At 39.7% G+C, this 50596-nt stretch overlaps 3 protein-coding genes across 6 annotated transcripts; 2 read left to right on the top strand and 1 right to left on the bottom strand.

The window, feature by feature from the left end:
• Positions 1-2795: 2795 nt before the first annotated feature.
• LOC114557764 (E3 ubiquitin-protein ligase AMFR) lies at positions 2796-14626 on the top strand. Its single transcript, XM_028581422.1, has 14 exons — positions 2796-3050; positions 3438-3756; positions 3850-3942; positions 4075-4239; positions 6433-6585; positions 7245-7285; positions 8033-8165; positions 8307-8440; positions 8577-8687; positions 9149-9345; positions 9423-9526; positions 10643-10777; positions 11116-11306; positions 11718-14626. Exons 2-14 carry the CDS (start codon positions 3505-3507, stop codon positions 11875-11877), a joined length of 1869 nt encoding a protein of 622 aa, XP_028437223.1. The 5' UTR covers positions 2796-3050; positions 3438-3504; the 3' UTR covers positions 11878-14626.
• A 1038-nt stretch (positions 14627-15664) lies between these two features.
• gnpnat1 (glucosamine-phosphate N-acetyltransferase 1) lies at positions 15665-21050 on the top strand. The gene is made up of 6 exons (XM_028579406.1): positions 15665-15855; positions 18065-18228; positions 18584-18646; positions 18894-19021; positions 19290-19351; positions 19487-21050. The coding sequence occupies exons 2-6, from the start codon at positions 18075-18077 to the stop codon at positions 19632-19634; spliced, it is 555 nt and encodes a 184-aa protein (XP_028435207.1). The 5' UTR covers positions 15665-15855; positions 18065-18074; the 3' UTR covers positions 19635-21050.
• Positions 20927-26471, bottom strand: styx (serine/threonine/tyrosine interacting protein). 4 transcript variants are annotated; one of them, XM_028579390.1, is made up of 11 exons: positions 25899-26468; positions 25469-25501; positions 24793-24846; positions 24564-24661; positions 24386-24446; positions 24246-24282; positions 24120-24159; positions 23838-23888; positions 23384-23456; positions 22144-22180; positions 20927-21494 (listed from the first exon to the last, which is right to left on the bottom strand). In XM_028579390.1, exons 1-11 carry the CDS (start codon positions 25956-25958, stop codon positions 21421-21423), a joined length of 618 nt encoding a protein of 205 aa, XP_028435191.1. In that variant the 5' UTR covers positions 25959-26468; the 3' UTR covers positions 20927-21420. The 4 variants fall into 4 exon arrangements, with proteins under 4 accessions (XP_028435191.1, XP_028435189.1, XP_028435193.1 ...); XM_028579388.1 differs by having other exon boundaries at positions 22144-22237; positions 25899-26459; XM_028579392.1 differs by lacking the exon at positions 23838-23888 and having other exon boundaries at positions 25899-26471.
• Between the last annotated feature and the right edge of the window lie 24125 nt (positions 26472-50596).

The raw sequence follows: 50596 nt of genomic DNA, 5'->3' as shown, positions 1-50596 counted from the left end.
TGGCAGATAAAAAGCTATCCTACTTACTATCCTCATTCTCCCCCAACAACCTTTGCAATTGCAGTGTAACAATGCTCCCACACACCTTAACTTTGGACTCTCTGTCAACCCGATCTGCACTTGCCTTTTCACCAATGCAGTCAGAATTATTTCTGAACACAGGACACTATGGATTTTTTAAAATCTAATATACAACCCAATTTCTTCCATTCATTTTAGCTTTCACTAGTATTTTGTGTTCTTACCAATGCTAGTGCTCTATATAGTTTATTCAAGTTATTTATGAATTCCTCTTGCAGCTGTAATTTCAAAGTACATTTTAAAGTAGCCTATACATTGACATTGATTCTGCACTGCATGCTCTCAGATGTGAAACTTTCAATTTCAATACTTCAGTCTCTAGTGGCAATTAAGGTTAAAATATCGATCCAGACTAGACTACCTTGAGAGGTGAAGAGGTAAAGAACACCAAAATCAAGTTTTGGCTGCCAGAGATGCAGCAGCAATAGACTTGGGAGTATATGAAAATGTGTTTTGTATACAATAATCTATAATAGCTTGCCTATAACACAATACCAGGTTACCAGAAACTCTGTTGGCAGACACCGTCACCACAAACTCTCCTCTTCGATAAAGCTTATAGTTAGGGAGTGAGGAGTTGCAGCGTTTGCCTAGACCGGCGGGGGAAGGAAGGTGTGTAGCCACAGACGTGGTGCACCCCATCCCTATCTCTGCTTCTCTTTATAGAAAGCTTACGTATATTTAAGGAGTAAGGAGTTGCAGCGTTCGCCTAAACCGGCGGGGGAAGGGATGTAATGACAGTCACAGCGCACCGCCTCCCTATCTCTCCTTCTCTGCAGCTCTTAGTTATGCTGTTATAGTTTTAGACTGCCAAAGGACTTCCTTTGACACACTGAGCTTCTCTCTCCTCTCTCTTTCCATCTGTGTGTATCTATGTTCCAGAAATGCTTGTTACTAACCTAGCTCTGTGGAGCTTATTCCCTGGAGTCCTTATGCTTTTTTTTGCCCAGCATGTTTCCTTGGATTAGGATGGCACCTAAATCATGGTTGCAGCTGTCACCGTGGTCCTGCTCCACGCCCTGCTGTGCTCTGCTGTGCCCTGCTACGCCCTGTAGCGCACTGCAGTGCCCTGCAATACCATGAACTACTAGTCATTATCTTTATTGTGACTATCATTGCCACTGTTCATCAAATCCCCAACCGGCACCGTCAGACACCGCCTACCAAGAATCTGGGTTTGTCTGAGGTTTCTTCCTAAAAAGGGAGTTTTTCCTCGCCACTGTCGCATTTACGCATTTATGCATGCTCTTGGGGGGCATCACTGGAATTGTTGGGTTTTTGTAAATTATAGAGTGTGGTCTAGACCTAATCTATCTGTAAAGTGTCTTGAGATAACTCCTGTTATGATGTGATACTATAAATAAAATTGAATTGAATTGAATTAAATTTGGAATTAATTCAAATTAAGGAAAGATTTAGTGAGTGAGTTTAGAGGGTTATGTTGTTAATTCTGATGTGGCTGACCGTGTGCAACATCCAGGGTCCAAAATGAACTTTTTTTTCCACCAGCCAAATGGCTAGTGAACGTTAACATTTTACCAGCACCTCAATAGGTTACCATTGGGTTTTTTTTGGCTGGTAAGTGAAGCAAATCTACCAGCCACTTGCATATTTTGCCAGCAATTGGCTGGTAGATGGGGCTAATGTTGGACCTTGGCAACATCCCTCCAATGTCAAAACGTGGGAACAATTAAATTAAATAGAAAATTACATCTCCTACCCACAAATTGGTCAATTGTAGCATTGATATATCAATTCAATTCAATTCAATTTTATTTATAGTATCAAATCATAACAGAGTTATCTCGAGACACTTTACAGATAGAGTAGGTCTAGACCACACTCTATAATTTACAAAGCCCCAACAATTACAGTAATTCCCTCAAGAGCAAGCATTAGCAGTGGCTATTGCGACAGTGGCAAGGAAAAACTCCCTTTTAGGAAGAAACCTCGGCAGACCCAGACTCTTGATAGGCGGTGTCTGACGGGCCGGTAGGGGGTGTGATGGCGATAATAGTCGCATTAAAGATAGTGGAACAGTGACTTTGAAGGTAGTCGTAGTTCATGTCACAGCAGGACGTTGCGGGATGAAACGTGGCGCTGCAGAGCATGGGTGGATGCAGCAGACGCCAAAAGAAGCAGAGAGTTTTCATATTCAGGCTGAGTAACAAGTTGTTGTTAAAAAAATGTATCATTGTTTTTGCTTGATTTGCTAAATTCTGTGATGGCTAAGGAACTCCCTTGATGACTTTTGTAGGGCTTCTTGTCAACAAAAAGTGTACAAAAATGTTGGAAAAAGCAACACATTTTCAAAAAGGTGACAAATGTCTGAGAAAGCCACTAAAACAACAAAAATGAGGAAAAAAACTACCAAAATGTAAAAAAAAAAAAAAAAAGTGACATGCAGTAACATGTACAGTACATTTACTACTTGGTGTGATTTTCTTTTTCCAGTGTGGCCCTTAGTGAAAATGTACGGAGCCCCTAAGGGGATGTGAGCAAAACAAATCTAAAGTTATAGTTTCATGTGCTCACGTGAAACTTTCATGTGCACATGCGAAACCTAAAGTTTAGTTTCATGTGCGCACATGAAAGTTTCACGTGAGCACATTAAACTATAACTTTAGATTTTTTTGCTCATGTCCCCTTAGGGGCTCCGTAAAAATGAGTTTGAAACCCTTGTCTTACAGTGTCCACACTGTAAGAGTTAACTAACTCCAGAAGATGGCAGTAGTGCAGCAGTAAGAATGCTAGTTGCCGACTAACTTCATAGTAGAAGAAGAAGACGACGACGACGAAGAAGACGAAGAAGAAGAAGAAGAAGGTTCTCTCAGACAGCTGTATTCTCGATGAAATAAACATGACGATGTTGACAGTGACGATGTTTTTGGTGCAGCTGCACTAAAAGTAAAGCACTGAACACAACGAGGCACGGTGGATATTGTGTTTAACTAAATCTGGGACAAACTGTAAGTGACGATTTAATACGAGCTGGTTGTCTGGTGCTTAACAGTGGCTAGCTACGTTGCTAATGTTAGCTAACAAGTAAGCTATTCAGTAACGTAAACGTTAGCCAGGTAATGCTAAATAGCCAATGTTAGGGCGTGAACTCCTATTGTTATTATTAGAATTATTTTCATTATTATTTACCGTTACGTCTAGCGACTAGGTTACTAATGTTGGCCAATTCCATCGCGGCGCCCACGGTTTTCATGTTGTTTGGGTGATTTAACCGTTTTACATTTCACCAAATACAGTCCAGTAAGTGCATTGAGCTTTTGCATTTATGCAACAAAGCTACTGTTTACGCATGTTTGGCCCACGTTAGCTACGTTAACTCACTTCTGCCCTCACAGGTTTTGATTACTTGGATCAGGACATACACCGTTTTCACGAGTTGACAAGTGGACCGTAAACACTGCAATGCCTCTGCTGTTTTTGGAGAGGTTTCCTTGGCCCAGCCTGCAGACCTACACAGCACTGAGTGTGGCTTTGCTTGCTGGCAGCATCTTTAGTGCCTACACCACTGTGACTGATCCAGGCTTGGGGGGGTTGGAAACTGATGAAACACCTTCTCCCTCTGAAGGGGAACATCTTGAACATCTAAACAATGATATTGGTGACACAGAATTGTCAGTCCTGGGGTATCTTGCCACTGACAGTCTCTTTGTATGGGTGAGTGTCATCCATTTAAGGACTTTGCATTTGTTTGATAACATGAGGATATTCTCACAACTGATTGTCACTTTCTTCTCTGTACTCCTCTAGGTCTTGGTCAACACATTCTGCTGCTCTTTGATGTTAACTGCTAAAATGATACAGTATGTGGTGTTTGGCCCTCTCAGGGTCAGTGAGAAGCAGGTGAGTCTGTTTCTAGAACAGTGTTGAACAAATGATGAACTACTTTCATGCCTGGGGTATTAAGCAGCTCTACTTGACTCTAGACCTATCAGAAAAAAAATGCATCTAATTTGCTCTGTGTTTATTCCTCAGCATCTGAAAGATAAGTTCTGGAACTTCATCTTCTACAAGTTCATTTTCATCTTTGGCGTATTGAACGTTCAGACAGTGGAGGAGGTGGTCATGTGGTGTTTGTGGTTCTCTGCCCTGGTCTTTCTCCACCTCATGGTACAGCTCTGCAAAGACCGATTTGAATATGTAAGTATTTTAAACTACACCATTGTTTTTTTTACTCACTCCAGTGCCCCTAACTCTGGTTTATGACTATCTATCTAATCAAGGGCAGGAGAATACACCAAATGTATTGAATTATGATATTACATAATGTATCATTCCAAATATACTTTCATCACAATTTTCCAATCCAATTCAATTAAGAATAGCTACACCAACTAATATTATTGTACCATATGTTCAACCAACCAATCATTCTACAATACAAAACAGAAGTATCAATACAAACATATCAGAAATGAGCCAACGCCTGATATTTTGGATAGGCCACTAACTTTACAGATTACTTTTTCATTTTTGGGTAATTTTACAGTGAGCCTAAGGATCTTTTAAATGTGTTTCTTTCTTGCCTTGAAAGCATACACCTCCAAAGTAGATTTGTCATGGTATAGGACACTGTTGTCATTTGCACCTAGAGTTTTATTTATTTTTTTGCTACAGACTCGCATTTGTTCAGGTTCAGACAGGACACAAATATTTGTTTAAGGGTTAGGGTTAAGAACAATTTGCAAATTGCAAATCTACTACCATAGATGCAGGCGTTGGAAATGGCCAGTACAGTATGGCATAAACAGGTATTGGGATCTATACGATAAACACAAATAACTCTAGATCCTATTCACAACAGTGTACAGCAAGTTGTGTCTGTTTCTTTGCTAAGAGATATTATAAGGTATAATAGATAGGCCTACATGTCCCTGAATGAAACGTGTTCCTATTAATGCTCCACAGTGAACCCGATAGGACTAGATCCACAGTCTTTATGGCTGCCTTGTTACTCACAAGGACTGAGAGTAAATGGGAGGTAGCCAGAAGCCTGGCATTTGACGACACCTGCATGTAATCTTAAGCTTTATAAAGTGGTCTTTTTAAAAGGTGTGGGGAGTGTCCCCCAAAAGTCTGAGAGTAACTTTACTCTTCTTAGCTCTGGATCTATTAATAGCTCCTTGTTTTGGCATGTTAGGTTGCTGATTGACATGTCCCTGTATCAGATTGTAGTCTGCATGTTGGGGAAAACAAAATATCAAATTTAATTGACCACCTTACAAGCACTGCTATTTAAAACAGGCATTAAGTTGGTATGTTGCCTGTGATGTAATGCATTGCATTGCTGACTGGCCTACTTAATGTACAGAGGGAAAATTTCTGCCTGCCGGGCTGTAAAAAAACATACAAAAAGTGTTTGTGTGTTAATGAATAGACTGTGCTACATATGGTTGTGTGTATGTCTAGCTGTCTTCAAGTCTTTATTTCTGTCTCCCAGCTTTGACTATAGATCTGCATTTATGCATGTTCTTTTTAGGTTGAAGTTTGTCAGTTGTGTTAGCCCAGCTGTCTTCCTTCCTGTTTCTGTGGGTTCCAGGTTTTGATTGAGTGTGACGCATGTAGGTTAAACTGCTGAAGTTGATAGGTGTATATAGTTGTGTCACTGTGCCGGGGAAACCTTGGTATTAAAGCTTTACAGCGTTGAAGGAATCTATTTGATTTCTTTCAGCTTAGCTGTTTGAATGTTTGTAACGAGGTCCTTTGTTTTCTATTCACTGTAGACTGGGAGTTTACGGTCTTGAGCAATGTTTGGCCAGTACATAGAGGTTTTAGGGGTTGTGTGTGAGGGGTCTATTTATTTCAACTGGTTGTGTACAATTTTGAAGGGAAAAGTTCATGTTTCCTCCCAGTCATTACAGTAGAAAGTGTGTGTGTGGAGAGCTTGTGTGTGGCAGGCAAAACACCTTATGTTCTTTGGTGGCTAAATCAATTCTTTTGATTTTGGAATATTCCCCTTTTTAAATGTATTGTTTTTCCATTTAGCTGTTTGCCATCAACAGCTGCATGTTTTATGAAAAATTTGCAGATTTTGTATTGTTTGATTAGTTATATTCTTGTCAGAATAATCTGTACTATGATATTGTGAACATTACTACAAAACACTTGGTCTGAATGCGTTGCCTACTGAATGCAATGCATTCCTAAATATCTACGACTTTTTAGCTTTATTTGTGTAGCCCAGATAAAATGTATTAGTGCATTTTTATGTGTTATGCAGCACAAGCTCTCCAAGAATTCAAGGACCCTATCAAGAAACCCTAGGACATAAAGAAAGGGAAACACTTTGAGAAAGGCACAGTCTACTTATAATTCACATTTTCTTCCATACAGCTGTCTTTCTCGCCCTCCACTCCCATGAACAGCCACGTACGAGTGCTTTGTCTGCTGGTCTCCCTGCTGCTGGACTGCTGTGGTCTGGCTGTGGGCTGTGGTCTGCTGGGAGCTTCTTATGGCATGCATACCCTCTCCTTTATGGCAGCAGAGGTGAGAACCTGGAGCCACAATTGTATAATAATGGTGGGCAGTGTGTGGACAATGGCATATTGATTGTGGAATTTTTAAGCTTTTGGTTAGGCCCATGTATTTCTTAAAGATTTCAGTTTATTTAACATGCTTATGTGTCTTTAATGTGCCTGGGCAGATTTCTAATGTTTTTCATGTGCCATATTGTAAACACTGCAAACCTCTTTTATGGCAGACAATTTGACATTAAAGCAGGAACGCACAGTTGTAATTTATAACATTAATAGTAGTTGCATATGATTTAAGTGTGCCAGTTCCAGGGGCCCCAGTATTGTGCATGCTGGCTTACGAGTATAGCTTACTGGGGCACTGGAGTCAACCCTAATGTTTCCAGTTAAAACTGTGCTTTTACTGCTATGACAAGTCAAAATGTCTACTGTTGAAAAATAATTATTTATTTAAATACAGAAGCTACAGAAGTCTCCATAAAGGGAGGGGATACTTTTTCAAAGAGAGGTGTAGTCTAATAAACACAAATTGTCACCGCGCCATTTAGTTATAAAATAGTTACATTTCTTTTAAAGTCACTACTGAAATATCATATTTTTGTTATTCATATCTATGGAAAGTAGACCACAAGAATTACTCCACGTTCACCTGTATTCTTTTTTTTCCTTTAGTGTCTGTTGGTGACTGTACGCACTGGGCATGTCATCATGCGGTAAGTCCCTTCAAAGCCTTCTTACACATGAATGCACGCGTGCACTCTGCAGCAGTACGGATGACAGCCTGTGCAGATTTAGAATCAGGGGCTTAGGGTTGGCTACACCATTTGTTTTTCTCCGGGTCCATTACACAAGTGTGAAAGGCTTCTTTGTCCCAAAGAAAGTGGTCAGGATTATACCAGTAGCGGAAACAACTCTTAAGGCTAAGGCGCTCATAGATACTCATAGATATTAGTCTAACATTAAAACCTGGAAACTGTTCACAGTTTACAGTACAGTTACAGTTACAGTGCTCTGGCTTGGTACATAGCAAATAATGTTTGTGATGACTAACTGCACATTACTTTAACTATAAAAAATTAACTGATTTTACATTGTTACCTTGGTTTGTGTTTAACATGTGTTACTACATGGCGTTGGACTGTTTCTACGCTTTTTTATTTCAACCAAGCATATTGATTTAAAGCTATTAGACATTGTACAATTATGAGGAAATTTTTAACTTTGATTCTCTGTCATTTTAACACGGTTATGTCTCTTCCGGTTATCCTGATTTGTCAATTTGTTGCTTCTGATGGCAATATACCTGTTTTATCGTACCATAATACTTTTACACCATCTTTGTTTAATGCATTATTTATTATTTTCCAATCCCTATCCAAGATAAGGGCCACATCATCCACCATACGGTCTCAATATCACCTGTGTTTCATGACCTGATAGAGTTGTGCATGTCTCCTCAGATATTCCATTCATCTGTGGGATCTGAACCATCCAGGGACCTGGGAGAGTAAGGGAACATATGTCTATTACACAGACTTCATCATGGAGCTGGCTATGCTCTTCCTGGACCTCATGCACCATATCCATATGCTGGTAAGACACAGAGGGAACGGGTATCGGCCTGTTGTGATATAAAAATGTAGTCTGTCCCGGTCTCTTTTTAATGTAGTCTGTCCCGGTCTCTTTTTTCACTCTCCTAATTATTTTTAATTTTTTGTCCATGTTTCTTGTCAGCTTTTTGGAAACATCTGGCTGTCCATGGCAAGCTTGGTTATCTTCATGCAGCTGCGGTATCTCTTCCATGAGGTCCAACGCCGTGTCCGCCGACACAAGAACTACCTTCGTGTCATCAACAACATGGAGGCCAGGTGATAAAATATCTTGATTTAATTGTTTTTCCCCTTTTACCTCCATAGTTTGTTTAACTCAGTTATTTCTAATGAATCCATCAACTATTCCTCGTTTCATCATTATTTGTACGTACTCTGACACTTATTTGTGCAGATTTGCAGTTGCTACTGCAGAGGAGCTGGCAGCTAATGATGATGATTGTGCCATCTGCTGGGATACTATGTTGACAGCACGCAAACTACACTGTGGCCATCTCTTCCACAAGTAAAGCGGGTTTTTTTTTTATTCGCAATGCCTGCATGATTTATATATGTAGTCTGATGTTTTACTGGTACGACTGATCTGTGGTTCCGTAGCCTAGAAATAGTAACTTACAGAATAAAGATGGTGAAAGGAGAGAGTGCAGGAATAGCAGGAAACCAGATATACCCGCCTTGAATGCAGTATCCCTAATTTGGCTAGTGCCCAAAGCAATGGATATATTTTTGTAGCAGACCTGACTGCAGGACTGTTCTTGGCTTTTGTAATAAGATTTGTTTTGTATGGATATTTATCTGCTGCCCTAGAGTTATAGCAGTGTGGTGAATATTTTCAGCTTCTGTACGTTTCCCTGCAAAGACCCTGATGTTTATCTAAAGAAGACTTGTTCTGAGACCTGAAATGAATGTTTAGTTTTTATACAGAGAAATGCCATAATGACATTTGTGAGTTGTGTGTGTTTACAGCTCTTGTTTGCGCTCATGGCTGGAGCAGGACACCTCATGTCCAACATGTCGGACATCCCTGAACATTAATGGGGACGGGGGCCAGGCGAGAGGACCGCAGCAGGGCGGGGGCTTGGAAGACAACATCGGCCCAGTAGGAGCTGCCCCAGATGCTAGACCACATATCAACCAACACAATCACTTCTTCCACTTTGATGGTAAGTCCGACGGACACAAATCCATCAGATAGGCTGTGTGTTGCAATGAATTATAAAATCCATACATTCTCTTACAGGATCTCGCATTGCCAGCTGGCTGCCCAGTTTCTCAGTGGAAGTAATGCACACCACCAATATCTTGGGCATTGCTCAGGCCAACAACTCCCAGCTCATGGCCATGGTGAGTTTATGTCACATGTGTCAAACTCAAGGCCCGCGGGCCAAATCCGGCCACTTGCAGATTTAGATCCGGACCGTATATCAGTTTGGGTTCACAATACATTTTGGCCCACCTAGTTGTGCGCCAAACCAAAAACACAGGAAAGTGTTTTTTAAACTGCAATTACCTGACATTCAAAGCAGACATACGGCAGATTTGCCGACTCTGAGACTCAGAAATTCCCCCAGAAGCAGAGAGTTTTCATATTCAGGCTGAGAACAAGTTGTTCAAAAAAATGTATCATTGTTTTGCTTGATTAGCTAAATTCTATGATGGCTAAGGTACTCTTTTGATGACTTTTGTAGGGCTTCATGTCAACAAAAATGTGACAAAAAGCTTACAAAAATGTCGGAAAAAGCAACAAATTTAGAAAAAGGTGATAAATGTCTGAGAAAGCCACAAAAAAGTCTGAACAAAAATTAGGAAAAAAGCTACCAAAATGTTAAAAAAAAGTGACGTGGTAACAAAAGCATGTTAATAACCTCGACATGTCTGGCCCTTGGTGTAATTCTCTTTTTCCAATGCGGCCCTTAGTGAAAATGAGTTTGACACCCCTGGTTTATGTTAACAATCTGATGAAATTATTGTTGGTTATCTGAGAGATGATTTTATTTATTTTTTTATATATACTTAATTTGCATAAAGCCCATTGTGCCATTCATTGGTCTCACTCTTCACTCCTTCTTGCTGCGAGCAGCCAGTTAACTGAGTTGTGTAACATGGGCCAAATGCTCTTAACATCGATACTTTGCTTACATGGTATTTGACTTCCTGGTAAATCCGTGTTGACATAGTGATAACCTCTTTATTTTACCAACAGACTAAACCGAAACTGTTGGTTACAAAAGATGCCAAGTATATTATATAGTATAACACAAAATATTTAAGGGTTTTATACTTTTAAAATCACCAATACTGTATGTTTTTAAAACCTGTTTGTTAACCTAAAAAAAAAAAAAAAAAAAAAAAAAAATCTAGTTTTACCCACTTATGTTCTGCTCTTCCATCTCAAACAATCTTTCTCTAAATTCTTTTTCTATTGCTCTCTTCTGTTTCCATGTACCTTGTGGTCATCAGGCCCATCAGATCCAGGAGATGTTCCCTCAGGTGCCCTCCTATCTGGTGATGCAGGATCTGCAGTTGACTCGCTCTGTGGAGGTCACCACTGATAACATCCTGGAGGGACGCATCCAGGTGCCTTTCCCAACGCAGGTCAGTCCGCTAGGAATTAAATAGCTTTCATTGATGCCTCTGAAAAGTCTAACCTTGTTAGGATTACACAATGCTCTCCTGATTTCTCCAACTGTCGGTGCTTCCTGGCTCTCTGTTTCACATTCCTATGGTTTACTTAAAAAGCCAGAATGCAACACTCTGTCTAGAGCTGTAACAATTCCAAATGTATCTGTACAATTAATTGTCTCAGAAATAATTGACAATTTAAGAAGGGTGAAGGGTTCCTTAACCCCTAGGCCACCACTGCCACCCACAATGATGCAATAATTTTTACAGGCCTAACCTTTTCACATATTTTGTCTGTTTTCCTTCGTCAGGCCATAGAGCATGCCCCGACACAGGTGAGCACTGGGCCAGATGAGCAGGAAGGGTCCAGTGGAGCAGCTGAACAGGGCCTCAGTGAGGCAGACAGCATGGAGGTAAGAGGAGGTCGCTTCTCTAAGTCGGCTGAGGAGAGGCAGAAGATGTTAAAGCAGAGGAAAGAAGAGATTCTTCAGCAGGCACGCAGGTTGGTACACTACTCTGGCTGGCTTTCTACCTCATAGAAAGTGGTGCTAAGCTGTATTTTATATTCAAAAGAAGTTCAATTTTGAAATAATAAAAAGAAATGTCCTTGTTTTTGAAAACCTTTTTTGAGGTCAGACTTTGTATCATAGCTGAGCTGTACAAATTGAATTTGGGGAAAAGAGACCCTTCCTTGTGAGACAAGTTTGTCTCGGTCTGTGAACCATAGCCAGACAAATACAATGTTAAAGGCCTTCTTTACTTGCCTACATGAATAGCTGAAAGGCCCAGCTGCACAGAACTAATAAGTAGAACATTTGTTCACTAATGGTAGGCATTCCTGGTAGCCTTTTCCCCATTATCTTGCATTTTCTCATGCTCATACTACTGTATGTTGTATATTACTTCCCTGTAGGAGATATCTGAACAAAAGTCCAGAGGACCAGGAGGATGAGGATTTGCCGGGACTGGAGGAGGACACTGTTCCATATTTGAACTTGACTGTGCTTAGACGTAGAACCATGGCAGCAGCTGCAGAGCGACGCATGCAAAATCAACAAGACCCTGCACCCTGATACACAGATTGGCTTCATCACATCATCATCCCAGGAGGCACAGACAAAGCTATTTAATCCCTCCCCATTTGGTGTACAGTCAGTGGTCATCACCTATCCAAAACAATAATTAAAAAGCATTGCAAAACATGGCCTTTGGACTGTTTTGGGCTGCCTAAAACGGTGGGACTATTGTGAATGGCCTCTGCATCACTGATTTCAGAGTATTTGGAGCATTATATAAATTAATGGGTGAAGGGTCATGAAATGCAAGGTTGCATTTCCCTATATTTACGTGCCACACATTGCAGCTACCAGCTTCAGTAGAGAGTCAGTTTCTGCCATGATTGGGACTGGCTGTCGAAAATGAGCATGCTTTACATTCAGACATGTATGAAAGGGGTCTGATTTGTCATTACTAGGTAAAAGCTATTTGAGTCTTTGTTTTCCTTTTATCAGACTTTATTTCCACGTTTTGCTAATGGCGGAAAGCTACGTATTCTGAATGGAGAAACTCAACTGATGTATTGCTGTGTTATTTTATGGGTTTCAACTGTGAATTAAGTGTAGGCAAAATAACATGTTTTTATTTCTTACCTTGGAGTAAGAGAATGTCACTTTAGTATTGTTCAGCCTATCTGTCAAATATGAATGTTCCTATCAAAAATACTGCTGCAAACAAAGTGTTTTTGACCCACATGGGTTGTTATGTATTTAGCGTGTAATTTCACCCATAGCAAACAGTTTTGTTATTTAACACGGGGGGGGAGTGGGCATGTAAATCTTAGTTTTTCTAATACTGTTCCCTTGAGATGCATAGGCAACAAAGGGGATGTATTACATTTTGTACAATGACAATGGGTGTCATCCTCTCAGTCTTTGTTAAATTACCCTCTAATAATAAGCAGTTCTCTCGCTGAATAAGAAAATATTATTTTCTACTGAATATATATATATATATCAATGGGGTCCTTGGAATCTGTGCCCAGCATTATGGAATTTTTAGGGTATGTAGAAATTGATAAGTCTGACAGCTGGACTTGCTGGACTCTCTTTTGAAGACATTTTGTCTTGCTTGCTCTCTTTCAAGAGGCATTTTCATGACTTAACAAATCTAGTTGCCTTTGACTTAAAGTGGACCTGTTATGCTTTTTCTTATTTTCAGTCATATCTGTAATGTCACAATCTCAGATGGCCATATTAAACATGGCCAAAGCTTCAAATAATGCTGAAAATGTATGTAAAAGTAATCCCTGTGAGCAAAAACCTCCGATTTCAGATGCGTCTGAACACTCCGCTTCCAACATAGCCTGAAAGCCAGACCCACATCCAGCTGTTGGTTCTGGGAACTCACCGTTGGCAGGGCTCAATCCGAGGGGCGGGATAAACGATTGTCTTTCAAATTCCCTCTGCACGCGATAGGATAGCGCTACAACCAACCAGAGCAACAAAGAACGTAGCGGAGCTAGTTGATAGATTAAACTTTTGCCGTATCCAGTAGGCAATTTTTTAAGAATGACTTCAGTGCCGTTCTTTGTTCTTTTCTCAAAGAAAAGCATAACTCCAAGTCTTTCAGAGTCTCGGCCAAAGCCGATTCAAAAGACCGCTGTTCGCCAGCAGCAGCAGCAGCCATCTTCTTTGTACCGGAACCGTCGCAACTCTGCCGTCATTATGTTAAGCCCGCCCACCAACTCTAGACACGATGTGATTGGCCTGACTAGAGTTTGGTTTTTCCAGCTCGCAAGCCAACGGAGAGTGCGTCTAGATTTCTAGGCTACTTCCGACAGCAAGTTATTGGTGATTTTTCCCGCCAGAAAGTGCGGCCATACTCCTTTTTAAAGTCATCCCTGCCTGCAACGGATGGTATAGAGGCAGTAACCCTAAAATGCTGACCAATCACAGCAAACTGGATTTTTTCGGGAGGGGGTCTTAAAGAGACAAGCGCTCCCACAGAGTGTCTCAGACAGGGGGAGTTCTAGTAGAAAAAGTATGAACCTGAAAATGAGCATAACAGGTCTCCTTTAATATTTCTAGATATTGTATGACCTGAATGACTGATAATCTAGTTCTATTTAGGTCTATTTGTGCTGCATTTGTCTACTCACATTGAAGAGTGCTATTTCAAAAATTATATTAGCGAGGAACGTAATCATCCTTGATCTGTTCAAAATTTAGAGTAACGTTCAACATGGACTGGGCCCTTGAAATGTTTCAAAGTCTGTAGCTGGCTGAGGCATCTTAATGGACACAAAGATGGAGACTGTATTATAAGCGTTTCATTTCTTGTTATTACAGTGTAAGGGTAGTTTGGGGTAAGATTTGCATGAATCTAGACAAGTTCTTTTTGTTTCATTCCACTTTATCCCAAAGAGCAGCCTGCAAACTTACACTAAAAGCTGAAGTGTTGTGATCTTTATTTTAGTGTTTATTTTATTGCTCAAACTCTGTTTTCAGGGTGTTGTAAGAAGATATAATATAGGATTTAGATTTGAATTAGTCATAATGTAAAAAAAGAATTGGACAGTTTTGTTTTCATTTAGTTATTTAACAACTCTTAATATCCATGATATATTTTCCTATGCACGGGATTTCTTTCAAAACCATTGCTTATTTAATCAAAACTGAAACACTTTTTGGACTGAGCTTTCCTGTATTTTTGTGCCTAAATTAAGAATGGTTCAGTTATGGATAATTTCTGTAAATCTAGTTTTTGTAAAATATGTTAATACAAAAGACTCAATAAACAGAGCTTCTACAGCTTTTTAACAAAGTGTAGTATTTTAATCTTTCTTCTTGAGACAAACCCACTTTGGTTGATGCTTTGTCGATGTAAACAGCCTTTGCCTCTATTTTCCAAACACAGACTACTGCAGGGTGTAATTAATGCGTATCAGTTAAATTTTCTAAGCACAAACGGACATTTGGAAAAACAGAAAAATGGGTTCCAATATCCAATTTTTCATTTTTTTCCACCTTGACAAATTAAAAAAATTGGATCTTTAAACTGTTTTTCCAATTTTCTGTTTTTATTCAGAGGATCAGAAATTTTGAAAATTACAAAATTGCGTCTGGGCTCCAATTATTCAATACTGCAATGGTATTCTCTCCCTCATTCCGCCTAGCTACACCCCGCCCCCCCACTCGAAACCATCAGTTGCAAGCACCTCTGACCCCAAAGTCTATCAGTTTTTGTTTTTTTTGGTCCATATGCAGTTAATGACCTGCATATTCCGCAAAGTAGAGGAAAGAGAATACCATTGCAGCATTCAATAATTGAGTTCAGATGCAATTTTGTAATTTTCTCAATTTCTGATCCTCTGAATAAAAAGCAGAAAATTTGAAAACAGGTTAAAGATGCAATTTTTTAATTTGTTAAGGTGGGAAAAAAATGAAAAATTGGATATTTGAACCCATTTTTCTGTTTTTCCAAATGTCTGTTTGTGCTTAGAAAATTGAACTGATATAGCGTTACACTGACCCGGTTGACCCACCTTTTTAAAGATTACATTGTTTAAAAGGAAATGATAGCAAAGCCTGCCTAATGTCTAGTGGCCAGTATCCAATGGACCTTTGAGTTTATTAGCCCAATATCTGTGTGTGTGGGTGTGTGGTGTGTGTGTGTGTGTGTGTGTGTGTGTGTGTGTGTGTGTGTGTGTGTGTGTTAAAACCCACATTTCACTGTTAAAAACAATGTGTCTGGATGACTGGAGTCATACATCACGCTCGATATAATATGAAATTGTTTCTGGTAAAATCATTTTGGGATGTATAGACTTTTACTGATCCATTGACGTCATTGGGCTGCGCCCCTTACCTCTAGCATATCTGCCACGTCATACGTGCCAGGCGGAAACAGCAGCCGAAAAAGAAATACACCCACGCTGTTAATGATGTAGCCCAACCTCCTACATAAATAGTAAAACTGCCAGGTTGTCACTGTAATTACGTTACCTCAGTCTGGGAATTCAACTTGGACCATCTCTTCTGGTGTTTTTACTGGTAAGTAGTTAAGCTACCTAGCTAGCGGCTTAGCATGACCGGCGATCCCAAAGAGGTAGCTATATATTTAAAGCTAGCTAACGTTAACGCTAATGTTTATTGTGAAGTTACCATAGGAAGTTACCATAGACGGCACAGCTGTGACTGTAGCTAGCTAACTTAGCTGGGCTGGATAGTTTGCTTGAGTGAAAGTGGCCTCATCTAACGTTAACTGTTTTGATAAACTCTTTCTTCATGAGCTGTTTGGTAAAATGTAACGGGTTAAGTTACTGCAGGGAAACACTGCCTTTTTGGCAATTAACAAGCCCATTAACACAACTATATTCTTATTTGCGTGGCTTGGTGTTCATTAAGGAATAATGACGCCACTAAAGAGTAATGATGTTTTGCTTTCATGGAAACGAGAATTATGACGCGGGTAGCTCGGCATGTAGTTAGGTTATTTTTTTTGTATTGTCTTTTCTTTTGTGTGTCTATTCTATGTATCTGTGTGTAGCTTTTGTACAATAAAGAATTGGAAAACATAGACATTTTTTTAAAACTATCGCCGAAACAAGAATCAACCTCCCAAGTGTTCAATCTACCACCAACAGCACTAATACTCTGTTGTTGCCCTTGCTATGTGAATAGGCATTTGTAGGATGGGCCCCTCTCATATTACATATCCTGGACCAGATCCTGGAAAGAAATTCATGAATGAATGTAGAGCTGGGCAATATATCGATATCGTGATATGATACTACATATCGTCTTAGATTTTGGATATCGTAATAAGGCATAAGTGGTGTCTTTTGCTGGTTTTAAAGGCTGCATTACAGTAAAGTTAACTCATTTTCTGAACTTACCCGATTGTTGTAGCCGTTCTATTATTTGCCTTTACCCACTTAGTCATTATATCCACATTACTGATTAGAGGTCGACCGATTTTTACCGATATTGATAGCTAGGTTGGGCCGTATTTGCCGATAACCGATTAATCGACCGATAGTATTTAGAATTCATACTGGATAAAAACAAACATAACACTCCAAGTAAAACAGTGCTGAACTTTATTATAAAAATAAAAACATGCTAAATGAAATAAATATAAATATTGAACATTCATTCATTCAAGATATTCATTCAAACTGAAACAAGTAATAAATAACAAATAAAAACAGTTAAATTGTCGGTTTAGAATGGTAACAGACAATCGCTGACCTGGAAAGATCTATCTTTCCCACTATACTCGTTGCGTATACTCCCTTGGATGCCCATATAAAGCGTAATGTGTGACAGACCTGCCTTCCCATTGGTTAAAACATAAACGAAGGCATCATGGGAGATCCCCTTGTCGGTAGCACCTACTGTCTATGGTTAGCACGGAGTTAGTGGCAGAAATGACCGAAAACGTGATGAATTATGGACATCAAGTGGATAAATCTTGGATGTAACAGTTTGGATTTAATGCTCAACAACCCCAAAAAAAGGCACAAGTTCCAGGCTGGATAGAATATCACCTGTAAAGGCTAGAAAGACCCTCTAGAGGCTGCTATTGTAATGCATGATGCCAGCAGACCCTTCTCAGCTCTCGTGTACTGTGTAATGAATGACAGCGCGCACTTCTCAGCCGCTCCAGCAACTGACGCAACCAGGAAAAACTATCGGAATGGATCTTTGCCGATAACGATAGTTCCACAAATCAACTATCGGTGCCGATTAATCGGTCTACCTCTATTACTGATGATTATTTATCAAAAATCTCATTGTGTAAATATTTTGTGAAAGCAACAGTAGTCAACACTACAATATCGTTGCGGTATTGATATCGAGGTATTTGATCCAAAATATCGTGATATTTGATTTTCTCTATCGCCCAGCCCTAAATGAATGCTTAAGAATGTTATCACCTCAGAGTGTATTGTTAGAGATTATGTGCATTATATTTCATATATTGGTGTACCCATTAATATGCCAACTTGCTTATCAACCACTCAAGCATGGCAGTAAAGTAATGAGTAATGAAACTGTATTTGTCAGGTCAAAGTTCTGTGCGAACAAACATATTTTCATTCCTGGCTGACCATTTTAACTCCTTGTGCTGATGCAGTATCTTAGATTGATTTAGAAAAAGCATTGCAATGCAGTGTGCCATACACACATTTATGGGTGTGTGTGTGCGTGCGTTTGTGGACTTGCCGGTTTATTTGTGTGTGTTTTTTCCGAGCAGATACTGTGGAATGCTGCTGGACGAGACTCCACTCTTTGAGCCCTCTCTGCTGCAGGAGCTAGACTGGAGTAGCAACGCTGTCTCCTTCTCTCCCCCCATTTCCCCATCCAGCCCAGGGGAAGGCCTGGTGCTCAGGCCGCTCTGTACGGCAGACTTCAACAGGGGTGAGTCATAGACTGGATGGACAACACATTCCAGACCAGTACTAGCCTGGGAAATCCCTGACGAACTTCCGGCAAATTAGAGATTTGCTCTGCAAGTCACTGTCAGTTACCACTGAGAAGGTTCTGGTGTCAACCAGGCTAGACCAGTACTTCTATTCTCAAGAGATTATGAAGATAAGAATGTGATAAATGATGTGGAAAGCATGTGTTCTGTTCCTTGACATCGGATAAGGAAGATCTGGGCAATATAATAAAAATATAAAATATGACCGCAACATAAATGAGGAATTCACAAGAGATGGAGTGTACCCAACCCTCTGACATTTTCACCAACTGTTTTGTTTTTATGTTCCAGGATTCTTCAAGGTTTTATCCCAACTCACTCAGACAGGCAATGTCACACCAGAGCAGTTTACGAGTGAGTCATGCTTAGCACAATGCTACATTTACCTTTAACTTTTATTTTAAATCCTAAAGTTGTACCAAGTTTTTAAACTTGGATTTTGTGCCAAAACAGGTGTCTTTACATAGATCAGATCAAACATTTGAGAAGAGGAAAACCCCTCATTCTAGAAAACAAACTTTTAATAAAAAAAAATGTAATAAAATATCAGTGAAGATAAAAAAGAAAAAGAAAAATGCATATGTTCTCTGTTGGCTTCCAGAAAAGTTTGAGCATATGAAGAAGACGGGAGACTACTACGTTGTTGTGGTGGAGGACACGCATCTGGGACAGATTGTTGCCACGGCCACATTGATTACAGAACACAAATTCATCCACTCCTGTGCTAAGGTAAATTACATCCCGGCAAGCTATTGGCTTATATTTAACAATGGATACAACTGTAATGTCTTTCTACATTTTTCCTAGAGACCAATCCCTAAATAATTTACCTATTGATGTAGTACATTTTAAATTAATGTAGTTCACCACCATAAACCAAATATTTACACATGAATAAACATTTGTATTTCTTTAAATCTATGCAACCAATTTGCATAAGAATCAAACATCTAGAAAATGACTGGAATGAAGACCCTCTCTATTTTGTTGCTTGTAGAGGGGCCGGGTGGAGGAGGTAGTAGTCAGTGACGTGTGCAGAGGGAAGCAGCTGGGCAAACTGTGAGTAGACCTGTGTGAGCCTGACACATACATTTCGTTATGGCCTGTTTTTAATATTTAAGACCTTTTTTAAGAAATATCTTGTTTCGTGCTGATTTATTGTCCTTTTCCTCCGTCCCTTGTTTGTCCCTGTAGGTTAGTTTCAGCTCTTACTCTTCTCAGCAAAAAACTGAATTGCTATAAAATCACACTGGAATGTGCACCCAACAATGTGGCTTTCTACCAAAAGTTTGGATATACCGCCTCACACGAGACTTACATGCAGTGCCGATTTTCCAACTGAGGACAACAGCAGCTTTAAACACGGACCACACCTTTATACATGTATGTTGAAGAAACCCCCCCGCCCCTCCTCTCTTTGGTAACCATGGCTACCTCACCACCATCATCATCCCCCACCATCCGAAGAAAGGATTGTCAATTACTGCAAATGTAATGTCTTACTGTGTTACATTATTAAGTAATATGCTGTGTACTAACAGAGGAAATTTAAATTATATCTGACTACCATGCAACTGTCAGTAAATATAATTGCTTGGGGAAAAAAAAAGATGGTACCAAATTAAGTTACATTTCCTAAGCAACTAAGGAATCCTTACAATGTTTACTATAGTTCACTACAAAACAAAAAAAAAGTATACAGGAAGGAATTACTTTAGATCATTATTCAAACTTAGTCTCACAGATTTTTCATTAATCAAGGCAAATCACCAAAGAAAAGCAGTTTTGTTTCTTTTAATATGAATAGTTATTAATACTTTGGGTTTTATGGGCTTTATTTTTCTGACATGTCCCCCTTTGGTACAAAGTGCTCTTTATCTCAGCAGGCTTTTTTCTTTGACAGTAGTGTTGCTGGATAACTATAATGAAGGTTTGAATACTGCAAGACATGATCATTACTACCAAGTCAAGACTGTTCTAATGTATTTCTAATCAACAAAAAGGGTTTATATTTCATGAGGCAGTGGTGAGTGATTAACTAAGGTTCTATAAGTTTTATATTTGGTCGATATTTGATCACAGCTGTAGGAATGAAACAACTTATGATGGGCAATAGACAAGATTTTTGTAAATGTAGTCTTATTTAAGTTACGGGAACATATTTAATGTAATTTATTTCCAAATATGTAATAGTCACATAAAATATTCTATGATCTACCATGTTTCTTTGGTTATATTTCTAGTTGTAAAACAAATCGGTGACATTTGTATTACAATGCTAATTTGTGTTTTAACTACGAAAATGTTTTTTTTTGTACTGATGGGAAAACTTTGGGATGGGCATGTCTAATAGTTGTGGCAAAACATTTTCAATCGATTTTTGGTTAAGACGAATTGTGCTCTCAGAACTCATACCATTTGTAGGACAGTGAAGTGCATGTCAGTGACCGCTTTTTACGGTTAGTTACTGAAATACACAGCAAGGTCTCCAGAAAGTTAAAATAGTAAAAAGTATAACTTCAGTGACTGTAAATTGTCCTTAAATAACATTCAACATAACATTTAACAAAATACTGTCAAGAATGTTATGTTATTAAGCACAGCATTACGCTATGCTATAAAAACAGAACAGGACTCAGTCAGACTCTTTTTATTAAGCAGTGTGTTATTTTTCCATTCCTTACTATCCCACAGTAAGCCTGATATTAGTCCATAATCCAATTACTCCCAAAATAAAGGCATTAGCTATTCCTCTTCTCATGACCTCCACTGGGCGACATCCTGGCTACTTTCCCTTTTGCTGACTTCACCGTTCTGGTCATCTACACAAATTCAAGTATCGAAAGTGCATTATTGCAATACTGTCCCGCTGCAAATGCAAAATGCTTTAAATACTATAAAACTGCAAAAAATCTCCCATCAGTGCATATAGCTTGAAGAAAAAAAAAAAAAGTTATCAAATTGGCCCGATCCCCCTCCGTACTCCATGTCTCAGACATGAGTGGCCGCCCTCCCACCCCTGTCCCTTCCCCTTAGAAAAAGTTCAAATATTTACATTTTTAATCCCATTAAAAATGTGGGGAAAAAAATTGAGTGCACTGCGCCACGCAGCTATATATCAGCAAAGCTCATCCGTTCTGTGCTGCTGTGACCTGCATTGCTCCAAAGTCCTCATCTTCCTCCAGGCTGCGTTTACGGCTTCCTGTGTGAAATGTGGAGACAAGAAAAGAATAACTAAACATACTGCATACGTCAACACACCCAGTTTGAGAACTGTAAACCCTCCTGGATTAAAGAACTTCTCAAACCCTGAACACTTCGTAGTCCGTGCTGGGTGAAGTCCCCGCCTTTCAGGGAGAACAAAAGACACTTAAAAAAGGTAAAATGATGAGCCAGTTCTCGATAGCTCCAAGTGTTCGAATGTAAGCGCACGTTCGTGTCTTGTAAAGAAAAGATGAATACAGTAAGAAATCACCCAATAGACCTGGCTCTCGCTCATAATTGCCGATTTTCCAGCAAGTAAGATCCAGCTCCATTGTGGATTCAAAGAAAAAACTATCGCCATTAAAAGCTGCTTTGTACAAATGTGCAACCCAGCTCTAGAACATCATCACTAAATGCTGGGGATAGATTATGTCCGCCTCAACAATGTGCCAAACAAACAACTAACGCTACACCATGCCTAAATAACATGCCAGTCAACCCTGTTTTGAATTTGTTTCTGGAACAAGTCTGTCTTAGAAACAAAAACTAACAAGTGAATTTCCCCATTGTGGGATGAATAAAGTATTATCTAATCTAAAAAGAAATTGAGGAGACAGTGGCAGCTTAGCAGTACATTATGTACAAACCTGACATCCCAGCTTGTAAGGAGAAGGACCTGCCCAACTGCATAGGTGACATCATTTTAATGGTTAATTTGGCTAGGTAGATCGCTTCATATTCCTAGGAAACAAAAACTCATTATTACAACAATAAGAGTTCAGTAATTTATATCAGTAATGAGTACAGTCAAACGCGGTATGTTTTGGTACGATGTCTTCATCGCTGAACTTGCTTCAAAAAGGCTGGCAATCTGATCTTTTGCCTCATTAATTAATACTGAAAGAAGAACCTCTGGTATTGTGAACAAGTCACAGCATTTACGCTTTAAAACAAAATATGTATACATCAAACTAGGAGTGACCCTGAATAGTTGATGATTCAACGCTGCGATCAACGGACCCCGATTTCGACGGCCAATCTCCCAGTCAAATCTTGACGGAGGAGTAAAGCCCAGTTCAGACCAAAGATTCAGGACAAGACTAATTGAAACCTGCAACTACTCTCAACGCGGCGGTCTGCGACGTTCAGAAACCTGCCAGTTTACACCAACGCGACGAGGTGAGACGGTGTATCGTCTTAATGGGAACGACTCTTTGTACTTCCGTTCTAACTTCCTACTTTCAGGCTTTTTTTGTAGCTGGATATATCATTCGTGATATTGTGAATATAAATGCGAATAACGTTAATGATAGTGGATCATTTTATTTATATAGTTATGAAACGAAAATAAGTTAATACACACACTATTATTATGAATATCAATATATAATGCTGTAAATCAAAATGTGAAAAGAAAGAAGCTTTTAACACATTTTTAAAGTGCGTGAATGAATCCATACGCCCCATGACACGCATGCACACGCACAATACAGTATAAACAATGTGCCTTCAAATATGCACAAGCTTATGATTTACGCAACTCAAAAAGAGACGACTCATCCTAATGTATGTTGTGAGCCAGATGTCCAATTAATAAGTGGATTGCTAAATGGGACCAATAAAGGAAGACAGCAGATATGGTACATGCATTCGTAGAAATAGAAATACAATTTCTGTGTCACACCAGAAGCGGGACGACTCAGAACAAGATCTTATAATGAAAGCTAAAAGCCTAACATACTGTATCCTAGCCTTTTAAAGTCAAGGAGCTTGAGAGAGTATATTTTGTTAACAACTTAGTAGTATAGTTATTTAATAAGGGAATGGGTTGAACATGCGTACTTATGGACTGGACTGTCATGTTGGTTAATCAAAGTAAAGACTTACCTGTAGCTGATGCACAAAGCCAACATTGGGGTTGATGCAAAACCTCCTCTCCTGGACGTGGCTGAATGCATCCCTATAAAGTGAATAAAGCAAAAGGTTACAACCACAGCCGCTGAAATACTGACATATACCCCTGAGCACAGTAACTACAGGAAAACATATTGACAACATCAAGTTGTATGTTTTATATTCAAACAATTATGCTGCAGTATATTTCTTTATTATACTTGCACACTATCGCAGTTTATTTGATGTAGTTTTCTATATTTATGCTTAATGCAGACACACATCTAGATGTATGTGAGGCATGGCGTACATGATTGTCACATACTGATACAAAAATACAATGGAATGTGCATCTAAATCCTAAATCTAAAATGTATGAAAAAAGTTAGACTTTAGACAGAAAGACATACTTTGATTTTAAACCAAAAAAAAAAAACCTAACACCCACCTGTATTTCATCCCAAATGTTTCCATAAGGTATGCAATTACTAAGGCAGCACTGAAACAATAAATAGACAATTTTATATTCCCAGCTGTAATTTGAATTTTGCTGCTCAACCTTTATTCAAGGTAATTATAAATACAATATTCAAGGGGTTAGGGTGAGGATATTTAAAAATAAATAAAAATTAAAAAAAACTTTAGCAGTTACATGTAATGGAAATTCAGTGTATGAGATACAAAAAAATATATAATGAAACTGATCATTGAAAAACAAAACAAACCTCACCTTCTTGATATCCCTGCATTACCATGAACCAGAACCTTTCCTATAAGAACAGGACAAAAGATTGTTGATAAAAGACTTTTTTTCTACTTAACACATATGAAAAAGGGAAATGGCATGCATCCTTACCTCCTGTTGCTAAGCAGCCATCAATAAACTCTTTAGTCTGTTAGGAGGAAAATGAATGATAGTATATCAGCCATAGTGTAAATGTCATTCATTTCACCGCAATGAAACACAGGAAGTAAAAAGCCCACTTTGTAACTCACTGAAGGGAAAAATCTTATTATATTTTCCACTGGATTGTCAGCAATATCTAACACAAGGTATCTGCAAAGACACAAAAACATTTAGTTAAGGGGTTAGCAAGAAAACACTTCATTTTTTTTCCACATTTCAAACAAAAAGGCAGTTTACATCAATGTACAGCGCACAGTGAGTTCTTACCTAAATGTATGAGGAAAATTAGGTTTGATAAAATTGGCTTCAATGTCTTGGCGGACACACACAACATGTGTTATGCCCTGTCTCTCAAGGCTTGGCAGCTAGACAATGAGAAATCAGAGAACAATATGAGCTATACAAATGTGATCAAATCATGTATTAGTTTCTCTGTGTCACTGTCTCCAAGTACCTGTGGTTAAATTCTGTAAAAATAAAATAAAAAAAACATTACCTTGCTTTTCATTGCAGCAGAGTAGGGACCTAAAAACAGTCCCGGTAATATCTCCTGAAAATAAAGACAGTGCAAAACATCACTAACAGCACAGGCATTAAGAATGGCCCAAAGCTCTGATACGTTTATTCAAGCAAGATAAGACAGTAAGCCTCTTTACGAACATGCCTTTACTAGTATATGTGCATGCACGCCAACAACCAAGAGGGACCTTGATCTACGCTCTCACAGCCAGTATATCTATTAAAACAATTCATATTGACATTCAGTATGTGTAAATGGAGCCTTTAAATATCAGATTATCTAAGATGTAAACAGTCTCTCTCTCAGAATTAACGCTGGGCGATTTAAAATGACTTAAGCCATATTTAATGTTGGTAGGAATACTTTTAAGATATATATCAAAATATAGTAAATTACTTCAATGCACGTGTCAAATAATCACATTGGTGTTTAATGTAATCAACTGTGCTCCACTTATGCTTTATATCAAACAAAACTCTTCATTATGTCACCTTCAGTTACTCATTTTGTCAATCATTACTTTGGACAGCAAAAAACACATTAAATGATCATATCATCATAATAGGTTACTACTAGAAGCATATTTGGTGCATAGTGAACCACTGCCAAATATTATTCTTCCCTATACAGACTAGAGACTCATTTTACATACCTGCATGTCTCGTCTCATTGGATAAGCCCAGTCCTGTAAAAATGGAATTTAAAGCGTGGTTAGAAACGGAGGGAAGTTGCTTTGATGATGTTACAGTAACTTCAGCCACCAGCTCAGGGTGAGAAATGAGTAACGTTACCGGTTTACTTCGAGGACATACGTGGCTAATGTTTGATGACTATGCTACTCAGTGTTGGCACAGTGAACAGTGCCTTAACGTTAGTTAGCCAAGAAGAGATACGGACATAGACGTATTTAAAGAAACACACGAACATGTTCAACAGAGCCACATAAATGCGTTAAGCTTCTGCCCTAAAACACCAATCATTTCCTGCGTATATTTTAGCTGCTCAGCTGCTGGAGTGGAGGCTAGCTCAGATTAGCCAGACAGACATTGCAAATCGGCTAACGCAGGCTGTTGTGCACTCACCAGAAGGTCCTCCTTGGTCGCAGGCAGAGACGGGAACTGAAGTTTGTTATCCTCGTCCATTCTGCTGTCTTTTCGGGCACCGCCGGCCCGGCTTCACGCGCGGTATCGATGTTTCTCGCGGCGGGGTTAGCTGGACAATCGGTGAAATTTGTTTTGAGGCTCCACATGCATGTCCGCCATGCTGTCCCCTGACAGATGTGTCACATGACCGCTCGGCAGAAAGGCAAACTGACTCGTGGAGAGGAGAGCAATGGCGACGTCTCGTGGTCGATATGGATATATCTATGGTTGATATCAAGGCACAGCACTCACAGGTCAGGATATGAGAAAATTGTGATGCGGGGCCCGTCGCTGTTTTGGGGCATACTTGTGAATTTAAGATGAAGTAAGATAGATCTTCATCACACCTGAATGATTAATTATTGTGCCAGAGATTGCTCAAAATAACAGCTTATACATTGTTCTAATTATAATAACTAATTTGTAATTATAATGATACTGTCAGTAACCTAATTTAGGAGGAAGGCAGTCGACCATCAAACCTGGCCATAGACTGTATCCTTGAATCTGGCACATTGCAAACTGCGCAACTGTGCCAGTTTCACCATAGACAGTATGAGTTTCACACCCCCGCGCGATATTTATTTTCCACTATGGCCACGCCAAGACCCGCCCTTTAATAGCATTCACACACTACTATTGGCCAGACGTCCATGCTTACATGTACAGGTCCTATCCCCTGACCAATCCTCTAACCTTAACCACTCGCGGTGGTTAAGGTTTGCCTAACCCCAACCAATCGAGCTGCTTGTAGGGCGGGTCTTGGCGTGGCCATAGTGGGATTCGCGGCAACCGCTCACAAACCGCCACCTGCAAGAGCGTTTTCCAAAAAAAGTACACTCCTACCGCCGTGATGAAAACCGCTTCCCCTTTTGAAACCGGAGAGGTTGAAATGTCCGTTTATGAAAATAGCCGGCCACGTGTAAACGACTGGAGGCGGCGAGTTACCGCGCTGCGGTGTGAAAGCCCCTGAAGTGACCCTTGAGGTCAAGGCACCGCACAACGAATTTTGGAAGCTAGCTAGCATTAGCAAATAGTAATGGTTGGTGATAATGGATATAAGAAAGTGGCTTAATGTAAAAGGAAATTCAACCGATAAAATAGATAGTTCAGCATGGGTTCTGGACGAAAAGTTGTGGGAGGAGGAGGAGAAGGAGGGGACGAAATGATGATGGAAGGCCAAGCTAACATTAGACCCGCGGCTGGAGCCCTGCCGCCGTCATCGGTTCGCGGGGGATCAGGTGTGTGACTGTCAGTGAACCACAACTTCAGTCTCCAGTCCCAGATGATCTTGGAAGTGAGAAATTATCGGGTGCAGCTGGCCTTCGAGAGAGACCTCACACGCAAATGCCTGGCTGAATGGAAAGACAAGGCCCCTCGGGAGACTGCGCACCGAGACGCGTCGCCCGCAGCAGCTCATGGTGAGTCCAGCGTTGTAGGTGGGTCAGGGGGTATCTTTAACGGCAGTATGATGCGCAAAACTATTGGAGCTGACAGTGGTGGTTCAACTCAGGTTTGTGAGTTATGTTGTGGTATGTGGGTGGTGGAATATAATCCGTTTTTGATTCAGCAGCATTCTTGCGTTGGAAAATGTTTGTGCAGGGCAGACATCGAGTGAGTTTTTCTGTCTGTAGAGAGGTTGGAGTTTGTGGTTAGCCAATTTGTAATGAGTTTTTGTATCAAGGCTTGGGTTTTTAACGTGGATGTATTTTATATGACCGGTTGTTAAGCACAATCTTAATACTGATGTTACGTTAGTCTATCAGCATTGTGTGTTTTCTTGTCATTTACTTGTAGTTTTACCACGTTTCCAAGCCCGTGTGGAAACTGAATTAACGTTATATTATTATTATTATTATTATTATTATTATTATTATTATAGACATTAGAATGTTGAGCTGTAGCCCCAATGAAGTCATGGGATAATTGATCGGACGACTTAATTAACTATCCTAATTGTAGTAAGTAATAATAAGGTGTCTCTTGGTGGACAAAATAACAGGAACACCTGAAAGTAAAATGAATTCCACAGGAAGACCACCAATATTACAGAAGTAACCATAGAGATACATCCCCAACTCTCTCCCCATTTACAGATGTTTATGTTATTGTGTCCATTGACTCCACTGTTAACTTATTTCCTGTATAAATAGACATGCTTTAATTTTAAGGGGACTATTTGTCATGTTGGAAGTTTGGAAAATTGTACTTCAACTTTATCTCTTGATGTGATATCATTTTGTCAATTCACTATCATTAAGTGCACAATGCATTAGGGGTGGGAATCACCAAAGTTCTCATGATACGATACTTGTGCCACGATACAATATTATTGCGATTTTAAACATATTGCAATATTCTGCTATTTATCGCAATGTATTACCTTTTTTCCAACTTAAAATTTTTCTCAATTTCAAAATATGTCCCCAAAAGGAAATTTTGTCAACATCTGTTTTATCTAAAAAAAATACATTTCTCTGTTGTTCGTCTCACATCAATTTTGTTGCTGCAAAAGTGGATTGTCAAGCGGACAAACTGACCAACACCTATATAATAATAGATCAATACTTGGCATCTGTGTATCGATACAGTATTGCCATGGAAAATATTGCAATATTATGCTGTATGGATCCCCCCCCCCCACCCCTACAATGCATGCAATATTTTAAGACACTGCCGTAGCTCCGTGTGTGTAGTCCTGATGTGCAGCTGTGTTCATCCAAGAACCGTTTTGAAGCATCTCTCTAAATAACACTATTGTATGTCATCAGAGCTAGTAAATTCACATCAGGGATGACCACATAGCCTGATATCATCTAAATGCAGATTACATTCATTATCAGCCTACACACTCCACTGTCTTTTTTTTTTTTTTCCTTTCTCTTATCATCTCTCTCTCCTTCCACAAATCTCTGTCCAGTCTGTCGTCTTTCATTTTTTTTCTGCCTAACCCCTCTAGCATTCATCCCTACTTAATAATCACTTCAACAATGGCTGATTACAAGAGAAAATAAACATCCCTGATCTAAAACGGAGCACATGAATAATTTCTAGATGTTTGTTTGGTCTCTGAGACGTGTCATCTGTTTGATGTTGTGTGACAGTGTAGCATTTTGTGATTTTTGTTTACCGTCTGGCCCATGGGAGGGGACGGCACTTTTTTTCACAGATCAGAGGGAGATGTAATCTCACAGCAGAACTGCTCCAGTCGGCAAAGGCTTGCATGCATGTTTTTCTACGAGTGCATATGTTTGTGTGTCTGAGTAACATCTCATGGCTTTGCAGCACTACTGGTCAGCATGCAAGCTGTCCCTAAAAATAATTTCTTATCAGTCATAGGGGCAGATACAGCCCCTGCTGCTGCTTCCACAATCACACACACCTTGAAAATTAAGGTTTGAAGAATGTCAATTACATGCGCCTTAATTTGAAACGCTTTTATTTGCACGCACATCTATTTTCTCTCAACTTTCCTTATCTTGCTGCTTAAAAAAAATATCCCAAAATTGTTTTCTCCCTGTGAGATGGTTTTCCTGTAGTGCCCACATCCTGGCGACAACGCCTCTTTGATATTGTGTTGTTCCAGACCGAATCAGGAATTAGCAGCCATGCCAGATTCCTTTGGCAGAAATGTTGTGGCAAGAGTAATAAACAAAAATGATGGAGGAAGAAGCTAAGCAAAGAAATGGACAATCATGACTGTGTGTGGTTGTGTGTGTCTACTGTACTAAACGTATAGCCTACTATTGATTATTATTATAGTAGCAAGTGTGTCATAATATTCTGCATTCACACAACACAATTACCTGGGCTTTATAACATATTCTTTTATTGTAATTTTCTTTTTTTAGTATAATATACAGGCAAATATTTTGTTGTTGAATTTATTATAGTGGGAATGCACAAAGCAGAGTGAAACAGATTTCATAACAATGGCTCTAATCTATGCTGTAAATTTAGGAGGGGCAGTAATTGAGAAATCATTATTTCCTTCCTATATGGGGAAATTTAGTATACTGACGTTAGACTCCTTATCCCTGACTGAGGGCCCTATCTTGCACCCTTGCACTCAGTACTCGGTATCGGCAAGTACCCAAATGTAAGTACGCTACTTATACATTGTACTTGATCTTAAAAAAGTGGTATCGGTGCATCCCTACTTGTTACACACACACAGGGACGTGCAGCAGCACTCAAACATACAAAAGATTAAAAATAAAAATATTACGGCGCAAATCCGCCATCATAATAGCAACGTGCCAAGGTACAAATGCGCCTGGCTTTTAAAGGGAATGGGAGATGACACTGATTGGTTTATTGCATGTTACGCCCAAAACACACCTACGAATTAATTAAGACACTAAGTATGCCCGGCACACGGTACCTTTTGTACGCAAAAGAGGATTCGTACACGCCCTGAACGCACCTGCGCCAGGCGCATCATGCTGTCCGCTTAGATCGTTAAAATAGGGCCCATGTTAAAATAAAAAACAAATGAGTCTTATTACCTCTGACACAATCACCAATACAAAATAACTATATGCTTGTACTGTAATACATGGTAGCTTTAGCTCAACTTCCATCATGGACTTGTAATTAGCACGATTCAAGACGGGATATTTGGCCGGGGTGGCCCTAATGTATTATTCGTGAATTCATATACATCTCAGTGGTTGTCATCTACTTAGTCAATTGCGAAGTTGTGCTCTCCTTCTGGCACTTTATTACTGATGAACATATTTTTCCATTCTTGTCAGATTATTCATCCATGTACCTAAAGCCAGTCAGTGGCTATGTTTGGTTGTATTCCAGTGAGCCCTGTCTGCTACAAAGTGGATGGATGATGACAAGATTAGCCTATTAAATTATGTTTTTATTGTGGTAAAACACTTCTTATTACACAGTATTTTTCAGCAGGCATACTGTGAACATGCCCCCATGGGTCGTCCGCAAAAAGGAGATCCTTACTTATATACTATAATCTCTAATGTAGATCTCACTGATCGTTGTCTTCCCGTCAACCTTGATAAAACTACTTTTTTTTTTTTTTACATTTTTGTAGCCTTTTTTCAGTTTTTTTTTTTTTTTTTACTTTTTCCAAAGTTTTAAATTGTTAAATTTTTCTTCTACACATTTTCAGCGCTTATTTTTACGTCCCATATTTTCTGATCAAAAAAATTGTAAACGGGTCCATTTGACCCGAAGTCTACACAAGGGATAATCATGCCAGATTAAAAAGGCACGTTTTTTTATTTTGGGAAATTAAGGGCATCCACTTTGTCAAAGTTTCTCAAGAATGTTTAAGAAGTACCTAAATAAGTTTTAGGAGTTAGGCAGGTGAAAGTGAAATATGGGAAATTAGGGCTGGGCAATATATCGATATTATATCGATATCGTTATATGAGGCTAGATATCGTCTTAGATTTTGGATATCGTGATATGACATACTGTAAGTGTTGTACTTTTCTGAACTTACCAGCCTGCTCTAGCTGTTCTATTTTCCCCTTTTCCCCACTTAGGCATTATTTCCACATTACTGATGATTATTTATCTAAAATCTAAGTGGGAAGATATTTTGTTAAAGCACAAATTTTCAACCCTAGAATATCGCCACAATATCGATATCGAGGTATTTGGTCAAGAATATCGTGATATCTGATTTACTCCATATCGCCAAGCCCTATGGGAAATAATACAAAGTATACATATATTTCTTTTATACTTTAACAAGTGTAGTGTTACAAATGGCTGCTAGCTTACCTGTGCTCATATAACAACGACACACAGCTACTAAAGGCTAGCCTAGCCGGTAACATTAAGCCCCCTGTCTCGTTTTCCCTACGTGTTGCATTCAACGTGAGAACGAGACTAAACTTGCCTAGATGAGGTCTCTTTCCTACTTCTAGAGGGGTTGTGCTGTGGTTGGTGAGAAGCACCATGGATTAAACAATGGACTTGAATTGTCTCAATTAAAGATTATACATGCACACTTATTTTTTCAAGAATATATGGCTAATGAACAAACTAAAACAAAACTATGGCAACATTACAGATAAGTCAATCAAAACTTGATTGTGTAGTTTAATTTGAAGTAGAATTCTGATGAAAAACTGATACAAATGTTTAATACTTTCATATAAACAGGAAAACAATAGTACCTTTCTTAATTGCCCATATATCTACAAAGGTAGATCTACAGAATCATGCTTTTACAGTTAAAACTCTGACAGTGATACAGCAGCTACTCTACATGATGAATATAGCCAACAGAAAGCAATTTGGTGAGAGTAAGGTACAGTAGACTAGAGGACAACTTTGCACACTGTGCCCAAAGGGGCCTGTACAGAGTGGCATTCTTTTCCATAAGTCATATTCATGGCCCATGATATCACTCTGGGAGAAAAAATTCAAATGCCTAGAGAATAACCTGAAGCTTTCTTACAAAAACCTCCACATCTCGATCCCAGACTATTAAATGCCGTTAGGGTTAGTGAAAAGAAACTTTAAATCAGTGCAACTGCTTTAAGGTGCATTTGTGGAAATACGGTGCAATGGAGTTTATCCCAAAGGTACCCAATAGGATTAGGATCAGGAGATTGCAGTGGGCAGATCATTATTTATTCATTTATTTTAATCACTTATTGTTTTTGAAGTCCTTCTTGCATGATTCTAGCACAATGACAGGGTGCATTGGCTTTCTAAAATTTCTCATTATGCCCTTTGGAGTGTATCAAGACAGTAAATATACAGTATGTATCAGTGTCGGAACCTACAGCTGGTGCAACGTCAGGCTTTGCGGAGAAGCATAAGCTTATGGCACACTTACGGTAACACCAGTTTATAAAAGTTGCAGTTTCTGAAAAATGTCTTAATTATATTCATGTTTCTCACACAAACCGAGGTAACAATCTCTAAGAAACATTGGAGTACAGGGGCATCAAACTAATTTTCACTAAGGGCCACACTGGAAAAAGAGGATCACACCAAGGGCCAGACATGGAGAGTTTATTGATGTGCTTTTGTTACTGCATGTCACTTTTTTTTTCTTTTTTTTTTTTAAACATTTTTGTTCCAACGTTTTTGTGGCTTTCTCAGACATTTGTCACCTTTTTGTTGCTTTTTCCGACATTTTTGTTGACATGAAGCCCTACAAAAGTCATCAAAAGAGTTCCTTCTGGGGGAATTTCGGAGTCTCAGAGTTTGTTTATAAAACACATTTAATGCCAAAGAAGCCTCTAAAGTCTTTGTGCTATTCTAAAAATCTTGCATGTTTGCTTACAAGTCTGAGCATTAGCCATACACTTGCAAATCTCCCACACTAGATGGCAGTCAAACATAAACATTCAGAAGCCATACATGTACAAGAACAACAGGGTGAGCAGCTATGCTGGGCATGTCCACGTCCATCGATGGGAACTTCAAGTAGCTGTGGAGGCTTGTTTTTAGTGAATATGCACATCTCTTTGGTTGAGACTTAGTGCTAAAAACAGATCATAAATGCATGCTCCCTCGCTTCGCCGCACCTTTACAGCCTGAGGGCTCTTGAATTTAGCTTGATGAAAAAAAGGCATGCAGTTCGAAACATCAGTATTAAAGCAGATTAGCATTGCTTTTGCTGGCCTTTATAAGCAGAGCATCAGTTAAACGTATTGTTAGCTCATGGCTCTTTAGAGTTAATAGAGAGGTTATGTTACGCATTTCTTTTCCCACATACTTCCAACTTTTTGTCTTTATTTAAAAGGCCAGAAGACCGGCTCAGCAACAGCCTAAACTCTTCACCTTTATTTTACTGCACATGAAGTAGACAGACACCCACTTTCACCCTCTCACTGGTTATTGAGTCTGCTGCTGAGACTCAGCACATCATTACTAAATTACTGATTACAGACGTAAAGCGATACAAATGAGGAGGTTGCCCCTGATGCTTAATTGGTAGGATGTAATAACGCAGCGGTGATATGTGGGCCTTTAATTGTGTGTTTACTGCACTATTTAGTGGAGAGCGTCCTTCCCCTGGCTGGTCGCTTGATGAGGTGAGCTGTGTTTCCGCTGGCGTGCTATCAATCCTGCTTCATTAAGGACTCACAGGATAGGGAGTGCGAAGAACACAGTTTGCCTTCCAGCTCGACGTGGGCAGAGGAGTCCGCCCTGTTAATGGACTGCAAATTCCCACTGATTGGACATGCATGTTAGAGTTCATAACATTAAAAAAGTAGCTAATTATTGTGGTGATTAGGGTTGTCATGGAAACCAAAATTATTTTTACTTACTTCTATGTCTATTATATGTACATATTTCATACTGATGAGACAGTGTGTGCCTTGTTATTGTCAATGCTATCCAGCAAGACCAACTGTGATGCCCGGCACTTGCAGCAGGGTGGCGGTGAGGCTGCAGATGAGCATCATACTGAGGTCCACACCTCCGCTCAGTGTATACCACATGGGCTTTAGTCAATTATAAATCCAGTCAGATTAATTACCCCATGTTACAGTCGTGAATTAGCTTCCGCTGAAGAATTTTGTAAGATCTTCATTCAAGTTCTCACCAGGGTAATTGCCCTCCATTTTAAAACAAGCAGTACCAATTTGTCAGCTGTTGAGAAAAGCATTAATTGACACTGGTTAGACTTCACTAGATGTATCTGGTTGCCCTGGAGAATTATTCATGGCAGTATATGTACAGTATATGGCAAGGAAGAACTCCCGGAGCAGCACAACTCATTCACATACATGAAGAAGGTTCGGGATTCTTATGACTTACACAGAAGCATTTAATGAACACTGAATTGAGGAGACAATTTGGCAGGCAGTACAGTTCAACCACCATGTGTTATTGTGCAGTGGCGTCCCAACTCTCTGAAGTTCCTGTCTTCCTGGTGTATTTAAACTCATGCGTTACGTTTAGCTAAACCCTTAAGGTAAACAAAGATATTGCAGGCACCATAAACTGGGTATCGTTCAGAATCTTTTGATCCGGTGCCAATTTTGATACCTCAGTTTCGATACCGATTCCTAACAATACTTTTTTCGATACCATGTTTTAAAATCCATTTCAACATCAACAAAAATACATTAAACACAAAGCTTTTATTTTCCACCTTAATCGTGAATCAAAACAGTTATCAAAATTAAAAAATTCTGGTAAAACTGCTCACTCAGAGTAACATTAATACAAGTGCCTTGCAAGCTCAGCCTGTCAGTCAGTCGTCAGGGCAGAGAAACCACCGTTGTGGCTGCTTGTAAGAGGAAGTGTAACGTCAACAGCACCGCGACCGCTTTCGGCTCGCCATTAATATCATATCGCAGCAAACACTGTCCGCGTGAAGTTTTAAAAAAACTGTAACTACACTTGAGACCAACCGTGACTCTCTGTGACTTCAACAAAACTGCAGACAGTTTACTCCGTCTGCACCTCTCTGTGTGTGTGTGTGTGTGTGTGTGTGTGTGTGTGTGTGTGTGTGTGTGTGTGTGTGTGTGTGTGTGTGTGTGTGTGTGTGTGTGTGTGTGTGTGTGTGTGTGTGTGTGTGTGTGTGTGTGTCGGTCGGTCGGTCGGTCGGAGCTCCGCTCTGTGTCAATATGCAGAGAGGACAGGTAAGCTTGCGCTTACACGCTCAGACGCTTTTGGAACCGAAATTTGGCACCGAAAGATAAAGAATTTTTCGATACTCATAGGATTGGAGTATTTCTTTCGATACCATAAAAGTATCGATGTTCGGTACCCAACCCTAGCTGAGGCCTAATTCAGCCTGTCTCTCTCTCTCTCTCTCTGGGAAGTATGCTAAAGTGTGGCTGGCCCACCGACCTCCAAAAGGAGACGGTCCTGAGACAAAACATTCCCTTATCATACAGCTGCCCAGATTCTCTGAATCTGTAGAGAGACAAACATAATTATAGATGTTTTGGTTATTAGAGACTGGCCAAATATTCTCGTCCCCTGAAAATTACATCAGCTGCTTAAAACAAAGTTATCAGTGTTGGCCACAAAAACCGCAACAGATTCTCACTCTCATCTTGTAAAATACGGACGCTTGGTCAGGTGCCTTTGTCGTTGTTATTGACGCTAAAAAGTCTCTTTTAGCCGTCATATAGCGCGCTTTATCTAAACACGCTTGGTCGGGACTATTGGCGTCCGTTTTGAGTTACAGTTACGTTAAGGAAAAGGTCGTGGGTGGGCTTACGTTTCTGTGACACGCGGGAAGAACGCGCGGTTGGGTTTAGGAAAAGAAGACAGCGACTTTAGGAAACGTGACACGCGGGACACGATCCCCGGTCTCGTGGGTGAAAGTCCTGTTTTGACCCATCCACCACCCTGACCAACCTCCCCATGTGGAATTTCAGCCTTATACTACTCGCTACTGTAGGCTGACAGCCACTGTCCAAACGTCCGTATTTTACGAGTTCAGAGTGAGAACGGGTTGGAAACACACAGAGGCTGAAAGTTAATAGACATGTCTGCTCTGATGATACTTTTGCATTCATCTCTAGTTTGTGCTTGTAGGCATCGCACATTTTGAATTTCCCAGTCTTTGCGAGACTGCATAGTTGCCCATGGGAAATTTTTCCCAAAGCTTGCATAAAGCAGGGCCAATCAAAATAAATTGGAAAGGCTCCTGTCACATCAAGTGCAGCTGCTCCACAGTCATGTTTTCATTTCTGACCTCCCTGTCAACAGATGAAAAAGGACTTTATGCAGGGCTTCCACTTACTTAAATGGCACTGCATATTTTTTAGGACCTACTGTATGTGTCCATGAAATATATATTGTATTTACGTTTAAAAGTGTATTGTACAGAATTTTAATTAATTAGCTATTTGAATGCAGAACTCTAACTATTTTACACTGGTATTACTTTGACTTAAGTAAAGAACATCTCAAATATGATCAAATATAAATAAATTGCACATACATAATCTGATACAGTTCAACAAAACAATGCTCAGTTTTTTGCGTCAAGGAGGTGTAGTTTTTGGTAATAGATGTAGTTAGTGGTGTTGTATTGAATTGCATCATTTGTAACATACAGACTGTATAGATAAATAGATAAAATATAAAATAGATTTTCATAATATAGTAACCCATGAGCATGTATGGTCAGTTTGAAAGACAATCACATTTAGCTCTGTGACAATGGAAGGAAATCTCATACATACATGCAGATACATCCATTTTTAATGTCAGATGCGAATGTAATCTAATTTGCTATATTTAGACACAGTTCAGATATAAGCCTCACTCAAATGCAAGGTGTAAAGGCAGCACGGCATGCAAAATTATAATTTTAGTTCTTGGCTTCTTGAGTATGAGAAAGAAACAAATGGACTAGGCAAGATTAACAATAAGAACAGACAATAATGTAAACCGAGGTATCACACTTATTAAGCTGAACAAAGACCACTATACTGCCATAACAGAAACGAGAAGCTGATAGAAAGAATAAAACACATAAATGGAGGAACAATTGGGAGAAGACTGTTCTTTTTTATTCACCAATTTTTTTTTTGGGTGATTCTTCTCTGTGTATCCAGCTTCAATTCATTCCAGTGCCTTTTATCCGCCTCTCCTCTCCTCTCCTCTCTTCTCCTCTCCTCTCCTCTCCTCTCCTCTCCTCTCCTCTCCTCCTCTCCTCTCCTCTCCTCTCCAGGCAGACATGTCTTTGATCGTAGGATCCCACGCCTTTCACCCCCCTCTCCAATCCTCTCGGGGTCTTATTAACAGACACAGTTCTCATGTTTTATTGCCTATGATAAAACCTCGCCTCTGATCTCTCATTACAGGCCAGCTCTTTGGAAATGGGCCCTGCACCCTCTGGCTTAATATCACCCGTAATGGGGCAAAAAGCTAAATGCACAATCTGAATGTGTCGGGTACATACCAGGTCCCTGTGCATTAATAAGCCATCAGCTCATCCTGGGTTTGGCCTGATTCTGTTCTCTCTGCAGATTTGACATGGGAATATAGTGGTTTCTGCCTGTAAAATGCACTGTGGTTTCAAATAGTTATCATATTCATGCATGTAACCACGGCATATACACGCATGCAAACACACTGACACACATGTACAAGCATAACACTTACATGTGCACATTCATACATATGCAAATGCACAAAAGTATGTACTGAATGTGTACACAGAAAGTAAAAACAAAAACTGTCTGAATTTTTCAGGCTGGTGTGTCTTGCATGTTTGCACAAATGTCTTAATGTCAAATGTATTTCATGCTGAGTCTGTCTTTCACCTCTCTGGGGTAACAACTATACTCTTTCAGTCTCCGTCACACGTCCTTCCAGTCCCTCCGGACGACATAATGACAGGAGACCGCTGGCTTAAGAAACTACAGTTGGCTGTCCTCTTCATCTTTTCTCTTTCTGCTTCTTTTTCGTCCCCGTAGGTTTTGATTTTATACTTATTTGTAGGTCATGCATGCATGAAACAAGTACAATTAGTGTTCACTTTAAAGGAAGGTCATCCATCAGGTGGCCTGATCCCATTGTTTTTTTTTCTTTTACATTGTCTTGGAACTGCAACATGCATGGTAATTATATAGTATTTTAAGCCAGAGATCTTCAACAGGGGTTCCAGGACCTCTAGGGGGTCCTCAGAGTTACTGCATGGGGGGGCCACCAAATTATTGTTAATTTTTGAAAGTTTCCAAGAAAATTTAAATATCTTAATATGAATCCAGCATATTATTTGCAAAATTATTAGCAAAGATTGTGCTGTCAGTTAAACGCGTTATTAGGCCTGTCGCGATAGTCAATAAATCAATTAATCGCATAAATATAAAAAAAAATTACCTCGATAATTTCCATTTGCGTGCTTGTTTGTTTTCCTCATCTCTCTCTCTCTCTCTCTCTCTCTCTCTCTCTCTCTCTCTCTCTCTCTCTCTCTCTCTCTCTCTCTCTCTCTACCAAAGAGACTGGATGACCACTCTCGGTTCCTTAGTTCCCACAGCACTTTGCAGTTAAGGCGCTGTCAAAAAAACAAAACAGAACATTAACCAGACACGGAGTGCGGAAAGTGTGTCAGAGGCTCCCAGACGGTGAACTGAGACTCCGTTACCTGCTTGTCGGTCAACGGTTAATAAATAAATCGGTTATTTCATTCATTGTGCTTTCTTTTGGAAGGCTGGCTGCCAAAAATCGCCACTTACTAGCTAATTAATTAGCCTGAGGTAAACGATAGCTATCAGTAAACAGAAGTGTGTGTGTGTGTGTGTGTGTGTGTGTGTGTGTGTGTGTGTGTGTGTGTGTGTGTGTGTGTGTGTGTGTGTGTGCCTATTTGTGTGAACTATTTTGGTACATTCATTTACTCGCCTTGCGGCAGATAGCCACTTGGATATAGATAGATATAATTTATTAATTATATATTATATATATGTTTAATAAATAATTGTTAAATGTAGTACAGAGTCTGTAGTTAATCTCACTAACACTTGACAAATGCTGCAAACATTTGACAGCCAGTACAAATTATCTGGGAGAACATACATGTCACGATACGATATAATCGTGATACTCACAATACAATATTATTGTGACTTTAAACATATTGTAATATCCTGTGATATATTGAAATGTATTACCTTTTTTCCAACAAAATATCTTGATGCTATGCTGTATTGTTTTTTTTTCCCCCACCCCTATTGTACCCTACTTTGTCCTTATCTTACCTTTTTACCATTCTTTTCCTCTTTTCTTTTTCCCGTTAACCAGTACAGGAATCTATATCAAGTTCGCTTGCTGCTTACATTAGAGTAAATGTAATTTGAAATTCACTGTTACATGAACACAATAGCATGCTTTTTCAGATATCAAAATTGAAGCATGAGACATCAAAGTTTTCATGCTGATTCAACATCCTTTAGGGCAAATTCAGTGTCCCTCATTTTCGGTCGGACGTCCTTCCGGTTTCTTTGTGTTGGCATTCTGAACTCCAGGCGATTTATTAGGATAACGGTTCACTGCACGTCAGTGTCACTTTTGGGATGTTTTCATCACCGGGGGGTAAAGGGTTTGTTGTAACGTTACTCCACACCGCTGAGAGACTTGCTTCATGCCTGGGGCTGGCCGCCGAGTATCTCAGGTGCATAGCAGCACCTGTCTTTTCTCTCTTTCTTGCTTCGCTGTTTGTATTCCTTGAAATTGTTGGCAGTTGGAGCAGCATAAAACAGATGACCCAAAAAGGACTTAATCCTAAAATACTTTGATACTTGCTTGGATGTGGGCTGTGTGGTCCTGTTTGTTTTGCGAGGAGAGAGGCAAAAGAGATATTCAAAGCTGCAAGGCTCCTTCAAACAGAAGCCCACACTACCGTTGTCCCAGCAAGCCTCTCTGCTCCTTTTATGCACCCTGTTCAAACATAGTCCCCTGTTATGGCTTATCTGTTCTTTTGCAGGTATTGTTGACTTGTTTGTTGTCATTGCTGTGCTTTTTTTCTCAAAGGGAATAAAAGTAATTGATGGTGAAAGGCCACTAAGTAGTCCCTCACCAGCAGCTAAATGGCTATACCCCTGCTCTCATTTAGATGTTATAATATAAGTTCCCCAGCTCTGAATAACTGCCTGCGTAATGTTTTATCTTTTGGAAATATCTCATAATTTATCATTATCACATCCACTTATATGCAACCAAAAGCACAATGCAATATCACTGCAGCTGTGAGCTAAAAACAAATAAGTAGGCTGCACTGCAGATCCATTCTCCTTAAGATTTTTTCCGCATCTTTCCTCTGATTAATAAAGGTAATTAAATCTGGGAATAAAACACAACCACCGAAGAGGGCTTGGCTTTAATTATTACTGCTGGCACTGCGCAGTCCGAGCACCACAATAAAGTTGGGGAACCTGAAGACTTAATTAGAAGGGGTGCCATATTTACAGGCGCCCACTCGTCCACTGCCACCTGAGATTTGCTTGATTGCAGTTAGATTGGAATAGAAAATGAGAATTGGAGGGGGTCTTTAGTCTCACAATTACTTTCTGGCTTACATTAGGCCAGTGTTGTTATATGAGGGCATATCTTAGTTGCATCCACATCACCCCTGGGCCCTCGAAATTTATAGTCTCAAACAACAAGAAGGAGTACAGTAATTTCCAACCAGCTACACACAGACATGCAAGCCTACACATAATGAGAGGGAGCACTCGGACATTTCACACACCTCGGGGAGATGTCATTTTGAGTTTTTAAAGTGATGAGGAGTTTCTGGATCCACACAGGCATAGTCATACACGCACACACACAAACGAAATGCATACACAAACACATACTAACATGCGCACACAAACATACATTCCTGTTCATCGTGTGTGTGTGTGTGTGTGTGTGTGTGTGATTTCTGTGGCATGTGTGCTTTTTTTATTTAAGCATCTATGCATTCAGTGGTGCACATTCAGAGCACACAATGCAGCTGTGCATGCATATCATTGTGTTTCGCTTGCCTACAGGTGTGTCTGTGTGAATTTCTGAATGTGCCACAGTGTGTCAGAGATTACAGAGATGGTTGCTCTGCAATTCTCTCATCAGCATAATCTTGGTGGTTGTAATCCAAGGTATGATTACACTACAGGACTCTGGTCTAACGTGGGACATGGAGACTTGTTGCTGTAATTTCTGTTCACTTTTTGTTTCCACTCTCTAAAGGAGGGAGACATGCCAAATGCCCACTCACGCACTAATCACACATTGCAGTGTAACCATACAGCATGTGTGCAAACACACAGCGCACACACACATGCCTATTTCTGTACTGTAGCACCTGCCCACATTTCTTTGCATTTCTAACAAATAGTCCTACTAACTTCTCTCCCCTACTGTTAACATCTGAACCCACACTGTGAAGTTGTCAGTAAGAGAATAATATGAACAGGTGGTACATGGTAACAGTCTTTGCCGAAGACATTTTACTGTGAAATCTTTTCTTGACGGCATAAAAATGCTGCTGAACAAAACAACAGGAAGCCTCTGTATTTAGGGTCAAGAGTGTGAAGATTCCATTAATTGAGACATCTAACTCAATGCATATTTTCTTCTCTCTGCTGTTGTGTCTTCAAATAATATGATTCAAGACCACCATAGACCAGTGGTTCCACAACACAGGATGGGAAATCCCCATAGACTGTAAGGAAATCCCTCATGGAGTCAACAGAAAAAAAAAAAGAAATTTTGTCAATGATTGATAGAGAAGAATAAAAAACACTTTGTTCTGCTACACAAAATGAATTACATTAATTGACATTAGCTTTTTCCTTATAGCCAGGGCTTAAAGTACTCCGGCCTGGTGCCGAATTTCCGGCGTATGACTATTTTATAAAAATAAATTAATTAAAAAGTCCACATGGGATTTGTTTTTGATTCGCTGGGTTTAACCAATCACCGTACTTCCACCTACCAATGAAACGAGTTCTAGCCAATCAGATGCAAAGTAGGGCGGTTCTTTGCCGAAAAGCGTGAGTGTGGTGTTGTCTCCGTGGTAACGTGGCTAAAAAACTTGAGGCAAAGTTTATCAAACCTGGAGCATGTAGATACAGCTTTAGTTGAGAAAGGAGTTTAAAACAAATGGCGCTGGGCATGTATAGAAGACAAGAGGAAAAGGGTGGAGACGGGAAGCTGTTTAGCACTTGGTGCCTCAAATTGAGGTAGCCGAGTGCTTGCTTCTGGAGCGTATGTTCAAGGAAGATGCTGTACCACAGCAGCGGTAAGAACGTGCTTGTTACAGAGCTTTGGTCCGTGCACTCTGTCATACGAGTATGTTACCGGCAATGATGGCTACCGCTGCGACTGCGCCTTAACTGACTGACCGTGTTTGTGATTAAAAACAATACGTGTGTGCACGTTCATAGCGGAACTTGACGTGTCGTTCACAATGGCCCAGCCACTGTGTAAAAAGCTATCTGAAGACCAAACTGCCTTGACAAAGCTGTCTGTTTGGACTCAGCATGGCAGTTATTTAAACACACATGGCCTTGTACCAGAGTGTAGATGAAAAGCTAAAAAATGCGACATCTTCCATAAATATACATGAAGCAACTAATCTCAACATGGACAAAATCATTAATGTACTTGTTCGCTTTTTTAATGATGACCTGGCCAAAGTAATGACACAATATCTCACAAGTTTTGTTTCCATAATGACTCACTGTAAGATTTTGGTATTAGTATTATTGCAATATGTTATCTACAGTGACTCTTAATTTAAAATATGGTTGGACGACATAACAATTTCCTTTCCTTTTATTATTGTGTAATGTAAAAAGGACTTTAACTGTTTTGCCAGTCAAATTCCATTTAATCAGTGCATATTGAAACATTACATCTATAAGCAATAAATTATTTAGTAATATTGCGAATAATCATGAGGGAGTGTGCTTCCCGTATCTTTGTACATCTGTTGCATCATTTTTTGACTTATCTCAAGAATCCTTTCAATCATAAAAACTCTTTGTGTATCTGACAGGACAACAAAAAGGATGCATGTTATCTTTAGAATGGCATGAAATGCCGGTCTTAAAATGGTACTGTTGCAAATCGTAGTGGGAATTTCAATGTAACTCTCAACTCTTCCTGTCTGGTTTGCGGACTTTGACATTTCCTTTTTTGAACTACGATTCAAGGCGTCGTTAGCTTGATTGATCGCTCACATCAGACAGGCTGTTTGAGAGTCCAAACTTTAGGCAGAGAAGATTGATCGGCCCGGTGAAGGAAAAAAATGCTACAGAGGCTCTGGAGCTCTGTTGCTGTCCCCCATACTGACAGTCTTGTCGTTCGATGAAGAGCACTCCACAATGCTCAGGGAGTCATTTCTTGAACTTTGAGGCTGTTGTAGTGACTGAGTTTTGAACAAAGTTTGTATGGAATCTTGCTCCACTGAATATATTCAGCTGTGCAAGTAAAGTTCCAAGTTCCTGTTTTCACTATGAATATATTAGCAATTTAAGTGTTTTTTTTCTTAAACTCATCTGAATGTTTGACAAAATCCTAAGCAGCATTTGTTTTACATACGGTAGTTTTACATCAGAACCCATGATTAGGATCACAAGTAAACAGAGACATGGAGCTTTGAAATAATCAAGCCTTTAAGTCTTCTGCAAGCAATACAGTTATGTGAATAAACATTTAAGCAGAGTGTGAACATTTTAATCAAAGTATTTAAACATTAAAAACATTGTTCAGCCTGTGTGTCTGTCCTTGGTGTGACAATATCACAGCATCATGTTCCATTTAACATTATCTTATCTTTAATATCACAATCCAAATCCTATCTATAACGTTATATCCATAACTACTCCTATGGAGCGCAGAGCAAAGTTTTGGTGAGCAGGCACATGGAGCACGGCAATGAGGGACGTCAAATCCATAGAAACGAAAAGGCGTCACTCGTGATTTACAGTAGGGCGCAGATTCAACATCTTAGTTCTGAAAGTAATTAGTTTAAATTGCCTGTGTAGGAAAAAACAATCTTCGATCATCCCTTCAGTCGTTGATATACGGCCAATTGGTACAAGCCTGGAAACCCCCTTTAAAACCACAATTTGTCCTTTTTACAGTTCACTTCATAGGGACTTAATAAAAAAACATGACATGTTGATTAGTCCGTTTTAGAGGTGCTGGTAAACAGAATTTTTGAACCTTTGGACAGAGCCAGCTAGCTGTTTCGCCCTGTTGCTAAGCTAAGCTAACCGGCTGCTGGCTTTAGCTACATTTTTACTGCGCAGGCATGAGAGTGTGATCAATATTCTCATCTAACTAGCCAAGAAAGTGAATAAGTGTATTTCAAACGATTACTTACAGTGGGCATATTAAGCTTTTCTGTATTTTCTGTCATATCTACAATGTTCTAATGTTGGATGTTCATGTTAAATGTGGCCAAAACAAAGTTAGGTAAAACGTTTTTTTTTTTTTTTTTTTTTTTTTTTTAAGCCACTGCTGTGTTAACATTGTCGCATGTATGTAGTTACATGCCAACGGTAGTAAAATGTCATCTTGGCTGCCAGTGTTGATAAATTCTCCCCAATTCTGAGTCCCATTACTCCTGAAACTTTTTCTGTTTATGTAGTATTTGGTTTAAAAACATTTATCTGCCATTTTTGACTGTAGAAAGTGCTGCTATATTCTATTAGTGTCCACTGCTAACTATAGTAGCTACATGGCTAACGGCAGTAAACAATGTCATCTGGGCTTCCGATGTTGTCAAATTCTGCCCAATTCCGGGTCGCATTACTGCTGAAACATGCCCGATTGCTCCAGCTTCAACTAGCTAGTGAAACAAAACTGGAGCGCACTGGAGATTCCAGGAAATACACTGGCTAATCAATAGCCTGGTTGACACTAGACCCTTCTCAGTTGTAACTGAGAGTGGGCCTTTTTATTTAGGGTCTGGGCAAGCTTCATTCACAGATAAAAATAAAATATATATTTCTGTGATCTCATTGCGTTAGGTTAAATGTGCCTCTCACTATCGATATATATTGTTTACGATAATATCGTCATTGTTGTGTTAACGATGTGCAAATTGACATTATCGAGTATTTAAATTACTTAGAAAAAAACACTTCAAAACACTCATTGGAACCAATTGGAACGCTACACATTCACTCATGTCAACAAAGATGGCGGCGCGCGATTGTGCAGCGGCTACTAGCTCTCCTGCCGGTGTATATTTATACAAGTACAGCCACACTGAACTAATAAATACAGGACTACGATACAACACAGCCGTTACGAGAGCCTTCCAGGCGGCTCCTAACATCCCGGAGGACATAACCAGACCGGGCGCTCCAGGTTGTTGTCGGCGCTAACATGCCGAGCTAGCTACCGGCAGGATGAGAAAATAACGTGGCGGAGTGGAGGACTGCATTTTTTTGCACAATGGAGTACCGACCGTAGGATCGTTGTCCAGCACGGCTCACCTGACCTTGAGCCCTGTCGGTAATATACAGGCCATTTTATTTACTGCGAAAACAGCACACTGCCGTCTACATATCCCCCGATGCTAACGTTAGCACAAGTTTGGCTCACTGCTAACCATAGTGAACAAACTGCAGCGTGATCTCCTGGAGGGGATACATATTGTAGCAGGGGACATTAACAAGGCGTCCTTAAAGTCTGTACTCCCCAGCTTTTTTCCAGCATGTAGATTGTGTTACTAGAGGGAAGAACACACTAGACCATGTATACTCTAACATCAAGAAAGCATACAGAACTGCTCCTCTCCCTCACCTGGGCCAGTCAGGTCACATCCAACTATACCTGATCCCAGCATAAATCCCAGTCAGAAGGACTATACAGCCAAGTAGAAGGACTATCAAAACGTGGCCTGACACTGCCCTATCCCAGCTCCAGGACTGCTTCCAATAAGGACATGGTTGTGTGCAATATGTTATAGAACAGAGCCCTTTTGTTTATTGTTATGATTTCATCTTGCTTGTATGCTGCACAATTTACATTACAGCAGAGGTGAACAACTGAATGTGTACTCAGAGTTCAATGTTCCTACACTAGTTCAATTAGTATTAGTATAGTATTAGTATTTTGTCTTTGAATTGTTTTTACTTGAATACTTAAATTTTAAAGAAAATAAATAAGAACTGTTTTCATTCAACATTGTGCCCATTATTATCATCAGTGATGAAGTAACTCAGACTTTTAAAAACACATTTTTAAAGGATATTGTCTAATTGTCAAAATCTGAAAAAATATTGAGATATTATTTTTTGTCCATATCGCCCACCCCTACCTCTCACACTATCAGGTAGTCTCCTGTTTTGGCAAAGAGTAAAAAATACAGTATAAAAATTCTAAGCTGCAGTGATTCAATTTCAATACCACCACATTTAAGAAATTGTATGTGCTATTACTTTGGTCTACATTTGTCCAATTAATATTAATGAATGTGAAAAACTTTCAGCCAAAGCCAGAGGCTAAAGAGCTAAGACTCATCAAGATGTAAAATCCAGAGCTCCCTTGGTGAGAGTTACTTCAGCATTTACTGTATCTTTTACTTAAAAAATTCAGCATTTAAGGTATGCTCTGTCAATCCCTTGGGGAGATAGTACTGGGCAAACTACTTTCTGAAACAGCTCTCAAACAAAAATGCTGAAATTAGTAAGTTTCCAAACAGCTTTTACATACAGTACTGCCTTAGAGTACAGAAAGTAAATTGTGCACCCTGCAAATGTACCTTAATGTGTGTATGCAATGTTAGCTTTAGGCCAAGTACCTTCCTCTCACTGAGCCCTGCTGCCTTTCAGGTGTGAAGAGAAGTAGATAACTAAGATTCAGGCACAGCGTGTTTTTTGAAAAACACCACACTTAGGAAAATGTTTTAGAATTTATACTTTACAGGTCAAGAGTGTTAATCTATGATTTATTTATAACAAAGGAAACTATACAGTATACTTACACTTACAGACATTTGGCCTTTTATTTAGCAATTGCTGTGTTTGCAGCAGTGGCGGATGCAGAACGTGACAGATGGGTGGGCCTGGATTAAGTTGAGGTGGGCCTGAATCTAGGGTGTCCCGAAATCAAAGCAGTTTTATTTTAGTTAGTTTTGCAAATAGACATTACAGTATTAGTTATCATTTTTTTTGTAATGCCTTGTTTTTATTTTTATTTCAGTTAACGACTGTTTTTTCCTACCTAGTTTTCGTTATTTCGTTTGTTTTCGTTAACGATTATAACCTTAACACAGACACAACAGATATTCAGGGAGGTATAGCTGTTTAACATTGCCAGCCATAGAGCCACACCACTAGCATGGCTATAGCTGTCCCCAACGGCCCCACTCTAAGGCAGGGTGGAAAGTCGGCTGTCATAGAGAGGGGGCAGACGCAATATCATTTAAATCCGGGGATAACGGCGTACAGTTTCAGACTAGGCCTGGGCAAAAAATCGATTAAATGAATTAATTAGAATTTTTTGTTGCGGGCAATTTAAAAAATAACAAAATCGAGTTTTTGTGTAATGGCGCATTTTTGGCTCCCCGGAGCTTCCATAGCGTTAGTTTCACATAGCAGTATGGCAAGCGACAACAACAACATCATAGCACCCTTATATACTGTCTATGCATAGCACCACACATGAAACCGCAACAGCAAGTGACAACATGGCTACCGGTGAGAGTGGGAAGTTTTTTCCCAAGAAAGGAATAAAATCATCTGTTGTTTGGAACTGGTATGGGTTTGCTGCAACAGACGTGGAGCAAGAGACCCCACGCTACAACATTTGCCTAAAGCCCATCGCAGTCAAAGGCAGCAGCACCACAAACCTATTCCAACACCTGAAACAGAGACATCCAGCCAAATATGAAAAATGCCAGTCTCTCCGAGACGAGCAAAACCGCCGTGACCAACAAACCTTAGCTAAAAAACAGCTAACTGTAGCCGAATCCTTTGCACAAGGCACCGCATATGACAGGAAAGGGGCACGGTGGAGAACAATCACTGAAGCGGTCGCTTTGCACATAGCCAAAGACATGGTACCCATATATACTGTGGAGAAGACGGGGTTTATTAATTTGATTAAAACCGCATCTTCATGCCATATATCCCTGTATGTTGTTGCATTGTTTGGGCTAGATACAATGAAAAATGTCACTGTCTAGTTTTCCTCAGATTTGAATGTATTGTTAATGCTTTAGAAAATGGTGCTACTCTCAAGGTGAATGTTTGTCTCCTTTTAGTCTACTACAAAGTGTGACTTAAAACACAGCTAGGACTTTGATTCCAAGAGGGTGTTCATTTATTTATTATTCATTCCAGAAATGGGGGTTAAATTTGTCTTGCTTTTGATTAAATAAAAGCAAAATTTGTTTTAAGTTGTCTGCCGTTTGTACTTACTGCTTTCCTTAATAAGTAGGGGGGAAAATCGGAAAAAAATCGGAAATTGAATTAAAAAAAATTAAAATCTCCGATTTTATTTTTAGGCCATATCGCCCAGCCCTATTTCAGACCCTGTTCTGGAAGGTATTCATACTGTAGTGTTGCACTCAGTCATTTGCATGAAACAAGGGAAATATTCGTGTCAGAAGTGAAAAAAGAGTGCTAGAGAGAGAAGTTCAAACCTTGGTGTAACCTCCACACAGTTGGCCAATCACTAGTGGGTGTGAATGTTGGATGGCCGCTTTTGGAAATCTGTCCAAAAGGAGTGGCGGTAGGGAATTTCCGAAGCTACAGTATTTGACCGTCCGACATGCAGTTCTGACCGAGAATACTGGCAGTTCTCGAGCTCATTTGCAGTCAACCTACAGATGAAGTCTTTAGATACCTGGAAATACACGTTTTCTAACTATGAGCAGGAGAGTGTGTATCCTCTCTTGAGTCTTTCAGCCATTTAGTCGAGCATGAGAGCCCCCTGCATGCTAAAACACGACATCCTCCACAATTAGCATGAACATAGGCTCCACCATGATGAGATGACTTATTGCCAACAACACATGCTAATGATAATTGTAACAGCGACAATCATTTCCGTGACACTCTCCCCTCTCATTTGCATTCTCTGCTTGCCTCTTCCCTTCTCTGTCTGTCTGTCTTTTGGCTCTTTTGCTTTTTCTTTGTTATTTTGTCTTTGTGCTCCACTGTACTTTAAAAAACCCACTTGATTCCTTTTGTATCTCTCTGTACTTTTTAAAAACTTTATTTATTCCCCCGTCTCTCTATGTTTCTGTCCATATCTCTCCCGTAAACTTCTCATTCCTATTGTATTCATTATTACTTCCCTCGACACAAACTGCCAGCCAAACAACAAATCAACATCTCTTTAACTTTAGCACCACTTAACTCGTATTGTGCTTATTCTGCAGCTTGTTTTGTTGTGGGAGATGGATACAGGGCGTGATAAAGTGATACAGCGCTGCAGTGTGTGCGTTGGCTGGTTCAGACAGGGACCTAAATCAGTGTTATTGTGCCTTGCGTGGCCGGGTTGTTATGAAATACAGCTGTCAAGTTGCTGTAACTCAGCCGAATTTCCACTGAGACCCGACATTACACTCAGTCATGGAGGAAATCATGATTTGTTAACTGCTCGTTAGTCATAAATAAAACCCTAACACATGTAATGCATTGTTAATTGCTCAACTTATGAGAGACTGAGGGAAGCTGAGGGATGCTGAATGTTCATCATTCTGTATTACAGAGAAGTTTCAACATCAAGGCAGGCGATACTTTTTGTGTTGATAACAAAGTGCTTCTGTGGACTGACAGGGACAGGAGTTGGTTCTGTAATACATACTGAGTTACCAGTTTATCAGGTACACATGTAAAGTCTATTGCAATCCAGTACAGTATAACCTGCATCATCATTTTTGAGGCCGCTGTTGGTGATGTTGAACTGCCCTTATTGAATATAAATTAGTTTTTTGTTTGTTTTCACCTATTAGACCAGCCATTGTGAAATCTCAGAGGTGGGATTTTGGCTGCAGGTGAGATGTGATCTCCAAAATGTGTGGACCCAAAATTGGCCACAAACTGGATATTGTTAGACAACAACTGTTCATGTAAACGTGTAAATCGTCCCGCCAGCTCTGGACATAGTCAGACTGAGTCAGTGTCTCTGGGTTCCTGCAAAACTGGGACACATTGTAGAGAAAGAAAATCCATAGGATGCACTCCTCTCTGGATGGGAACCAAAAGACA

The sequence above is a fragment of the Perca flavescens genome, chromosome 1, assembly GCF_004354835.1.
Source record: "Perca flavescens isolate YP-PL-M2 chromosome 1, PFLA_1.0, whole genome shotgun sequence".
Classification (NCBI taxonomy): domain Eukaryota; kingdom Metazoa; phylum Chordata; class Actinopteri; order Perciformes; family Percidae; genus Perca; species Perca flavescens.
The sequence above is the reverse complement of the archived record's forward strand: the minus strand, read 5'-3'. Positions and strand labels throughout refer to the sequence as shown.

What these genes read in the sequence shown, in the direction of transcription:
- LOC114557764 (XM_028581422.1), top strand. Translation starts at nt 3,505, where the DNA reads ATGCCTCTGCTGTTTTTGGAGAGGTTTCCTTGGCCCAGCCTGCAGACC. An exon ending in GCAAAGACCGATTTGAATAT is followed by an intron (nt 4,240 to 6,432) that starts GTAAGTATTTTA and finishes TCTTCCATACAG; the next exon opens with CTGTCTTTCTCGCCCTCCAC. An exon ending in ATCAACAACATGGAGGCCAG is followed by an intron (nt 8,441 to 8,576) that starts GTGATAAAATAT and finishes TTATTTGTGCAG; the next exon opens with ATTTGCAGTTGCTACTGCAG.
- gnpnat1 (XM_028579406.1), top strand. Translation starts at nt 18,075, where the DNA reads ATGCTGCTGGACGAGACTCCACTCTTTGAGCCCTCTCTGCTGCAGGAG. An exon ending in CACACCAGAGCAGTTTACGA is followed by an intron (nt 18,647 to 18,893) that starts GTGAGTCATGCT and finishes GTTGGCTTCCAG; the next exon opens with AAAAGTTTGAGCATATGAAG. An exon ending in TCATCCACTCCTGTGCTAAG is followed by an intron (nt 19,022 to 19,289) that starts GTAAATTACATC and finishes TGTTGCTTGTAG; the next exon opens with AGGGGCCGGGTGGAGGAGGT.
- styx (XM_028579388.1), bottom strand. Translation starts at nt 25,958, where the DNA reads ATGGACGAGGATAACAAACTTCAGTTCCCGTCTCTGCCTGCGACCAAG. An exon ending in AATTTTCCTCATACATTTAG is followed by an intron (nt 24,447 to 24,563) that starts GTAAGAACTCAC and finishes GTGTCTTTGCAG; the next exon opens with ATACCTTGTGTTAGATATTG. An exon ending in TAATAAGATTTTTCCCTTCA is followed by an intron (nt 24,283 to 24,385) that starts GTGAGTTACAAA and finishes TCCTCCTAACAG; the next exon opens with ACTAAAGAGTTTATTGATGG.